Consider the following 72,089-nt stretch of genomic DNA (forward strand, 5'->3'; position numbering starts at 1 on the left):
TAGCGATGTGTGTGGGGTTCGGAGCGGCGCCGGCACAGCCAAGGGGAGCGGGCGAGCGGCGGCGGCGGCGGCGGCGGCGGCGGCGGGCACAGGTGCGGCCTCGGTTCGCGGGGCGCGGGGGACGCGGCGGTAGGCTAGGGGCGCGCGGCTCCCGGAGCGCCCGACGGCGGCGCCGGGCGTCAAGGGGAGTTAACAAAGCTCGTCGGGCTTCCTCGGGTGCGGAGGCCGTAGTCGGGGGTCCGGATGCTGGGTCCCGGGTGGGGTCGGGGCCACGGGGGGGGGCGCGGGCCAGGTGTCCTACGGTGGATCATGCCTCGCTTATCCCGAGTGATGGGCGCGGGCAGGGGCCGGGTGTTGCACTTGACTGGACCCGTCGGGACCCCGAACCCTGGACGCCCGTCACTGTCCCCTTCCGATCCCCCCCGCCGCCCGTCTGCGCTCCGCGGGGATGCCCCGGGCTCGACCCGGTAGGTCGGCGCTCAGCGACTGGGAGGTCCCGGCTCGTCGCCCCTCCCGCCCGCTGACCCCTCTCTCCTCTGTCCGGGGCAGGCGAGGAGAGGTGCAGCCTTAGGGGTGCTCGGGTAACACCCGAGAACTTCCCGGGGAGAGGGTGCGCGGGGGATTTCCACAGTCCTGCCTGCGGCCCCCTTAGCGGGGCGGTGTTGAGAGGGCACCGGGGTGTTCCGAGACTGCGGGGGGGGCGGGGTTTGGGGGACTCCTTTTCCTCCACTTCCCACTACCCGCTTGCAAGCCTGAGGCGTCCCGGGTGCCTTGCCCTCCTCTCCCCGCCTCCGCCTCGGGTTTAAGGTGGGTGAGTGGCTTTGCGTGGGCCGAGGATTTCAGGGTTTGAGGGCTCCCCATTCTAAGTCATGCCTCCTGCCCTCTTCCTTGGCCTGCGTAGGCTGAGGTGTTCCTGTGGTGGGCGAAAGTCAGTACGTTGGCTAGTGGCCTTGGTACTTAACCCTTTGGCTCTGTTTTAAGGTAAATTGCTGAGAGTTTGGCTGGCAAAAATTTCTGTTTACTGGATTTTTTTTGCATTTTCTCTCAAGAAGGAAGTGGAAGAAGAATCTTTGCTTTTTCCCTCTTCCTCCATTTGCATTCTTTGTGAGGTCTGTCTGCCTTGTGCTTTTTGTCCCGGATTAGTCTTATTCAAGGATGGAGATTCCCAGGAGTGGAGTCTATAGCTTTTGGCTTCCATTAAGCAAATTCGCTAACCTTTTAAAGGGAAAGTTAATTTTTGCCTGTAGCTATTCCAGAAAAATAACGTACACTGACCAGATGAATTATGCACTTAAGATTGTGACTTGCGTGTAGTAGATGTGTTATAACTGGTATTTGATTTTTAGATGAAACTGGTGGGTTTTTTTGTTTTTTAATTAAGGGATGAAGTAATAGGTTATTTTAGTTAAAATAGATTATTTTAATTAAAATCGCATAACTGAGAAAAAACCTCTGGTACTGAGTTTTGGGTGAGATGATCTGTTTAAGGTTTTTCCTTTTCTGGGTTGGAGTAATCCTCTCCCTTTTGAGGGATATTATTGCTCCCTTTACTCATTCGCCAAATTGCTTTTCTATTTAAATGAAGGTACTTCTAATTAAGCGGTGTTAGATTTAAAGAAATCACTCAAGTGTCACCTTTGGTAAAGTGAACTCAGTTTAAGATTAAGAAACTAGTTTTAAACTGACCCTTTGGCCTCTGGAACAAATTCAAATGTAACTCTTCCCCAACCCCCTTCTCTTCCAGATTAATTAAAAGAAGAATGAACAGTAATCCTTGAAGATAACTGGGCAGATTTTTCTTTAGGTTTCATTTTTAATCACAGAAATTCAACTGGAGTCAGAGTCTCGTTACTGGTGTGAGGGTTTATTCAAGCCTTCATTTTGTTCACACAGACCAACAGATCATTTTTAGAGAAGATATTACCCCTCTCCTTTTTTGTGTGTGTCCTTGGTGCCAAATACTAAATTTGGGTGCATAATTTTGACACAAGTGATTTTTGACACAAGCATAAACTTTTTGGGTGTTGTGCCTAAAACTAAACCAAACTGTTGCATTGAACTTGGACATCTTGAATTGAGAGAACTGGTAACTTTATTTTAGTACATATACCTGAAGATTAAAAAAAAAAGTTTCCTAGGAGGTGTGCCTCTAAAAATTATTTTCTTTGTTATTAGACATAATTTTTTTTATAGTACTGGCAGTACTTATACTGAAGTATTAGCAGAACCAAACAAAGTTGCAAAATCTATTGAGGAGTGTAGGGATATCTCTTTGGAAATTTAAATTTTCTTTGAGAATAAGTTACCATAAGAATTGGTATACATCAATTCTCTCTCTTAAAATAAGCAACTAAACAATAATGCAAATTTCAGACTTACTTGTTTAATACAATAGTTTTTAGCAATGGAAAACCTACAGACGAATTTTTCCTTGGTTCAGAGCTCAAATAAAAAATTGAATGGGATGGAAGATGATGGCAGCCCTCCAGTGAAAAAGATGATGACAGACATTCATGCAAATGGAAAAATGATGATAAACAAGTTGCCAACAGTAAAGAAGGAACACTTGGATGACTATGAAACACCAATGGAAACCGATGAAGAGCATGTCAAGAGGACCTGTGCCTCTGTGCCTGAACCTTTACATTTAAATCCTAGTTTGAAACATACTTTGGCACAATTCCATTTAAGTAGTCAGAGCTCTTTGGGTGGACCAGCAGCATTTTCTGCTCGGTATTCCCAAGAAAGCATGTCACCTACGGTATTTCTGCCTCTTCCATCTCCTCAGGTTCTTCCTGGTCCACTGCTCATCCCTTCTGATAGCTCCACAGAACTCACCCAGACTGTGTTGGAAGGGGAGTCTATTTCTTGTTTTCAGGTTGGAGGAGAAAAGAGACTCTGTTTGCCCCAAGTCCTAAATTCTGTTCTCCGAGAATTTTCACTCCAACAAATAAATACAGTGTGTGATGAATTGTACATTTATTGCTCCAGATGTACATCAGACCAGCTTCATATCTTAAAGGTCCTGGGAATACTTCCATTCAATGCCCCATCCTGTGGGCTGATCACATTAACTGATGCACAAAGACTGTGTAACGCTTTATTGCGGCCACGCACCTTTCCTCAAAATGGTAGTATACTACCTGCAAAAAACTCATTGGCCCAGTTGAAGGAAACTGGCAGTGCCTTTGAAGTGGAACATGAATGCTTGGGCAAATGTCAGGGTTTATTTGCACCCCAATTTTATGTTCAGCCAGATGCTCCATGTATTCAGTGTCTGGAGTGCTGTGGAATGTTTGCACCCCAGACGTTTGTGATGCATTCTCACAGGTCACCGGACAAAAGGACTTGCCACTGGGGCTTTGAGTCAGCCAAATGGCATTGCTATCTTCATGTGAACCAAAAATACTTGGGGACACCTGAAGAAAAGAAACTGAAGATAATTTTAGAAGAAATGAAGGAGAAATTTAGCATGAGGAATGGGAAGAGGACTCAATCCAAGGCAAGTTTTTTTTTTTTTTTTAAATAGCAGTTTGAACACTGGTAATTGTGTACTTTGAAATTGTATATTTAGAATATAACTTAAAGTATTACTGCTCATTCAACAATAGCAAAAAATATTGATCTGTATAAGATGTTTGTATTACACGTTTTAGGCTGTTAAGTGCTTCCTTTGTGTGTTCTCATTTGATGTTCCAAACAACCTGCTGAGAGAAATGGGATTATTCCCATTTTACAGATAAAGAGAATGAGGCTTAGAGAGATCACGTGGCTTTCCCAACGTTATATAAGCAGGGAGTGGAGGATTTGGGGCTTTTTTCTTGAGTCTGCTTTCTTTTTCACACATTTTGCCTTTTGATGACTGAATCAGTTGTTTTCTTAGGACTCTTAATTTACACTTTGGTCTTATCTCCATTTGCAAATGGTGTATAGCCAGCCAAAACAATTCTGGTGATGGGCTCCAAACAGCATTTTTCAGAGGTATATTTAGGATTTCTGACATTGTTTCTGTAATTGAATATTCAGACTTTATCAATATTGGAAACAAATGCAAAAGACAGATTGATCTGAAGACTTTGTGATTCTAGTCTCCAAGATTTTTTTTAAAGAGGAATAATTTTAAAAGTTATGACAGCTAGAATACAGATTATTCTAGATTAAATAAATATGAATATAAAAACTTACCAGCAAAGAGATTTTAAAGTTATTATTTTCTCACTGCATTATTTGGTAGGCTAAATGAGTATCTTTATTCCAAGGGTTTGAATAAGCTAGCTAATAAGATTTAGGCTATTAAATATTCAGTGTGTGGATCTGGTTTTAAAATATTTTCTTACTTGAATAAAATCAGTATAATAGCTAATACTGTTAAAACGCACCAAGCATTGTTCTTGAACAGTTTTACACACATAATTTTATTTTATTGGTGCCACAAAAAAGGTGGCTATATTTCATCGTAAAAATCTAATCTTTCCACTGTTAATTAGCTTTTATTCCTTGAAATAGTCTATCTTTTCTCCTTCACAGAAGAAATGAATGAAGTGTACTGAATGACTGTAGGTTATTTATAGCAAAACTAGAGCTTAGACCAGAACCTAAGGTTTAGTGTCCTGTGCTTCAATACGGTATCTTTCCCTTTGAGGAAATTTAGTTTTCCCAATAGGGAAATTTAGTTACAATGTAGTTCTGACAGTGATTTGCTTCTGAAGCCCAGTGAAGATACTTTCAGACTTGAATTCAGGGTAGTTTGCTCCTTGTACTGAATCCAAAGCATCAGTACTTTGAAATTCCTCGCCTGTGGCTACTAGATAAGTTTATATTGTTCTGGTGCCATTATTAACTGATTTTAAAGCATAGTTGACCTCAATCCAGTTCTCACGTTGTTGGACTTGCTTACAACTGGCCTGGTCACAAGCTGAAGAGTGTGCTTATTAGAATTGTCTATATTCTCAAAATGTGGAATGCCCCCCCCCCCTTAATATTTATGGTATTTTGCCCTAACCTAACTAGAAGTTTTATATGTCCATAGGTGGCCACATTATTTGCCAGATGTTTTTGGTCTGATCTTGATTGCTCTGACATAAGCATTTTGGGGAAGAATTGCTTTGCCTAATGTTCCTGCTCTGTGTTTGTGAGAAAAAAATACCTGAGAACCATGATAAAGGTTAAAAAAAAAAAAAAAAGGTGATGAATTTACTTAACTGAAACTGAATGTGCTAGGGTTTGGTTAAAATTGAAACCGTCCCTCATCTGGATGTAGTCCTTTTATTGTATCATAATTTATTAATTTGAATTCAGTTTTTACTTGGGGAAGATGTGAGGTGTTTTTTTTTTTTGCCATTTTTTTACTATGTTATTTTTTGCAGAATTTGCTACAGTGTTTTTGGCATATTTTGGTATTTTTTAAATTTAATGTGAATTTTAAGCAATTTAAGAGAATTTAAGAAAACTGTCAATAATCAAACCTTTCAGAAAGAAGTTTGGGGGGAGTTCATGTGTGCTTGCCACTTCACATTTTGGAAATACGTTCCTCAAAACATGTTAAAGTAGTTCTTTTTTGAAGTTCAGATGAGAGACCAGTCCCAGATGGGTTGTATGCTCCTGGCTGTGTAACTGATAAGACAGTAGAATCAGGAATTGAATGCAGGTCTTCTGACTTGAAGTCTAGAAATTTTCACTACTTTTTCCTAACGCACATTCCATAGCAGAAACTGAATTTTGAGAAACATTAACTTTTCTTGTCAACTTACCTTCGTATAATGGTTCTTAAGCTCGCTATTAACTTTTATATAGACTCAGACTAAGGTATTTTACTGGGAAGGGAGTAAGGAGAAGGTCCTTTGACTGGGGAACATTTTTCATTATCTTCTGTGAGTCATTGAATTGGTTGCCCAACAAACCAAATAGATCCAGAGGAAGCTCATTTTAAAAAGTCAAAATAGACTTTTAAAAAAAAGTTAAAGAATAACCTACCTATAGCTCAAGGAACTCTGCTCAATGTTAAGTAGCAGCTAGGATGGGAGGAGAGTTTGTGGGAGAAAGGAAACACGTATGTGTATGGCTGAGTCCCTTTGCCACCAACTTAAACTATCAAAACATTAATCAGTTATGCTCCAATATGAAACAAAAAGTTTAAAATGCTTAAAAAATTAAAGAATATACTAAATATATTAAGTTCTTATCTAAAGGGCTTTAGGTTTAATATGAACACTAATGTAATTGGGTATGTTTAGCTAAAGAGTAGTTTTTTGGCTTTTAAAAAACCCCCTCAAACTCAGTAGGCAATTGTTTGAAATGTAGCAACTGTTAAATTATTTCTAAGGATGAAAGTTATATTAATAATGGTTACCAAACTGTTTGTATAACTATATTGACTTGGCATAGTTAGGACTTAGATGGGAGAAATAAGTGGGATATGGTCAGTGTTCTAAGTGGAGAACTGACTATTCTTTGCAGACACCAAAGATAACAGTATTTTGAACTCTTTCTTAGGTCACCACAAAAAATAATACTTGATATTAGATCTGCCTAGCTTGCTTTGCAAAATGGTGTTATGAAAACTAAACTGCCTCTTCATATCATTTGAGTTTTTAATGTTTTTATTATAAAAATGATTATAGTATTTTACAGTGTGCAAATATATGCAAGAATATAATTTTTGATTCTTTTCCAAGCTTCCAGTGTTATTTGATCTAATTCTGATTTTGTTGAATCTTATGTTTCTATCTGGAAAAAGATTTGCCAAGCAAACTGATCATTTGTAAATAAAATTTGAAGGGTAATGTTTACTTTGGATTATTTTCAAGCACATTAGAAAAACCTATTTGTAGTCAATTGATAAGATCTTTATAGGTGATTCTTTCCTGTTACAGCATGTGGCCAACAATCTCCAGATCACTAAGTAAAGATGATTTATGCTCTTATTTTTTTTTAGGAGTTAAAATTTAGATTTCTAGCATTTAGACTTGACTGTGAAATAGTATAGTGTTTATTCCTACTAGGGAAAAGGCCCTATGAATTATCTGTGATGCGAATAGATTACCTAAAGTTATCAACTTAAAAGTTTTCCTCTTAAAGTCTGTTCAACATTTCACTTTTTTTTTTAGTTTTGCATTTTTCTTACAGTTCATTTCTGTAGAGGTCATTTGGAATAATAATACTACAAAAACTTTCTCCCCTCTTGTAAGCTTTTTTTTTTTTTCTTGTAAGCTATTTTTGACAGCTCCTTTTGTTTAGGAAGTGTGTTTCTTAGTACAAACCTAGATGAGGGAAGGAAATACACTAGAGAGGATAGGTTAACTACAAGAGTTGTGTTGGGACAAAATATGTAACAGTAATAATTGTGATAGATTTGATGGTAATTTGTTACATCAGAGGCATAGTTTGCATTTTATAATTAGCATAAACTTTTATCAAGTGGTGGTAAGGTCAGAATCAAATGAAGTATTTGTGCTCATAGAAGGGACCAGTATGAATATTTTTGTCTGACTTCTACAATTAACAACTATCTTAATGGGTTTAGAGAGTCCCATTTTCCCAGAATTTAGTCTAGTGCTTGGCATGTCAGTTATTCAGGGAAAAGGAAACTTTTTTAAACTGAACAATTTTTAAGAAACAACCCTGATTTTAGAATAATTGGGATTTTTTTTTTTTGAAAAATGATGGTTTAACCCTTAATAAACATACAATTTGCAAGTAAACTATTGAATAAGACAACTGATCAAATGAGGGAATGGGTGTAAAAGTATTTTTGAAGTTAAGAGTCTAGAAACATAGGATGATACTTCAAACTATGATTGAAATATTTACTAATATGTAATTTTGGATTTTTCCTTTCCCCACTTTCTTGATTTTTCTAGAATTATCGGAAGATATTTCTAAGTAAGATAACTGAGTATTGGGCTCAAATGTATCTCACATTAATTGTTTGTATACAGTAATTATATTAGTTGGATATTTGTTTACTTACCAAAATGAAGTTTGCAAGAAGATAGTATAAAACAAGTTTGTTATAAAATATGTTACAGGGACATTTCAGTGGAATCATTAGAATGGCTTTGGGAATAGTGCCCCCTTATGGTTTAGAAATATAGTCTATTCATTTTTATCATTAAAAAATGGTAGAACTTTTAAAAATGTTAACATTTTTTAAAAGGCTTCTGATAAAAAACTTCATCCTTTTGGTCTGAGAAATGTTGAAAAACTTCAAGGAAATCAAGTCTCCTTAAGAAACTTTGAAGGAAAGGGATAGGGCTGAATCAGTGCCTAGTCAGCCAATAGTGTTCTCGTACCTATGCATATGTTATAATTTATGCCAGTTGAGAATAAGGAGGAAAGCAAGAATTGGATAATTTTAATGCCTTTAGAATTCTGAAAGCAGAATATATGGAGCCAGGACTCAATTTGATCAAGTAAAGAGGTAAAACTAGTTTGGGAATATGTATTTTGTCCATGTGTAAAATTTTGCTCTTTTGAGGTTTCATGTATGTTACATGTACATTAAAGTAATGTAAGGATTTTATTTGACTACAAAAAGCCTAAAGAATATATAATTAAACCTTAACCATTTTTAAGGGTGTGGTTTAGTTCCATCACTAAATAAAGTATAGCCCCATGTTAGGCAGAAAGAGGAATGAACAGGACAGGTGTAAAGTTAGTTTCCCTGGAGGGGCCCATGATGGCCCATTCCAGTATTCTTGCCTGGAGAATCCTGTGGATGCAGGAGCTTGGTGCACTGTAGTCCATGGGGTTGTGAAGAGTTAGCCATGACTGAAGTGAATGAGCACACATACACACACAGTTAGTTTAAAACTCATTTTGATTCCGAAACTTAGAAATGGGTCACAGAAGTGTGTGTGTAAAGACTAGCTGGAGGCTCCCTAGGGCAGGAATTCATCCTGTAGTTTCTAAATGTAGAAGGTGGTAGATGCTTAACAAAGGTTTGGATAAAACTGAATGAAAAGTCTTACTAGCCATAGAAAGCTACCAGTGATTTTCAAGGAGGAAAACAGTTTAGTTTTAAAGCAGTACAGCATTTTGTTTTTATTTATTTGTGGTATTGAATTTATTTTACGATTTCAAATAGCCTTGAAAAATAGTGTGTATTTTGAGTATCTTATGGCGTAGGGACAAAGAATACAAAAATTAAAGAAACTTAACTAAAAATCACTTTGGTACATAAAAATAAGGCTTTTACTCCTTTTTAAAAAGGTTTTTTGGTGGTATTATGGAAGCACTATAGGCCCATTATAGTACATCCTAAAAAAAGTGCAAAGAAGAAAACAGAATTTTCTCATCATTTCACCATGGAGTGATAACCACCATTGGAATTTATTTATTCCTTTATATCTGTAATGCTTTGTATTACAGATCTGTGCAAAATCATCTGTAGAGTGCACTTGTTAATTTAGGATTGTTTGTTGAAATAATACATTTGGACAAACTGTAAAACTTGCACTTAGAGCAGTAGTCATCAACTTGCAGTTTTTGGTCTATATACCCTTTCCCATCTGGGATTCTCTGAGGAGAATTAAGCCCTTTAGAAAGATTGTATATAGTACTGTTCTAAGTACTTTGGAGAGAAGTTAATTTAATGCATACAATGGGAACTTTGCAGAATTTAGGCTTAATTCTCTTGAGAACCTCATTAGAAAAGGATGAGGGGATGTAAAGGAAGTCAATTTAGTGGGTCATCAGCACTTTAAAAATACATGAAATAGAGTAAAAATTTAAAAGTGCAATCTATTGCACATAGTAAAATAATTTACATTTTGATGTTAATTTACATTATTTGAAGGTCAAAATAATCTTAGTTTTTTAAAAGCATATATCCTGAAATGGGATAGAAAAGCAAACCCTTAAATTTACATAGATTAACTTTTGACAGATAGTTTAGTGAAACAATGTATGTGACACGTAAATTTTCAAATAATTGCAATATTAAGTGAACTAGACACCATAGAATTCCACTGTAAAGAAGTTAATTTTCTTTAAGTCCTAGAAATTAACACGATTTTTATCAGTTTGTTCAGATAGAAAAGGAAGTGATGTCATACTACTGATTTTTACATGTCTTTGTTTCCATGAAGGATTTAAATGATAATTGCACATAAGAATGTGAGCCTTTGCTTTTCTTGTGAGAGTTTTTAAGCACTTTAAACCTAAAATTGGCTTTATGAGGTAGATGATACAATTTTGTAGTGTTGAGTAGCAGGAGACATTGCTGATTGCTGCTTGTTGTGGTTGTTGCTTAGTTGCTAAGTTGTGTCTGATTCTTTGGGATTCTGTGGACTCGCCAGGCTCCTCTGTTCATGGGATTTCCCAGGTGTGGGTTGCAATTTCCTTCTTCTGGGGATCTTGCCAATCCAGGGATCAAACCCACGTCTCCTGCATTGGCAGGCGAATTCTTTACCACTGAGCCAACTGGGGAAGCCCATGATTTCCTGCAGATCATTTTTGATAAGTTAGTGGAAGTTCTTAGATCATATTGTTACAGGCTGATTAATAATTACAATTAATCATTACACTGATTATTTTTAGTGAAATGAGGCACAAAACTAAGCCTTGAAATCTCTTAAGTACCTGTTGCTACCTTGTAACACTATTCCTACTTCAGTTGTTGAAACACTCATTCACAACATGTTGAAAGTATTGAGGAAACCTGATCCTATTCTGAGAGATTCAGTTTCTTTCAGTAAGAGTATGTTGGCAGCTGTCTGATAGGGTGTTAGGGTGTCTAGTGTCCTGAAATCATTTATGGACCACTTGAACGACAGAATGATCTCTGTTCGTTTCCAAGGCAAACTGTTCAATATCACAGTAATCCAAGTCTATGCCCCAACCAGTAACGCTGAAGAAGCTGAAGTTGAATGGTTCTATGAAGACCTACAAGACCTTTTAGAACACCCAAATAGATGTCCTTTTCATTATAGGGGACTGGAATGCAAAAGTAGGAAGTCAAGAAACACCTGGAGTAACAGGCAAATTTGGCCTTGGAATATGCAGTGAAGCAGGGCAAAGAGTAATAGAGTTTTGCCAACAAAATGCACTGGTCATAGCAAACACCCTCTTCCAACAACACAAGAGAAGACTCTACACATGGACATCACCAGATGGTCAACACCAAAATCAGATTGATTATATTCTTTGTAGCCAAAGATGGAGAAACTCTATACAGTCAACAAAAACAAGACCAGGAGCTGACTCAGATCATGAACTCCTTATTGCCAAATTCAGACTTAAATTGAAGAAAGCAGGGAAAATCACTAGACCATTCAGTTATGACCTAAATCAAATCCCTTATGATTATACATTGAAAGTGAGAAATAGATTTAAGGGACTAGATCTGATAGATAGAGTGCCTGATGAATTATGGACAGAGGTTTGTGAGACAGGGATCAAGACCATCCCCATGGAAAAGAAATGCAAAAAAGCAAAATGGCTGTCTGGGGAGGCCTTACAAATAGCTGTGAAAAGAAGAGAAGTGAAAAGCAAACGAGAAAAGGAAAGATGTAAGCATCTGAATGCAGAGTTCCAAAGAATAGCAAGAAGAGATAAGAAAGCCTTCCTCAGCGATCAGTGCAAAGAAATAGAGGCAAACAACAGAATGGGAAAGACTAGAGATCTCTTCAAGAAAATTAGAGATACCAAGGGAACATTTCATGCAAAGATGGGCTCGATAAAGGACAGAAATGGTATGGACCTAACAGAAGCAGAAGATATTAAGAAGAGGTGGCAAGAATACACAGAAGAACTGTACAAAAAAGATCTTCACGACCCAGATAATCGTGATGGTGTGATCACTCATCTAGAGCCAGACATCCTGGAATGTGAAGTCAAGTGGGCCTTAGAAAGCATCACTATGAACAAAGCTAGTGGAGGTGATGGAATTCCAGTTGAGCTATTTCAAATCCTGAAAGATGATGCTGTGAAAGTGCTGCACTCACTATGCCAGCAAATTTGGGAAACTCAGCAGTGGCCACAGGACTGGAAAAGGTCAGTTTTCATTTCAGTCCCAAAGAACAGCAATGCCAAAGAATGCTCAAACTACCGCACAATTGCATTCATCTCACACGATAGTAAAGTAATGCTCAAAATTCTCCAAGCCAGGCTTCAGCAATACGTGAACTGTGAACTCCTAGATGTTCAAGCTGGTTTTAGAAAAGGCAGAGGAACCAGAGGTCAAATTGCCAACATCCGCTGGAACATCGAAAAAGCAAGAGAGTTCCAGAAAAACATCTATTTCTGTTTTATTGACTATGCCCAAGCCTTTGACTATGTGGATCACAAGAAACTGTGGAAAATTCTGAAAGAGATGGGAATACCAGAGCACCTGACCTGCCTCTTGAGAAACCTGTATGCAGGTCAGGAAGCAGCAGTTAGAACTGGACATGGAACAACAGACTGGTTCCAAATAGGAAAAGGAGTATGTCAAGGCTGTATATTGTCACCCTGCTTATTTAACTTCTATGCAGAGTACATCATGAGAAATGCTGGGCTGGAAGAAACACAAGCTGAAATCAAGATTGCTGGGAGAAATATCAATAACCTCAGATATGCAGATGACACCACCCTTATGGCAGAAAGTGAAGAGGAACTCAAAAGCCTCTTGATGAAAGTGAAAGAGGAGAGTGAAAAAGTTGGCTTAAAGCTCAACATTCAGAAAACGAAGATCATGGCATCTGGTCCCATCACTTCATGGCAAATAGATGGGGAAACAGTGGAAACAGTGTCAGACTTTATTTTTTTGAGCTCCAAAATCACTGCAGATGGTGACTGCAGCCATGAAATTAAAAGACGCTTACTCCTTGGAAGAAAAGTTATGACCAACCTAGATAGCATGTTGAAAAGCAGAGACATTACTTTGCCGACTAAGGTCCGTCTAGTCAAGGCTATGGTTTTTCCTGTGGTCATGTATGGATGTGAGAGTTGGACTGTGAAGAAAGCTGAGTGCCGAAGAACTGATGCTTTTGAACTGTGGTGTTGGAGAAGACTCTTGAGAGTCCTTTGGACCTCAAGGAGATCCACCTAGTGCATTCTGAAGGAGATCAGCCCTGGGATTTCTTTGGAAGGAATGATGCTAAAGCTGAAACTCCAGTACTTTGGCCACCTCATGCGAAGAGTTGACTCATTGGAAAAGACTCTGATGCTGGGAGGGATTGGGGGCAGGAGGAGAAGGGGACAACAGAGGATGAGATGGCTGGATGGCATCACTGACTCAATGGACGTGAGTCTGAGTGAACTCTGGGAGTTGGTGATGGACAGGGAGGCCTGGCGTGCTGCGATTCATGGGGTCGCAAAGAGTCGGACACGACTGAGTGAGTGAAATGAACTGAATGTCTTAGTATAATACATAATAAAAGGAACTTGGTAGAGATATTTGCTTTATACCTAAGGAGTTATTGCTTAACAGTGTGTTCAGTCATGTATTTACTCAGGTTGCTAACAATTTATGTTTGGCTGTACAACATAATGTGTATTTAATATGCATTATATTTTATTTAATGTAAGCACGCCATTAATGGAGGATAGACTATGAAATTTAGCAATCTACCAGTCCTTCATACGTATACTGGCTTATAAATAACAAAATGTAAAAATTAATTTTTGTCTTTCTAAATTCTATTTTAAAAAATTCTTTTCCCACATACTACAAAAATTTAATCCAGATTTTTTGAGGGGAACTTTTAATTGTCTTGATTACTTTAGTTCATCAATGTTTGTCATTAGGGTTAATTAAAGATCACAATATTAATCTGCCACTGTAATTAGAAACTAAGAGTGCCACCTAAAATCAAAGTTTACTATTGAAGATAAGTCTGGGAGTTTTAAACAGTTTTTGTCTTGTCTATATGTTTTTTAGTACAAATTGGAATGTATATGTACTAACAATTCTGAGTGGATGAAATTGCTTTTGTTACTACAAAGTGATGACAGAAATACTTACTGGTCTTTTTGTAAATGAAACCAGGTTCTCTATATTATTTGTCATTGTGAGACTAATAAGCATTGTACCGAAATACAGTAGTTCTTTATCAGGATACCTGATTATTAAAAGGTCATGTATACATAACACAGTAAGTTGAAATTTAGAGAAACTTTGTGTAAAATATTTTCTAATATTTACTTATTTAAAATTAATTATTCTACTATACATTTTGGACTTGTTTAAATTTTGCTTTCTTAGATATATTTGTTGTTTTATGACTTAGAGAAAGAACTTTAGGAATGAAATCATGCCTGAAATTTTTCTTATGTGTTTCAGATGAGGATGCCATCTGTTCATTTTGTGGTAGATAATGATGGGGAAGTTGAATGATAAAAGTATTTTAAAATGTTAAGGCTCTAACTTGAGCTACTAAGTGATCTATTTCTTTTCTTTGCCAAATAATGTAATGTAGTCTGTTTTAGTGTTTAATTACTTGAAGGGAATAAATTATCCTTATATTGAAAGGTAAAAGAAAAGGCAATACCTGTGTGTATCTTGGTGTCTCATTTTTATTTCTGATCAGTAGTAGCATTACTGCTGTGCCATTTAATTATACTGTTATTTTTTTGAAGACCTAATTTGTATGTTGCCACAAATGCAGAATAGATGAGAAAATCTGGCATGACTGTGAATGTTCTGTTGTGTTCTTTTCTTAATTGTTTTTAACATGCAGTTAGGATGATTTGTTGTAAATGTGTTTATGGCTTACCACAGAATATTAGGTAAAATTAACTCCCAGCATTTTATCATGGTTAGTGTTGTGCATTTCCCCATCATTTATATTATTTAATTTGTAAATCTGATCTCTAAAAATGCACCCAGAGACAGTTGAGATTCTTCAGTACTTCACTGAATAAAGGGGTATTAGTAAATGTGAAAGAGACTAGTAGCAGAGTAACCTTAAAAGGGGCCACCCTGGGAATTTAATGAGCTACACTGTCATTCAGAATTCATTCAGCGAATATTTATTGAGTCCCTACTGCATTGCCAGGTGTGGTGCTAGGTACTGAAAATACGGAAGTAATTAAGACAGTCCTTGACCTAAAGCTGCTACTTAAGCAGAGGCCAGATAACCACTCATCAGGAGTTCTGTAGAGGAAATTCAGACATTTGCTAGAGGACTGTGCTAGATGGTCTTTAAGGTAGGTTTTTTTAAGAACCCCCTCCTCTGGGTCTTTCTTCATGGGTAGGTGCAAGAATAGGAAACAGTGGTCAGAAACAAGAGAGGGATGGGTGTTTAAATAGAAATGAACGTGCTAACAGTTATTTAAGATGGCATTTGAAGTTTAGAGATGTCATAAAAGCAAAACTATACTGAGTTTGGATTATGAATAAAAAAGTAAAACGTATACAAACTTATCAAGCTATAGAATTTTGAAATGAACATGATCAAAATTGAGTCAGATTTGAAGTCAAGATCTTTGGCTGAAGAAGTTTAGAATTTTGTTATTCTGAAGATTTAAAATCCCAGCTATCCATAATAGGAAAAACTTTTAAATATAAATATCAATTTTAATAGTTTTAATTTAAAAAATCTGGAAACAGTTGATTTCTTGGGCAGTAGTACATCCAGGACGTCTCAGATATAAAACTGATGTAAAGTGGAGCTTTCTTTATTTTCTAAATAATGAATTTAACAAATGACCTCTAAAAAGGAATTTCTCATTTAATTTGAGCTGATCTTATATTTCATTGATTTGTTAGAATGAGCTTTTTCTTCATTAACACCTCTTTTATTACAGGGTTGGGGTGAAAAATGTTCTGCCTAAATGAGTTTTCTGGATAATGAAACTACTCTTCTCAGCACTGTCTTTTTTAAAAACTTTAACCTTTTTTAAAATCTAAAATGTCAAATACTCTTCAGTCTTTCTAAGTGTATGTATGAATATGTGTGTATATGGTATACTACTTATAAATATTGACTATAACACTATGTCATATTGACTCAAGACTTCTTAAACATTAGATATTCTTTTGGAATAAGGATAGGGAACAGTTGAGATATATTATTTTTCCTAGCCAATGTATGAGAAAGCCCTCAGATTGCCTTGCTTTTTGAATCAGTTTTTGTGTTTGTGTATTGTAATTCTTCTCTTTAGGCTGTCAGCTGGCACCTGGCATCTATCATTTAGTATTTCTGTTGCCAGCAGTCAGTTCCCCTTCTAATTTATGATAGAACTAAGCTATAAGCTGAGAAACTATGTAAACAAATGATTGTTGTGTTTTATAAATAAGCAGTTGATTTTGCCCCAGATCCTGAACTTCTTTAGAACACTTGACCAGGATTGTGAAGTTTTAAAACAAATTCTACTCTGTATATAGAGTCTAGAGGCCCTCACTGAATACTCACCTCTTAAATCTTTTCAAAATATTCTTTTCCCTATAGTCTTATGGCCTTGTTAGTCTTTTAAATTCTTTGCCCAGTCATTCTTAACAAAATGTTGTTCTCCCGATATGTGTATGTAGGGGGAGGGGAGACATGTAAAACAAACCAAATGAGGAAGTTAGTAACCACAGGTTATTTATTCTTTCTCAGTTTCTGAGCCTCAGTTTTCTGATCTGTAAAGTGGAGATAATTGTACCTACTTAATAAGCTATTTGTTAGAATTAAGCAGGATATAAAGTTCTTATCATGAACTTTGAGGTAGCCAGTTACCCTCTCCTTTTCCTTTATTTACAAGGCTAAAAAAGAGCTTTTCATATTTATGGTAAAATGTGGTTTACTGATAAGTATTAGCAGACACAGTGGTTTCAAAATTTGGCAAAGTATTGCTGTAGGATGTTATCTAATTTAGTATGCTAAGAAATACTATAGGGATGGAGGGGGTAGGTTATAGCTGATTGTAGTAGCAAGAAGAGTCAAAACTTATCAGTGCTGTACATTTGTAGAGTACTATTATTTAAAATGGATTTTTAACACAGATTCCATAAGTATGATATTTGATGAAATCATTTCTGGTAGTCCATGTTAATATACATGCTGAAGCTGTTCTTGTGATGAGGTAGTTAATGTCTCTTTGAGTTTTAAGTGACTAGACCTGGGATTTTAAAGAAAGACTGCCCTATTCGAAGATGATTCTTGAATTACATAATTCTTTACTAGTCAGTGTTCTCCAGAGGCAGCCTATGGCTCTGTCGAATACACATCTAAGATTAACCATCATATCTTCCTTCAATAAACTTTTCCACTTCTACATTTTTCTACAGATAGATACACCGCCAGGAATGGAATTGCAGTCATGGTATCCAGTTATAAAACAGGAAGGTGACCATATCTCTCAGACACATTCATTTTTACATCCCAGGTGAGTGAGTATTAGCTTGTTCGTTCCTTCATTGAATATCTATACAGCAGGTGCTTTTCTAGGCTCTGGGAATTCATTATATCATTTTAGGTTTTTTTTTTTTTTGCTAATCCAGGGAATGAATTCAAATAGGTTGAATATTTGAATTAACTTTTTTTGTATGTTTCTATGTTTTTCCTGGAAATATGTTATTTCCTTTTTGCCCTAAAGTGGAAAATATGAAAGTTTAAAAATTTTCCTTACTTCCCTTCAAGAGGTCAATCAACTCTCCAAGAGTGCAGTGTGCAACTTTGATTTTTTAAAATGAACCTTTTTTGGAACTTAGAGGTTTTCATAGTAGTTGCACCCCTCAAAATCAATGTTCATATTCTCAATAAAAATGCACCTTAGATTATAAACATTTTATTTAAAAAACCTAGACTTTTATCTGCTGCTGTAGATAAAAGCAGCATTTATTTCCTCAAGCACAGTTATGGAGAATCTCAATCTTACATTTATATAGTTCCTTCTATTCCTTTTACATTTGAAATAAACTTTGGAGTAGTATTAAACCTGTCAGTTTTCTTAGCAGGATACTGAGTTTTCACCCTCAGAATTCATGTAATTGGTCAAGAGGGACAATATAGATGTCCTGTACAAAGAAAATGTAATATAAGAGGATATTATTTAGAACTTTTAGAGGATGAAGTGTTAGGTCACTTAAATGGTTGCATCTTTTGGTTAAAGGTTAAGCAGATTATAGTTAATCATATGGTACTTAAATATCTAGCTCAAATTTGTTCCATGTCTCTCAGATAATCTCTTGCACAATTTTATGTGAGCTTTGAGCAAAATTGGTATTGGTGATTATCTCTTTGATCTTAGTTTTGCTTGATTTTATTATTGCTGTTTTATCAAATTAAGTAGGAAATATCAAAGTATTTTCAGAAGATTGCTTGGTGGAGTCTGATCCAAGGAGGATAGCCTAGTAGCTGGGCATTGTTCAGAATACTGATTGTTTTCTTGAAAAGGGAGAAGGGCCCTGGGAGCTGTTCATTGGGGCTGCAGTGAATCAGGCCATAGCCATGCAGTGTGGCCTGAATCAGCCTCACTATAGCAAAGAACAAGGACTCCTTGCTTTGGAGGGGTGGCACACAGGGAAAAATGGTCCTCCAGAATATCATGTAGTCTGTTTTCTTTTGGCATAAACATTACCTACTCAGGGTTGTTGAACTGCTCTGTAAAGTACTTCATGCTTTTAGTTCTCATGAGGTTTTGAGGGAAGGAAAACTGATTTTCTTTTCAGTGAGTATCTTTTTACTGTTTAGAAACTACTTTTGGAAAATAACAGAAATATCCTCATAATTTTGCTCTTTGTGCCTCAACTACTTACTGACATTTTCAAGAATTCTTTTCTAAGACCCTTATTTTCTGAATTGTTGTGTTATCTGTTTTGGTTAAAAAAAAGTTGTTTAACTATAGAAATTGATGTTAATATATTTTTACCTAAATGTAATATGTATCTTATTTTGCCATTTTTTGTTTTCAGCTACTACTTATACATGTGTGATAAAGTGGTTGCACCGAATGTGTCACTTACTTCAGCTGTACCTCAGCCTAAAGAGGTCACAAAGACACAGGCAAGCAGATCTATACCAAGACAGTCAGAGAAGCCTCACAGTGGTGGGAAACATCAAAAAATAGTGTCTTATCCAGATGTCTCACTGGAGGAACAAGAGAAAATGGATCTAAAAGCAAGTAAAGAATTATATAGCCACCTAGGTAAGGATTCAGAAATTACCTTTTTAAAATCATGTCCCTAATCAACATATTTATTAAGCATTTTCAAAAAGAGGGTTTCTTTTAATAAGAGAATTTTCCAGATAATTGAAGCTTATATCTTAAAAAAATACAAAACACCTTTCAAAACTCTGAAGTCTGGGAAGATCCCACATGCCGGGGAATAGCTAAGCCCATGCGCCACAGCTGTTGAGCGTGTGCTCTAGATCCCAGGAGCAGCTGCTGAAGCCCGCACGCCCTATAGCCAGTGCTCTGCAAGAAGGGAAACGACAGCAGTGAGAAGCCTGCACGCCACAATGAAGAGTAGCCTCAACTAGAGAAAAGCCTGTGTAGCAACGAAGAGCCAGCACAATAGATGGCCAAAAACAGATTAATAAAATTATCTTTAAAAAATATATGATAATCTGTAAAAATATTGAATCAATTATGTTGTACACCTGGAACTAACATGATACTGTTAATCAACTATGCTTCAATTAAAAAGAGAAAGAAGTGTACTAAGTGTAGTTAGGTATAGGACTCAGAGACATTAAGTTGTGGAATAAGCAAGGATTGAAAATGAATAGCTGTGGGAGCCAGGCAGATGGCATAAATGCAGAATGCTGGCTGGACATGTTAAAAAAAAGCTGCATGGTTACAGTGCCTTTTAAAATATGGTGGACCAAACAAGATATGTCTGCTCACATGCTGCCTGTGTTACCCTCTCTGTAGCTGCAGAGTTTTGCCTACAGCTTAGGCAAATGTAACAGTTCTTTTAGCTTTCTCAGAGCAGTGGAAGAGTCCTTTGGTTATGTAATTGTTTTCATAGATAGTTGAGATTCTTTGGGGGGAGTTTGTACTTTAATTTTGAGATTTTCCTTGGATTTAAGTATGGCAGAGGATAATTAGTAACATACCTTTATACCATGTTTGTATTATATTTCCTAAAGTATTCTAGAGGCTTTAAAAAAATTGTTGAGGTGTAATTCATATACCATAAAATTTATCCTTTTAGACTGTACAATTGAGTGGTTTTTAGTAAATTCACGAAGTTGTGTAATGATCACAATTAATTTCAGAACATTTCATAATCCTTAAAAGAAATCCTGTAATCCAGAAGTTACTCTTCATTCTCCCCTTTTACCAGCCTCTAATCTGTTTTCTGTTTTTATGGATTTGCCTGTTTTAGGCATTTCATATAAAATGATTGTACAGCATGTGGCCTTCTGTTGCCTGGCTTCTTCCACTAAGGATGTTTTCTCAGTAGATGTTACAGCATGTATTAGCACTTCTTCCCTGTTTATGGCTTAGTAACTTTCTGTTGTGTGGATGGATAAGACCCTGTTTTGTTTATCCATTCATCAGCTGATGGACATTTGGATGTGTCCACATTTGGCTGTTACGACTAATGCTGTTATGAACACTTAAGCACAAGTTTTAATGTGAACATATGTTTTTATTTCTCTTGGCTATATATTTAGGAGTGGAATTGCTGGGTCATATGGTAACTCTATGTTTAATATCTTGAGGGACTGCCAAACTGTTTTTCAAAGCAACCATACCATTTTCATTTCTAGCAACGGTCTCTGAGGTTTCCAGTTTCTGCACATCTTTGCCAACAGTTGTCATTGTTTTTTGTTGAGAGCCATCCTCGTGGTTGTAAAGTGGTATCTCATAGTTTTGATTTGCAATTCTCCAGGTTGACTAATGGTACTGAATATCTTTTCATGTTTTTATTGGACACTGCAAATCTCTCTCTCCTTTTTTTAATATTTATTTTACTTATTTGGCTGTGCCAGGTCTTAGTTGCGGCACACAGGTAGGATCTTTAGTTGCATGTGCACTCTCAGTTGCAGCGTGGTGGACTCTAGTCCTCTGACCAGCAATTGAATCACGGTCCCCTGCATTAGGAGTGCAGAGGCTTAGCCACTGGACCACCAGGGAAGTCTGCATTACAAATCTTTGGAGAAGTACCTGTTGAGATCCTTCGCCTATTTTTAAATTGGGTTGTCTCTTTATTATTGAGTTGTAAGAGTTACGTGTACATTCTGGGTACTAGAGCCTTACCAGGTAGAGGATTTGTCATTGTGTCAGTTGTCTTTACTTTCTTGGTTGTGTCCTTTGAAACACAGAAGTTTTAAATTCAGATGAAGTCCAGTTTGTTGCTACTTTCCTTGCTTACTTTAGGTGTCATGTCTAAGAAACTATTGCCTAATCCAGTTAAGAATTTTAGCTCTCAAGTTTAAGACTGTGATCTATTTTTAATTAATTTTTATATAAGATGTAAAGTTCAACCTCAATCGTATATTTTAAATTAATTTTTATATAAGATGTGAAGTTCAACCTCAATCGTATATAGATACAGTTGTCCCAACACGGTTGAAAAAGCTACTGTTACTCATTGAATTGTTTTGGCACCCTTGTTAAAAACCAGTTGCCTGTAAAAGTATATGTTTGTTTCTGGACTCAGTCTTTATGTCCGCACAACACACGGTTTTGATTTCTGTAGCTTCATAACAAGCTTTGCCATTGGAGATTGTGAGTCCTCCAACTTTGTTTTTCTTTTTCAAGATTACTTTGGCTATCTTGGTTTCCTTTTATTTCCATATGAGTTTTAGGATCAGTTTGCCAAATTCTGCCACACAGCCAGGTGAGATTTTGATAGGGTCTGCATTGAAAAAGTAGATCAGTTTGAGACTACCATTTATTGTAGTCTGTTTGGGCTGCTATAACAAAAATAACATGACTGGGTGGCTTATACCATAGACACTTACCCTCACTGTTCTAGAGGCTGGGAAGTCTTAAGATCAAGGCCCTAGTGGATTTGGTCTGGCAAGGGTTTGCCTCCTGGTTCATAGATGGCCGTCTTTTCATTATGTACCCAAATTGTGGGAGAGCTCTCTGGAGTCTCTTTTATAAGGGCATAAATCCCATCAAGGGGTCTCTACCCTTATGAGCTAATTATCTCCTAAAGGTTTCATTTCCTAATACCATCACATTGGGGGTTAGGATTTCAGCATAGGAATTTTGGAGATCATGATATCATCTTAATGATATTAAGTCTTCTAATCCATGAACATAGGATTCCTTTCCATTTATTTAGGTCTTTTATTTCTTTCAATAATATTTTATAGTTTCTGTTGTATAAGTTTTATACTACTTTTGTTAAGTTTATTCCTAAGTATCTATAATTTTTTTATTTTGTTTATAAATGAAATTATTTTCTTAATTTCATTTATGGATCATTCTAGTGACTTTTGACAGAGTGGTATTTATACTTTGTTACTTCTTTTTTGCCTTTGAAGATCCATCAGTCTCCAATAATTCTACCAGCAAAAAGAAACCTGAGTCTACCACTTGCAGCTTAGCCAGAGACACAAGCAAATCAGGAACTGACTGTGATGTTGCAGCTTCATCTCCATTTCTTGTCAAAGATGTCACTTGTGAGGACGATAAGGAAAAAATCATGGAAGTAGAAGTGAGAACTTATATAAAACAACAGGAAAAACTGAACTCAATTTTACAGAAGAAGCAACAACTTCAGATGGTAAAATTGTTATTTAAATGATAGTCTATTGTGAAAAAATACTTTTGCATATTCTTCAAGATAAGATGCTGTAAATGTTTTAACATTGTTCAGTTTTATACTTATAAGAAATATTAATATACTTTTAAATTTTTAGAGAAAATAGTTTTCAAGATAGCTACTTATGTATAGAATTGATATGACACCTCAATTTTGTAGTAGATACTTTCTGTCCTCTTTTTTTCTGAATTGAAAGGTTTAATGTGATAGAAATAAAGTAAAAATTGTATTGTGACTCTTTAAATTACAGGAAGTTGAAATGTTGAGTAGTTCAAAAGCTATGAAGGAACTTACTGAAGAACAGCAGAATTTACAGAAAGAGCTTGAATCTTTGCAGAATGAACATGCTCAAAGAATGGAAGAATTTTATGTTGAACAGAAAGACTTAGAGAAAAAACTAGAGCAGGTAATGAAGCAAAAATGTACCTGTGACTCAAATTTAGAAAAAGATAAAGAGGCTGAATATGCAGCACAGGTAAGAGTTACACAGTTTATATAGTGTTGCCTTTTCAATGTGGAAATTGAAGCTGTTACTTTAATTTCATTAAAGAAATTACTTTTTGTTAACTCGTTTCATTTAGGCTAGACTTTGAAATAGATAATTCTGTTAAACACAATTTTATGCTATATCATTCAAGATGATTGTTTTGATCTTGGTTGTTGCATTACTTTAAATTTTCACTGGATTTCTATAGTTTAGTTGTCCTAATTGCTAATCTCTAGCTATCTGAGTATCAGTGTTATTTTAATGTAATGCATGGGCTTTCAAATCAATGGCTTAACAAACATAAACTGTTGCCTACTATGTTGACAAGCCTTGGGGCAAAAGTGGATAGTAGCTCACAACTTGGGAAAGATGAACAAATAACTCCTAATCTGATCATGCTGTGGTAAAAGGTATACCGAGGTGTAAGGCATAATGAAAGTGTCCTAAGTGTTCAGTTCCCTTGACCCTTTGTTTTGCCCTCATTTTAAGGTCATTTCAAAGTCAGATTAATAGTATTGGATATTCAGGAGATTATAATATGCATGAAATAGTTCATTTTTGCAAAAATGATTTGAAAGTAGGTTTTTGCCATGATGTGAGAAGTAATGGAAAACCAAAACTGAGTGAATAACTGACACAGTCTTCTAAATCACACAGCTGGCAGAACTGAGACAGAGATTGGACCATGCTGAGGCTGATAGGCAAGAACTCCAGGACGAACTCAGACAGGAACGGGAGGCAAGACAGAAGTTAGAGAAGATGATAAAAGAGCTAAAGCTGCAAATTTTGAAATCATCAAAGACTGCTAAAGAATAGAAACCTTCAAAGAAATCCATCTGTGTGTTCCCAACAGGATTTATTTTTATTTGTTTGTTTACTTTGGTATATGGATTCTGAACAATTTATCTGCATGAAATAACTAGGCATTCTATCCATTTGTAGATCAGAGAAAGTGAAGAGATTATATATTAGTATATAAATTTTTACATTTTCCAAATGAATGAAAATGTATGTTTCTTTGTACTTTTCCTTTCAACCAGCTTCAAACCAATACTTTGCAGTTTCAACTATTAGATATGATGCCTATATTTCTAATGCAGTTTAACGATTGCATACTTTTTAAAGCTGCATTGTGTGATGGAAAATAGTTTTGATCAATTTTGTTATCCATATTTTAGACTCAATTTTAGATACAATGGTGGCTTCATATTTCATATATAGAGCTACTCAAGGAGTTGTCCGTTTTTTTCATTAACAATCTCCTTTCTAAGTTGAAAGTATACTCATTATTATAACCAAGATTTTTTTGTTTCATCTTGTGGCATGAATTTCCACCAGTTCCTTTCTATTTAATGTCTCCTAAGAGACATTATGTCAGTAGAGGAATTTCATTGATGAAGTTATAGCACACCCCAAGGGAAAAGATAACATGCTTTCTTATACACTGCTGTTAAACTCAAGAACCAGTTATAATTAGATTTTCTGTTTAAATGTGGTTATATTTAGAGAAAGTTTTTTATGCAGCAACTTTAGAAGAGGGAATAAAATGTCATAATTTTTGAACTTTTGTTTATGTTGTTAATAGTGTTGTGAAAATATTAATGTACTTGAGAAAAACTGATACCATTGATGTACATCGGTTTCTATACAATCCATAATCCTCCTGTACAGTTTTTATATGTAGTTGTGGGTCTTACTGAAATTTATATAATGGATTTGTTTTCCTTTAAATTGTAAGATATTAAACACTTTGAAGTTTATTTTGGACTTTTGTATGTTTAAATGTTAAGTCTTACCAAATGTGCATGAATGGACCATTTTCAATTATTATTTAATATCAAAATCAGGAATTTACAGTCAACTAGTAGTGTATGATAGGTTAATATAGGGAAGTTTACTTATCTGCTACTAAGATTTTTTTAGATAGTTTTTAGAAGACAAATTCCATAGTTTGGGGAGGGACAACTTCTTCTGCACTTTTTTTTTTTTGCACAGAAAAGTCTATCATTAATGGCAAATTTCATGTTAGTTAATTCTTGGCTTAAAAGATACTAGGTAAAATTCTTAGTATGCATTTTTTAAAAGAAAGTTTCCTGAAGCTACCATTAATTGACATTATTGTCCCATGAATTTAATTTTTATATTCTTGTGTATGGTACTATATGAAATTACTTGAGAACTAAATTTATTTTATAAATAAATCAGCTAAAGTTAAGGTTATTTACTCTTCCCATCATAGACAATAGATGCTTGGTATAGAACTTCAAAAGTAAGTAGGTTATCATTTAACCAGTTATTTTCATATTTTGCTTAATGGTACTGATATAGCCTAAAAGAATTTTTGTACTTCCCAAAGTATAGTTTCTTCACTAAAGTATCATCTAAATGTGTATTTTCTATTTACCATTTAAGTTTTACTGTGTTAACCCTGCAATTTAATTGGTCGATCCTTGGAATCTCCTTAAGGAAGAACACATGTTAAAATGACATACAGGAATAAATATTAAAAATGACATATGCTTCTAATACTTTTTATTTGCCTTTATCTGGAGAAAGAAAAACAAAAAGATATTTTTATGACACAGTTTCGTTTTAGTTGTGGATTAGTTGCGTCACAGTTAAGCTTTTTGGGAGGTAAAACTCAAGTCTGTATAATTTATTTTTCTATTTCACTCAAAATCTACTTATGTTACTTAGTTAAAATGATAAGCTATTGAAGTTTCAACTCAAAAACATCTAAAATAATTTGTTTAATCATTAAAATATGTTTTTAAAAATTCTAAGCAATGCTTTAATCACCTTTAAATTATCATAAGCTCTTAATTTATTAGCTTTGAATAAAGAACTATTTTTTTAGTCCTTCACATAAGGGAAACTTGCCACATGAAATTGTATAGTCTTCATTTTTCAGAAGATACATTAATGTGCCATCAGTTTCTAACTTCTTTGAAAATAGTGTTTTGTTTTTTTTTAAGCCAATTGTAAATAGTATACCTATTCTAGATAAAAGTAATTTTAAGTTAAACTGTACAACATAGCTTGAAAGTATAGACTTTGTAATACTTTACAAGTGGCCTCTGCTAAAAATATCTTATCCATATAATTATTATTCTATTCTTTGCATGCTCATTTTGTGTGTTGGTTGTTAGCTTAAAGTTTGTTTTAATGTTAACTTTTGTGTGCCAACTCATCCGGCAAGCATATTTTCCCTCAGACTTCATAATATTTTTCTTTTTAGGAAAAATATAAAAATATTTACTTTCAAAAACTGTGTTAAAGGAATGACATACCAGAAGTGCTAGAGCATCTTTAAAAGGAAGAAAAGATAGAATATTAGTTGACTGGGTGATGAGTGATGTTAAATTTGAATGATGATAGTTTCTGTATTCTAAACTTGATGAGAAAAGGGTACCAAATCTATTGTAAAACCTGCTGTCATTGAGGAAGCTCTGAACAACCCTGGTTTCACAAATAACACTTTGAAAGAATTTGACCAGTAATGTAAGTTTGGCTTGTGCTTTAGTTTTGTAAGGCATACTCTTTCGCTTGAATTTCTGTGTCCAGGAGAGTTTGGATGTTTTATGGTTCTTGAACTAATTTTATAATATATTTAATATATTACCAGTTGAGATATAAAATATAAAACTTGTACATATTGAATTAAAAACCAGTTGCTAAAGTAGGTGTAATAGACTGAGTACAGTGATACTTGCAGGTTACCCATATGTTCTAGAAGTCATGGCAGAACAACCGATTCATTTACACATCTTTGGTTTCTGTTTGAAGGAAAGTGAAATGATAAAGAAACTTGAGCAATATAATACATGCTCAAAGTTATTTCCCTATAAGGAGTAGTAAAGCTGGTGGTGAAGATTTTTGACCAGTTTCTAAAATTTTCTTCTCAATGACTTATGTTTTGATTGCTTAGGGAAGAATCCTTACTTTTATTTGCTCTTATGCATTTAATGCACACGACAGCATATTACAGATTAATAGAATGAAAAGTTGTGCTCATACTGTACATTTATTTCTGTGCTTAAAACTACTTGTTAGTTTTTATTGAAGCTGCCAGCAATAAGGGACACATTACTGCTGTATTATACATTGTGAGATTGAATAAACAGCTGAAATTTTTTTCCTGGCGTAAGACACTTAAGCATTTCCATTACTGGAAAGAATTTGTATGGGTATTCTATATTGCATCTTGTTTAAAAGGACAGTGTTTTTTTTTTTTTTTTTTAAATCCATTTTAAATGGCTTCTAAACTACTTAATGGAATTTGGAGCCTGTTTTTTTAGTGATAGTAGTAAATGTTTTATATAGTGCTACTGTGTTTGAATTAAAGAGAACAAATGTAAAAACTGAAATGAAAAATTAGGCCTAGAAAACAAAATAGTGTATTAAGTTAGTTGAATGTAAAAGACATTTATAAGATTTTTTCCCTTTAATATAGATACCTCACTTGAGAATAAAGCACAGCATACTTAAAGTAGTTATAGTTTTTAAAAAAAATCCTACTAAAAGAATTGCTAAATCTTGAACAACTCTTGGGGAGAATTGTAGTTTGGGAGAAATAAAATATACTTGCTTTTAACCATCCTGTTAGAAGTATTTATTTATCCTGATAATTTTAAGCCAACACAGTAGTCTTAAATTATTTCTGAATTTCTAATCTGTGAAAGCAGTAAATGAAAGATCTGTCGTGCAACTGTTGAAACAAATTGTTGACTACATTGACCATAATTCAATTTAAAATCTTGCCAATGATGTACAGTTTTATGGTTAAAATTGCTGTGGTTGGTTGCATTACATGACACACAAAACTGTCCTCTACCTCACGTGAAATAAGTATTTTATATGGTTTTACTATAAAACAAGACTCATCTATCTGGTCACTTAGTTTACAAATTTTGAATTATATTTATTGAAACATGACATACTGTGCTCTTAGCTTATACCTCAATTGTATTTTGTGCTGTTTTCCATTTTCATGCCTTGTAAATAACTTGTATAGATTGTGGATCAAATTCCAAATAAAAACTTTTAATGCCAGTGAAATTGATTTAAGCCTTCTTGGTATCCTGTGTGAACTCAACTTTCTTGTTTCTTAAGATTGACATTTTCTCCTTTGGTTCCTTTAAAGTCTATTCATTACATAGCAAGTGACTAGAAATGTTTTAAAAATAGTAAAATGTGAAATTCTGTGTGATTTTGTTTTATTCTGTTGGCCATACTGCACGACATCTGGGACTCTAGTTCCCTGACCAGGGATCTAACCCTTGTACCCTGCATTAGAAGCACGGAGTCTTAACTAGTGGACTGCCAGGGAAGTCCCTTATGTGATGTTTTATGTGATGAACATATCAGCATTTTGTGTTTATTCTTGCTTTAACATCCTTTCCTCACCTCCACCTCAGGTATTAGTTATCAATTACTATATAACATTATTTTAAAAGCTAGAAGCTTAAAGTATCACATGTGGTATCTGAGGGGCTGAAGTCCAGGAGCAGGTTGGATGAATGTGATGGCTCTTGGAGGGTACTTGTATTTTGTTACCTGGGGCTGAGGCGAATGAGAGCTTGACAGCTCTGATATGCTTCCCAGCTCACTCACAGGGCCATTGATTGACAGGAGCTCAGTTCCCACTGTATGAACCTGTCCATGAAGCTCTTCAAGTCAGATGAGTGACATCTCTCAACTGATTGATCCAAAGGAGGGAAAGAATGATGCCACAATTTCGTTTATGATCTAGACTTTTAAGTCGTCACTGTTTTGCTTTATGCAGTTTGTTAGAAGTCAGTCACAAAGTACAGCCCATACTCGGAGGAGATTATACAAGGGTATGAACCCCAGGATCATTGGAGACTTAAGAGTCTGGTTACCATATCCTTCAAATATTTTTGTGTGTGGCAAAATGTACGTATCATTAAATTTACCATTTAACCATTTTAAAGTATAATTCAGTGGCATTAAGTACATTCACAGTGTTGTGTAATTATCATCCCATATCCAAAACAACTATCCCAAACAAGCTCTGTACCTATTAAACAGTAACCCCCTATTCCCTCTCCCTCCAGCCCTTGATATCCTCTATTCTATTTCCTATCTCTATGAATTTGCCTATTACAGGCAATCCACATACACAAGTGGAATCAAAATATTTATCCTTTTGTTTCTCATTTAGCATGTTTCACTTAGCATAATGTTTTCAAGGTGTATCATGTAGCATGTATCAATTTCATTCCTTTTTATGGCTTTATAATATACCATTGTATCTGTATACAACTGGAAGAATGTCTATCCAGCTTCTTTGCCAATTTTTAAACGGGTTTTTTTTGTTGAGTTGTAAGGCTTCTTTATATGTTAAGGATATTAATTCCTTATCAGATATATGATTTGCAAATATTTTCTCCCATTAAAAAAAATACATTTATGTATTTATTTGACTGCACTGATCTAGTGGCATGCAGGATCTAGTTCTCTGACCCCATGTCCCCTGTGTTGGGAGTGTGGAGTTTTGGCCACTGGACCACCAGGGAAGTTCCTCTCCCATTCTTGGGGTTGTCTTTTTTTTTGGGGGGGGGGGGGTTGTCTTTTCACTCTCAGTAGTGTCCTTAAGTTTGATCAGATTCATTTTATCTATTTTTTCTTTTGTTGTCTGTACTTTTGGTGTTATATCCAAGAAATCATTGCCAAATCCAATGTTGTGAAGATTTCTCCCTGTGTTTTCTTCTGAGAGTTTATATTTTTAGTTCTTATTGGATTTGTGTTAGTTTCCATTTCAGATTGTCTATTGCCAATGTTTAGAAAATGCAATTGATTTGGGGGTGTTGATTCTGTATTCTGGAACTTTACTAAATTTTTTTATTAGCTAACTGTGTGTGTGTGTGTGTGTAACCTTTAGGGTTTTCTGTGTGTAACATCACATCACTTGGTGATTTCATGGTGGTGGGCTTCCTGATGGCTCAATCAATAAAGAATCCATCTGCAATGCAGGAGATGTGTGTTTGATCTTTGTGTTGGGAAGAGCCCCTGGAGAAGGAAATGGCAACCCACTCCAGTATTCTTGCCTGAAAAATCTCATGGACAGAGGAGCCTGGCAGGCTACTGTCCATGGGGTCAGAAGAATTGGGCACAACTTAGTGATTAAAACCACCACTACCAAGGTCACATCACTTGGGAATAGAGATAATTTTACTTCTTCCTTTCCAATTTGGATGCTTTTTTGTTTCTTTCTCTTGGCTAATTGCTCCAACTAGAACTTCCTATGCTATGTTGAATAGAAGTGGTGAAAGCAGGCATCCTTCTTTTTGCTCTTGTCTTAGAGGGAATGCTTTCAGTCTTTTACCTCTGAGTATGTTGTTGGCTGTGGTTTTTTCATATGTGGTCTATATCATCTTGAAGAAACTCCCTTTTATACCGAGTTGAATTTTTTTTTCTTTACATGATGAAATGGCACTGAATTTTGTCAAAAGTTTTTTTGTATCAGTGGAGATGATAATGTAGTTTCCCCCTTCATTTTATTCTTATGATATAGTACATTGCTTGGTTTTCATAAATTGAACTGTCTTTTGCATTCTAAGAATAAATCTCACTTGTTCATGGTGTATAATCATTTTAATGTGTTGTTATTTATTTATTTGAAATAATTTAACATACAGCATTCTATAAGGTGCACAAGTTCATTTCGTACATTTATGTGTAGCCTAATATTCTTCTTTAGGCTATATATAGCCTAAAATTCTTCAAGAGATGGGAGTACCAGACCATTTTACCTGCCTCCTGAGAAATCTGTGTGCAGGTCAAGAAGCAACTGTTAGAACCAGACATGGAACAACGCACTGGTTCCAAACTGGGAAGGGAATACGTCAAGGCTGTATATTGTCATCCTACTTATTTAATTTATGTTCAGAGGACAACATGAGAAATGCTGGGCAGAATGAAGCATAAGCTGCAATCAAGATTGCAGAGAGAAATAATAATCTCAGATATGCAGATAATACCACCCTTCCAGCAGAAAGAAAGAGGAACTACAGAACCTCTTGAAAGAGAGTGAAAAAGCTGGCTTAAAACAACATTCAAATAACGAAGATCAAGACATCCCGTCCCATCACTTCATGGCAAATAGATAGGGAAACAATGGAAACAGTGACAGACTATTTTCTTGGGCTCCAAAATCACTTCAGATGGTGACTGCAGCCATGAAAATAAAAGATGCTTGCTCCTTGGAAGAAAACCAACCTAGACAGCATATTAAAAAGCAGAGACATTACTTTGTTGACAAAGGTCCATCTAGTCAAAACTGTGGTTTTTCCAGTAGTCATGTATGGATGTGAGAGTTGGACCATAAAGAAAGCTGAGTGCTGAAGAATTGATGCTTTTGAACTGTGGTGTTGGAGAAGACTCTTGAGAGTAGTCCTTTAGACTGCAAGGATATCACACCAGTCAATTGTAACAGAAATCAGTCCTGAATATTCTTTGGAAGGACTGATGCTGAAGCTGAAGCTTGAATATCTTGGCCACCTGATGTGAAGAACTGACCCATTAAAAAGGATCCTTATGCTGGGAAAGATTGAAGGCAGGAGGAGAAGGGGATGACAGGATGAGATGGTTGGATGGCATCACTGACTCAATGAACATGAATTTGAGCAAGCTCCAGGAGCTGGTGATGGATAGGGAGGCCTGGCATGCTGCAGTCCATGGGGTTGCAAAGAGTTGGACACGACTGAGTGAGTGAACTGAATAGGCTGCATTTGGTTTTTTAAATTCATGGATGTTTGTAGCAAGTCACAAGGGATAACTGGCCTGTAGTTTTTTGTTTGTTGGTTACTTTGTAGTGTCTTTGTTGTTGCCTGCTTGCATGTTCAGTTGCTTCACTCCTGTCTGACTCTTTGCAACCTTATGGGCTGTACCCTGCCAGGCTCCTCTGACCAAGGGATTCTCCAGGCAAGAACAGTGGAGTGGGTTGCCATCCCCTCCTCCAGGACATCTTCTCAACCTAGGGATCAAACCTGCATCTCCTGCTGCAGGTGGATTCTTTACCGCTGAGCCACCGGGGAAGCCCCATCTTTGTTGGTAGTAAGTTAATCCTGCATCATAAAGTGAGCTAGAAATTGTTCTTTTTGTTTTGATCTTTTTGGAAGGGTTTGAGAAGGATTGGTGTTAATTCTTCTTACAATATTTGATAGAACTCACCGATGAAGCCATCTGGTCCTAGGCTTTGTTCTGTTGGGAGGTTTTGATTGCTAATTTAATCTCCTTAGTAGTTATAGGTTTATCTGTCTCCTGTTTCTTCATGAGTCACTTTCAATAGTTCATTTGTTTCTAGGAATTTGTCAGTTTCATCTAGTTTATCTAATTTGATGGCATACAGTTGTTCATAGCACCCTCAAAATCCTTTTATTTCTGTAAAATAGTTTAAAATGTTTCTATTTTCATTTCGGATTTTAGGAATTTGAGTCTTTATTTTCCCCTTAGTCAGTATAGGTAAGGGTTTGTTAATTTTGTTGATCTTTTCAAAGAACTAACTTGATTTTTATTGATTTTCTTTTTATAGTTTTTATTTCATTTATTTCCACTCTAATCTATCTATCTATCTAATCTATTTCCTTCTACTAGTTTTGAGTTCAGTTTGCTTTGTTTTTCTAGTTTCTCAGAGTTTGAGATCTTTTTTTAATGGATGCTTTTGTAGCTATAAATTTCCATCTTAGAAAATAAAAATAGTTACAAACCAAAATTGTAATAATAATAATTGCAAAAAAAAGCAATAATTGCTTTTATATTTGTCCATGTATTCACCTTCACTGGAGATCTTTATTTCTCCTTACTTCTTTAAGTTACTGTCTAGTGTACTGCGTACTGTATTCCTTTATTTCAGTTTAAAGGATTCCCATTAACATTTCTTCTAAGCCTGGTCTAGTGTAGTCAGTTTTTGGTTTTTTGTGCTTGTGCGTTACTTGCTCAATCATGTCTGACTCTTTGCAACCCCATGGACTGTAGCCCTCCAGGCTCTGTCCATGGGATTCTCCAGGCAAGAATATCTGGAAGTGTCTTAATTTCTCCTTCATTTTGGAAGGACAGTTTTGCCATATATAAATTTCTTGTTGAAAAGTTTTTCTTTTGGCATTTTACATCATTCCACTGACTTCTAGTCTTCAAGGTTTTGGCTGAGCCACTGTTAGTGATCTTACTGAGAATTCCTTATTCATGATGTCTCATTTCTGTAGGTGCTTTCAGGATTCTCTGTTTATCTGTCAACAGTTTGATTATAATGTGTCTTGGTGTGGGAGTTTACGTTATGTACAATACATTAAGCTTGTTAGATTTGTAGATTTTAAGTATTTTGTCATATCTGCACTATTTCTTCAAATAATCTGCCATTTTCTCTCTTCTAGGACTCCTATAATTTTTCAGAATTTGGTTTATTTTTAGAGTTTCTATTCTTTTATTGATACTCTTATTTTGTTCATAAATTATTTTCCTGATTTCCTTTCTTTTTTGTCCACATTTTCCTTTAGCTTTTTGAGCATGTTGAATACCCTTGTTAGGAAGTCTTTGTCTAACAAGTCCAATGTCTGGACTTTTATGAGGGGGGTTTCTGTCAGTTTGTTTGCTCTTTGTAAAGAATTATATATTTCTCTTTTTTTGTATGCCTTATGATTTTTTGTTATTGAAAATTAAGCATTTGACAACTATAATGTGGTAATTGGAAATCAGATTTTCCTTCTTCCTGAAGGTTTGCTGTTTTTTTTTTTTTAATTATTTTTGCAGTAGGCTGTGATAGTCCACTTGCTTTGAGATTTTTCTACACTGTTTTGCAAAGACTATTCCTGATTGTGTGTGCTCATGAAAGTGTCTCTTCCTTTAGCTCATGTTCAGCTAATGTTTTGACAGAGTTCCTTGAATGCCAGGCTAAACACACAAAACAATAACAAAAACTCACAAAACAGAAAAGCAGAAAATACAAGATCTAACTACTTCTCTCAGCCTGCAGCTTGGCTCTATAAGACGCTGCTTCAGTACTTAGGTAGGCTTGCTCTGAACCTAGGAGTCAGTCCAAAGTGAAAACTTAGGTACTCTTAAGTCTTTTCTGGGTATGCATCTTGCTTGGGCTTTCTAAATTCCCCATCTTATAGACAGCTATTTTTGAATGTTCTAATTTCCCAAAGAATCTCATCCTAACTTACCCTCCAGTTCTTAGACAGTCTATTGGTTGTTTACATCTGTAATATTTTGTCCCAGGCATCTGAGTCTATAGTTCACCTTGCATCTTTTACAAGCAGTACCCACTGCTTTTTCCATGTAAGTTCCAAGTTAGGCAAATTGAAGATGAGAGTCTTGTGTTGGTAGTACAAGGATTCCCCAGAGAGGTCAGATCAGATGTACATGATGGTTTTCAAATAAGGTCTGCTCTGCTCCCTTGTTCAGGGGAGGAACTGGCAACAGGGCTGCTGCTGTGCTGGGATAGAAAGGTGAAAAAAAGTGTAAGTTGCTCAGTCATGTCCGACTCTTTGCCACCCCATGGACCCACCAGGTTCCTCAGTCCATGGGATTTTCCAGGCAAGAGTACTGGCATATGTTGCCATGCCCTTCTTCAGGGGATCTTCCTGACCCAGGGTCCAACCTGGGTCTCCTGCATTGTGGGCGGACTTTTTCTTTGATCTGAGCCATCAGGGAAGCCCGAGGAAGGTGAAAGGGTGAATAAAAATTTCCCAAACTTTCCTATCATTTTGAAGGTGGCTTTTCTTGTTTGGGTATTTGCTTGGTTGCTATAAACATTTGACTGTTTTCCAGAGCAACAACAAAGTTGGTCCTGACGTTTTCTTGTCTTTCTCATTCTCTCTCAAAGGGGCTTCCCTGGTGGCTCAGATGGTAAAGTGTCTGCCTGCAATGCAGGAGACCCAGGTTCAATCCCTGGGTCGGGAAGATCCCCTGGAGAAGGAAATGGCAACCGACTCCAGTACTCTTGCCTGGAAAAGTCTACCAGGCTCCTCAGTCCATGGAGTTGCAAAGAGCTGGACACGACTGAGCGACTTCACTTTTCTTTCTCTCTCTTTGGATCTTTTTGTGGGAGAACGAGAGCTTGGAGTTTCTTAGTTGATTGTTTTTCTTACCACTCATCTATTTAGCCACACTCTTTTTATAACTTGATCTTGCAAGTGATAACACCGTCACTTCTGTCTTGTGCTGTTCATACAGACTCACCCTGGAACAATGTGGGCGAACTGCACAAGAGTGTGAATCCTAGGAGGCAGGGATCACTGGGCATCATCTTGGAGGTTGCTTACCACAGGCTAGGGCCAGAACTTTCCTCCAAGGTGATTTGGGTTGAGGCCACAGCATTTTAGACATTCAAACTAGAACTTTGGTTTGGAAAGCTTTAAGAGAAGGTATTTAACTCAGATGAAAATGATGACTGTTTGCCTGGCCTGACACTGATACCCTGCTAGATGTTGGACTTCCTAGAATGAGTCAGGCACAGCTTTGGCCTTTGAGGAACTCCCAGACAGCTGGATAGCAGAATGACTCAGTGCTATACGGGAAACATGAGGAGCAGACTTCACTCAGCCTGGGGTGAGGAGTGTTCCAGTTCCAGACGACACCTGGACAGAACTTAGAAGTGAGCTGGAGAGAGAGGGAGCTGTGGCTGTGTTGGAGAGCATTCTAGGTAGAAGGAACTATGTGAGGATAGGTTGGAGGCTAGTAATGAATGCCATATTAAGAAAGTGAAAGGAAGTGTTAGTTGCTCAGTCGTGTCCGACTCTGTGACCCCATGGATTATAGCCTGCCAGGCTCCTCTCTCCATGGAATTCTCCAGGTAAGAATACTGGAGTGGGTTGCCATTCCCTTCTCCAAGATATCTTCCTCATCCAGGGACTGAACATATGTCTCCTGCATTGCAGGCAGATTCTTTACTGTCTGAGCCACCAGGGAAGCAGAGAATTCAGTAATGAATGCAATATTATACTTTCTGAGAAACAACTCACGCAGTTAGATTAGAAACCAGATGGTAAAATATGGATAATTTAAGTTTTGTTGAAAGCATGCACAAGGTATTATGGGAGCTGTTCAGAACTTCATCGAAAGAGGTAGGATAGTCATGTCACAGGAGGTTCTTACGCTAATTTTGGGTGACTGGAAAGTAGCTGGGTGAAGTCACTTCTTACAGAATGAAGGGCAGGTATAAAGCATAACGGGTGAGACTGTGATGTTTCTCTATGAGGTGTGGACATTACGTGGGGTAGGGGGCTATACAGTGGAGGGAAGCGGGCATTGAGGGGGTTGTGTCATAAAAGGCCTGTGTCATCCTGTATCCTCAAGGGCTTCAATTATGTTCCAAAGAAGACTGCCAGTGAGGTAGTAACATAATCATCACATAGTGTACAGGGACATGAGTATTCTTTATAGGCCCTTATAATAATGAATATTTTTAAGATTTGAAAATATTAATTTATTTATTGGCTGTGCCACGTGGCTTGTGGGATTTTAGTTCCCAGACCAAGGATCAAACCCTCACCCTGTGCAGTGGAAACATGGAGTCCTAACCACTGGACCACCAGGGAATTCCCCCCAAATATTTTAAATTTAAAAATTAAACATTTTTTTCTCATCATAAAATCAACTCATGTTCATTATGGAAAATTGGAAAATGCTTACACACAAAAGAGAAAAACCCATCAATATCACTACTCCGAGGAACTGCTTGTTAACATTTCAGTGTATATTTTCTAAATATAATTTAAAGATCAGTCTCTAACTGTACAGATATTTTGAAATTAAATTAGCAGTTTGCAATTAAACTGTGATGAGATATCATCTACTTCTTAGTTGAACACCTAATTGAAATGTAAATTGAAAAAGTTAATTGAACACTTTCATAATAATTTTTTAAAACTTTTTTATTTTGTACTGGGGTATAGCCAGTTAACAATGTTGTGATAGTTTCAGGTGAACAGCTAAGGAGTCAGCCATTCACATACATGTATCCTTTCTTCCCCAAACTCCCCTCCCATCTAGGCTGCCACATAATACTTGTTTTTAGATAGACTGTTAGAAGCTGATCGCAGAATATACATATTTTATTCTATCTGCTATATTTTGCTGAATTACTTTTGAAAAGAGATTTGTCAGTTGTGTTATTGGCATTTTTTGATGTTCATTCTTTGAATTAGTTACTTTTATTGAATCATTTTAAGTAGCATTAATGAGAGACTGTTAGAGCCCTCCAGTGGCCAAGCTAATTCCTGCAAAAATACTGTCAGTGGATTAAAAAGGAATTGAATTTAGTTGTTAAATCTTAATGGTAGAAAGAGGAGAGTGGCTAGAAATAGCTGATAAAAAAGGCCTTATCCTGTAGTCAGAGAAGAGATGCCTTTGGCTTTCCTTTCAAATTCTTGCTTATCTGCCGTTAGACTGTGAAATGTTTTGAATTTCACAGCTGTGTAAAATGAAGGTTAAGATTGTGTTCAAACAGGTTTACAATCAACTGATTAACTATTTTTGGTGTAAAAGCTAATACATATTGAGTATTTACTATGTATTAGGCAATGCACCAAGCATTTTACATGTTGCAATGCATTCTCCATGGCTATTATGAAATAATTACTATTCTTAATACCGTTTTACAGACAGGAAATAGAATTTGAGTTTCTAAGCACCAGTGTCCTTAACTTCCCTGGTCAAATGCCTCCCTGGGAACTTGGTGTCCAAGAATGTTCTCATTCAGGATCGTTTCATAAAATAGAATCTTTGTTTATATAAGAAACAAACAACAAAAGCCATTGGTGTGATTGAGACATAAGCTTCTCTTCTAGCCATTAAAAAAAATTGAAATAGTATAATATTGATGCTTCCCCAATAGCTCAGCAGGTACAGAATCTGCCTGGAATGCAGGAGATGCGGGAGAAGCAGATTTGATGCCTGGGTCTGGAAGATGCCCTGGAGGAGGAAATTGCATCCCACTCCTGTATTCTTGCTGGGAAAATCCCATAGACAGAGGAGCCTGGTGGACTACAGTCTATGGTGGCAGATGGCGGCGTAGACCACAATAGGCCTTCACTCTGCCTCCTGCCCTCTCCCTAGACCAGCGATAATCCCCACCTGATTTCTTCTGTGCTGTGTTTTCGGAGTCCCATCTGCTATAGACTGTGTATTTGTGTCCTACCAACATTCATATATGGCACCCCACTCCAGTACTCTTGCCTGGAAAACCCCGTGGATGGAGGAGCCTGGTAGGCTGCAGTCCATGGGGTCGCAAAGAGTTGGACACGACTGAGCGGCTTCACTTTCATTTTTCACTTGCATGCATTGGAGAAGGAAATGGCAACCCACTCCAGTATTCTTGCCTGGAGAATCCCAGGGACGGGGGAGCCTGGTGAGCTGCCGTCTATGGGGTCGCACAGAGTCGGACACGACTGAAGTGACTTAGCAGCAGCAGCAGCAGCAGCAGCAACATTCATATGAGGAAACCTAATCTTCAATGTGATGATGTTTGGAATTGGTGTCTTTGGGAGGTGATTAAGTCATGAGGATGGAGCTCTCATTAATGGGATTGGTGCTTTTATAAGAGACCCCCAGAGAGCTCCTTTGTTCCTCCACCATGAGAGGACACAGTGAGAAGACTGCTGTCTATGAACCAGGAGCAGGACTCTTCAGCAGGCACAGAATCTACCAGCCGGTGCCTTGATCTTAGATTTCCCGTCTCCAGAACTCTGAGAAAGAAGTTTCTGCTGTCTATGGTATTCTGTTTAGCAGCCCAAACGGAGTAGGACAGCATCCCAGTGAAACCTGGAGACTTGCAAATTCAATCTCTTTGGAAGGATCCTTCAATTCGCCTGGGAAGTTAGGGGCTTCCTAGGTGGCACTAGTGGTAAAGAATACGCCTGCCAATGCAGGAGACATAAGAGACTTGGGTTTGAGCCCTGGGTTGGGAAAATCCCCTGAAGGAGGGCATGGCAACCCACTCCAGTCTTCTTGCCTGGAGAATTCCATGGACAGAAGAGCTCGGCGGGCTATGGCCCGTAGGGTCACAAAGGGTCTGACACAACTGAAGCTACTTAGCATGCACACATGCATTCAGTTCAGTAGCATCCAACAGATATTTATTGAGCACCTTTATGCTTGCCAGGCGCCGTGCCAGACCCAGATTTCAGTGACCAACCAACCAGACAAAACCCCCAGACTCCCAGGGCATTTAATTTTTTTTAAGGGGCGGGTAAGAAAAGATTTGTTTTATGTTTTTTTATATTTATTTTATTGACATATTTATTTTATTCTTTACTGCTTTATAACATTCTGTAAGTTTCATGTATACAACATTATATTTCTAATTCTGTATACCACAACATGCTGCCTGTTGCAAGCCCATTCCTTTGAAAACCTTTGCTTTTAATGTGGGGTTTTGATACCTTGCAGTATGATACACACTTGTGCTCTAACTGAATTACACTGTTTGATTAACTATTTTTAGGTATAAATGGTAAGGAGAACAGTTAACCAAGCTGCTTCCTTTGTTCAGTTTCTAGCCGTTATTATACAGTTGACACCCTTTACTCATTTTGCCTTCTTTCTGCCTCTTCTCCTCTGATAATCACTACTCTGTTCTCTGTATCTACATGTTTGTTTTTGTTTGGTTTACTCATTTATTTTGCTTGCTCTACACATGAATGAAGTAATACAGTATTTGTCTTTCTCTGACTTATTTCACTTAGCATTAATACCCTCAAGATCCATTCATGGTATCACAAATGGCAAGATTTTCCTTCTTTAGGGGTGAGTACTACCACATCTTTTCCCATTCATCTGTTCATGAACACTTAGGTTGTTTCTATATCTTCATTATTGTAAATGGCATTTCATTTTTAAAGCTTATGTTTGATACATTAGTTTACACTTGGATTTGCCCTACAATATTCCTAAAAATACGTGTATGTGGAATTTTTACCTTACCAAATAGAAAAATCCACAAGAGAAATTTCTCCTTTTAAAAAGGGATCTCATTAAAAGTACTTTATTTTTAAATGAATAATCTCACATAAGTAATTTCATATATGTTTTATGTTTTCATGTTTGGTTTCCTAAAGAGATACCTCTTAATATATGAGGAGAACTTTCTCAAGCAAATGTACACTGCATTTGGATTGAATGATCACACTTTTGGAATTTGTGGTTAATCATGTTTCCCTATGAGTCAGGCTCCTATTTACACAGAAAATGTTTTCACCAGCTATGCAGTGATAAAAGATAACCACTAGTAGGCGCTGCGAGCCCATTCCTTTGAAAGCTTTGCTTTTGATGCCTGTCAGCAAATACATTTGCCAATATGATATGCATTTGTGTTCTAACTGAATCACACTGAGTTTGATTAACTATTTTTAGGTATAAAATAGTACCTATTCTAATGGTAGAATAACAGTTAACCAGGCTGCATCCTTTGTTCAGTACATATCTGGGGTTTAGGACACTGACCATTTCTCTAATCCTCCCCTTTAAGTATCTTTAAATAAGAATAAGGTTGAGAAAAGTATGCCCAAACCATAGGAAAGACATTTCTCATGGAAAGAATGTTGAACTTAGGGACAGAAGACCTGGATAAGATTTTAGGTGTACCTTGTTATTAGTAGCTCTGCTATATACTAGAGAAATGTGAAGATGGCAAAATTTTCTGAGAGAAAATTAGCTGGAAAACCTCTGTCCGGGAGGTCTGGAGATTCATTGTCCTCACTCATCTGCTGTGATTGGACTCTGAGAGACTGTTTCTCACAACTAAAAGGATACCTGGAACAGTGGTAGACCTAGAACGTCAGCTTATTAAGTCACACTATGTTGGAAGTCAGATTCTAATTACGAGGAGGGCGTGAGGGAGCAGAGTCACAACCAAAGAGCAGATGACTTTAGGGGAAAAGCCCCTTGGCTAAGACAGCTTGAGGGACTTCCCCATTTCACAGAGAGCCTTGCCAAAGGGACGACATCCTTGGATTCTGTGGCCACCAAACCATCTGCATCTCCTGTGGATAGCAAAGGATTCTCATGGTCTCTCTCTGCTTCTTGGCTCCCAGTTTTCTGTGATTGCAGGGCTGCCCAACTTCCTTTCCAAGGGACACACTCTTTATTGACAGTTAATTCCTCCAAACAGGGTATTCTTTGCTGGCCTCCCTTGAGCAGCCTTCTGTCCATCTGTGCTGTGATCGTTTAGACACAGATACAGTCTCAGGATTGTTATCTTCCATTAATAGAAAATGATAATAACCTAATTATTTAAGTTTTAGTCTTTATCAAAGGTAACTCATATTTCCAGTTAACCCATATTGCCTGTGAATAATACTAACAGTAGCTGACATTTCTGAGAACCCCTCTGTGCTGGGCACTGTGCTTTGCACAATTATTAAAAGGTATCTCCATTCACACAATAACCCTGTGGGGACATCTGCTAGTCTTACTTTAAAAGATGAATCACATAGGCTAATGGACAGCCCAAGTGATAAAATCAGACTATGAACTCAAGAAATTCCATTCCAAGATCTTAACTTCACAACTCTTTCTATCAGTTAGTGCCTACGTTCTGAAATCTGGCTTTACAAAGCCTCTGTGTGTGTGTGACCTGTGGGAAATCTGGGCATTGTTGAATTATGATTGGTTTAATTTTTATCATTGGAATGTCAAATGCTCATGCCAAATACATGACATCGGATTTCATAACTGCTTTTTCAATGAATGATGTTGCTAGGGTTTTATATTTTATATTGTACTTCATACAAAAGCTCCTTTTTATGTTATAAGGAAATACCTGAAAGCATCCAGGTCAATAAACCCTGGTGATGACAAGGCCCCAGACATAATGACTCACTCCAAAAAAAGGACATAGCCCTATAATATAGTAGTTTCCACAAATCAAACTTGTATGAACTCAAGAACACATAAGAGTACCAAAGCAAGAGTTCTGAATTTTATGTAGATAAGCATTCTATATAGAAGAGCATATGTAGCATATACAATAGCAGCCCAGGTTCCCTGAGGCCTTACTTTGTATCAGACATTGTTTAAAGCTTTAAACACATAGTCATTATGATTACATGATGATTAACTCACGTAATCATCAAGGAACCTATGAATTAGGGACTGTCTTAATTCCCATTTTTCGAATGAGAAAACTGAGGCCCAGAGAAGTAAAGTAACTTGAATTCACAGCTAGTAAAGAGTGGAGACAGGATTCGAGACCAGGCAGCCTGACCTGTGTTCTTAACCACCTTGCTCTCGGGTGATTATCACAGCTCTTGCACTTGACACTCTGGCATCTATTACAGAGGCTTTTCTGTCTGTGCACTTGATTTCTTTGGGGTCTCGAGGCAAGTCTTCTCTAGGAAACACAGTGATTTACCCTGACACCCAGCAGAGATAGGGGGAAGCTTAGTACTTGTGACTTACGATCCATATCTTAAGAGTGTTGAGTAGGAAGTTTTATGTTTCCTGAAATCCTTCTCATCTTTAAATCTCATGATTGTTGATAGAGGTATACAAGAAGTCAAATGTATGAAAGAGAGTTAAAACTGTTCAATGTAAATATAGCCCAAGGAGGACTTTTCTACATGATCGGAAAGTACATATAATAGGTCTTCCTTGAATGCATGGTGAGAAGGTGGCTTGATGATGTTAATAGTGGTGATGATGGTGATGGTGATGCTGTTGGTCGTGGGTGATGGAGGTGATGGTGATGATGGTGGTGGTGGTGATGATGGAGGTAATGGTGATGAAAGTGATGGTGATAATGATTATGACGATGACGATAGCTAATACTTGCAGAGCACTCGCTCTAGGCTAGGTAGTGTTCTCAGTGGAGAACAGGTATTAACTTATTTACATTGAGAAGGTGCTGTCAGCCTAGCTTTTAAGGTAACAAATGAGACACTTGAGTCCTGTAGGAATTTTCAGAAAGTGACAATTAGGACAGGTTCCCAGGAATGGTCAGTGAGGAGGGGTGAGATGGGAGGGTGGAATCTATCCCTTCCTTGCTATTGTACTCGAGCAACTTAACCTCTCTCATGCTGTCTCTTCATGAGTACCATGTATAAACAATTCTTCCTAGGACAAATGACAAATTGTTCCTATGTTTAAACAAAGGTAGCAACCGTTTAAATGAGATAAATACATAAGCAAAAGCACATGCATCAGGCTTCCCTGGTGGCTCAGATGGTAAAGAGTCTGCCTGCAATGCGGGAGACCTGGGTTTGATCCCTGGGTTCCATCCCTGGGTTGGGAAGATCCTCTGGAAGAGGCCATGGCAACCCTCTTCAGTATTCTTGCCTGGAGAATCCCCATGGACAGAGGAGCCAGGTGGGCTGCAGTCCACGGAGGACTGAGCAACTAAGCCCAGAACAAACACATAGTACATTTCACGGCTGCACAAATGTGAATGGCTAGAGACAGCAACAATGGCTGTTGTCATGTCAATGGCCGTGGCCACCTCTGATGATTTTTAACCATTTTCTTTCTGCCAGTAACTAGGATATGCTGAATGCTTCGCGTCTGTTCTTTAGGGCAATTCTCAGCTCATCAGTTACCATCAGGGGCCGAGGAGGAACTGTACTGGGCTTCCCCCGGATTCCCACGGTCCCTGCTCTTAGCTGGGGAAAAGGAGTAGGGAGAAGCTCAGGAGGGATGGGGCGAAGCGGAGACCCAGAGATAAAGATGACAGAAGGGCAGCTAGAAGGGAAATAATTCTCAGCAAAATTGAACTCGCGCCCTACGCGGGGCCTCTTGTCGCTCTCCATCACTGGGACATGGTTCGAATTATTTTATTTCCAAACTTTGTTATTTCCAACACTAACGGTGCGAAGCCCGCCCGCGGGGCCCCCCCTCTCCCGCTTCCCTCCACATCCCACTCCGGACCCCGCCCTGCAATTGGCCAGCGGACAGGGAGCCGTCGCGGATTGGAGCTCGCCGGCCTGGTCTGCGGGGTTTAAAGAGGGGGGCGGGGGCGCGCTGCCCAGCCGCTCTGCTGTCCCCGCCGTGTGCCCGTCGCGCAGCTGGGCTTGTAGCGTCTCCTGGCCTCCGGCCACCTCCAGCGTCCCGCATCGCGCCGTCGCCGGCCAGCGGCTCGAGAGCGCGGGAGAGGGGCAGGCGCCGTCCAGCCCAGGCGCGCGCGGGCACAGCTAGTAAGGGGCGAGGCGCGGGGACTCCAGGCTGGCCACGATGGTGGCCACATGCCTGCAGGTAGTGGGCTTCGTCACGAGCTTCGTGGGATGGATTGGCATCATCGTCACCACGTCTACTAATGACTGGGTGGTGACATGCGGCTACACCATCCCCACCTGCCGCAAGCTGGACGAGCTGGGCTCCAAGGGGCTGTGGGCCGACTGCGTCATGGCCACGGGGCTTTACCACTGCAAGCCCCTGGTGGACATCCTCATCCTGCCGGGTAAGGACCCTTCCCCATGCCCCTCCAGTGGCTGCTCCTGAATAAACCCTTTCCCTCTGGGCAGACGCGGGAGGGGGCATTGGGAGGCGTTCACAGAAATGTTTGGGCGCTTGAAGATTTGGGGGGCACCCTTTGACATCTTCAGTCCCACTTTGTTGAGGAGGAATTAGGCAGCCCTGAGATTAACCTCTCTCGGTCTCAGTTTTCTTATCTGAAATTTGGGGTGATAGTGGTGACCGCTGGCCAAGTCACCCTAAGAAGGTAATGAACGGGGACGTAGACACATAGTTGGAACTCCGTGCATGTTAATTACCCCCGCCTCACTCGCAGCCTGCTCCCACCGTCCTTGATAGATCAGAAGTACTTCAATACCCCCCACCCCTCCCCACCTTCCCCAGGCGCCCTGTTTTCCCAGTAAGAATCTACCCACAGGGGCGAGGAGGAAAGAGGAACAAAAGCATTCCTGTGATCGGAACAGACCCAGGCTCAGTTTCCCGGTCCTTGTGGGACGGCCGAGGTGTCCTGGCCAAGTTAAGGTCCTCCTAGCTGCGCCCGGAGGGTTCCCGCTGTCCCCGCGGCCTATCTCTTTTCCCCCACCCTCTGCCCCTCGAATAGTAATAGTAATATTAGTCGGGCCTGCCGCGACTCCCCTTCGCGTCTCTGCACCCCGTGGTCGGACAGAGCAGAGCGGGTGCGCTGGAGGGCCCACCCACCCTAGGAAAAGGCGCAGCGCCGCGGGCCGCCCCCTCCTCTCCGGGAGCGTCTCACAGTGGGGAGGGGAGGGAAGATTGCCTAGTCTCCACCTTCCCCGACGCCACTCGAGCCCCATCCTTACTTGCTGCCCCGGTGAAAATTCTGGGCAAGTTTCAATTCAGATTTAAACCTCCAGCCAGTTGGGTGATTGGCAAGGTCTCGGGCGCCCCTGTGGGTTTTCTGCTTGGAATCGGCTTATCCCTGCCCTGGCGTAAGCACCACTGCCTTCTGTGCCGCTAGCCTTTGGGGATGGTGCGCCTCTAAAGGCCTTTCGTGGCTTCTTTAACAAGCGGAGTAACTGGGGCCCCAGGCCGCCTGCCTGAGATCCTTTGGCTTTGCCTTCCCTGGATGAGCCTTTCGCTCCCTCCCTCCTAGAGGCTCTCTCTGTGTGTGTCTGAAAGTCGCTCAGTCGTGTCCGACTTTTCGCGACCTCATGGACCGTAGCCTCCCAGGCTCCTCTATTTATGAGATTCTCCGGGTAAGAATACTGGAGTGCTTTGCCATTATTTTCTGAGGGGGATACAGCCGGGTGGAACGCGGGTCTCCCGAGTCTCCTGCACTGCTGGCGGGTACTTTACAGTCTGGGCCACCAGGGAAGCCCCGCCCCCCGCCCCCCTCCAGGCTCTGCCCTTCTTCAAGCCTCACCTCAGTGCTTTCTGTTTCCAGGTCGCTGTGGTCGGAATCTATCTCTTCCTCCTTGTTGCCGTGATATTTGACTCTTATTCCCATTAGTGCACATTTAGGGCTTTTTTTTGCTCATTGTTTGTGAGTCAGGTTTTACTTTGTTGTTCAGTCGCTAAACTGTGTCTACCTCTTTGCGACCCCATGGACTGCAGCACGCCTGGCTTCCCTGTCCTTCACCATCTCCCAGAGTTTGCTCAGACTCATGTCTGTTGAGTCGATGATGCCATCCAACCATATCATCCTCCGTCACTCCCTTCTCCTGCGCTTAATCTTTCCTGGCATCAGGCTCTCCTACCACATTTTTTAATTCCTCAGAGATATAGATAGCATTCTGCCCTTTCTGCATCTTCCCCTGCTCTGCCTTCCATTGTGGACTTTCAGAATGACAGAGGTCAGGAACCCAGATGTGGACATGGCTTCAGTTAAAGCTGCTGTTGGTAGATCTGGGTCAGACTCTGGGATCCAGCACTCATAACCTGGGTGACTGGGGACAAGTTACTAACCTCTATGAACCCCATCTGTCTTGTTCATTCTATCTTTCAGAATTGTTTTGGGGATTAAACGAGATAAGAGATGCAAAAGCCTTCTTAGATGTAGTAAAGGCTTTATAAATGGTAGTTTTATTAATTTTTTTAATTAAAAGCTGGGCATGGTATTTGTTAGAATCTGAATGAAGCAAATAGTTACCCTCTGCTTCCTTTTCCTGCAATTAAGTTTGCTGAGCATTTGGTGACAAGTGGCTTGTTTTCAGAGAACACAGACCATCCCACAGATGGGGTATGTTTCAGGGAGGGACTCATTCTTCCTGAGGTCCCCTCTCTCACACTCTAGGTGGGGACAGGGACTGATCTCAGTCTCCTTCTTTAGATTCTCAAACGTCATGGCCTTGGCACCTAGCTTGTGGATCACCTGGGCCATAAACTTTGGAATCTGGGTGGCTGATGACTCTCTTTTTCGCCAGCCCTGGTTCTCAGCCACAGGGGCACGGTCCTGTGGTCAGAGGTCTTGCCTCAGACCACCTGTAGCTGCTTTCTGGGGGCCTTCAAGTCAACAGATACTTGATTGATTATCCTTAATTCAGAAGGAACTGAGGTGAGCAATGGTTGAGAGAGTGCCCTTGTGGACCCTTGTTGTTCACTCGCTCAGTTGTGTCCAACTGTTTGCGACCCCATGGACTACAGCAGGCCAGGCTTCCCTGTCCTTCACCATCTTCCAGAGTTTGTTCAAACTCACGTCAGTGACGTCAGTCGGTGTGGACTCTGAATTCCTGCAAACTACGTCTTGCTAAGAGGCAGTCTTGCAGTTGGGTCTTGGTGCGCAGGTAGGCTGGTTTGGTGTCAGGGTCCTGGCACATGAGGCAGAAGTTGGGGCTTGTTTCTGGTTTCACCATCAATTTCCTCCCCCAGGCCACTGGCTCTACTCTCCACTGAGTAAAGAGGAGGAGTACACATGTACCATTCCCCTCCTTTTTTGGAAAGAAGGGGTGTTTTAGTGAGAAACAGTGCCTTTAGGTCTGTCATATCTCCCAGCATCTTCTCATATTTATTTTGCATAAACATCAAACACATTCTAATCTGTTTCTTAATAAAGTAGTTACCTGGCATTTTATTGGAGAGTATAAAGTGCAGGTCATTTTGCGCCACTGTTATTATTCAACTTGTTAACTCCATCGTTCATAACTGTATGTTTGCATCATCTGCTGTGACCACTGTGTGAACCCACAAAGGCCAAGGCAGGTGTCTGTTCTCCAGGAATCCCTGGGGGGTTGGAGAGAGTCCTTTATGGATAATGGACCATTGTGGATGTACGTCCAGGGTGCTGTGGGGGAGCCTGACCCCCATTTTTTGGGGGCAGGATTCATGAGCATAGCAGCTTCTTAGGAGATAATCAAGAAAATGACCCTGAGCCTTAGCTTAGTCTAGTTAGAGCCACACACTATACGCAATGTGAATTAAAAACACATGGTTAAGGGACAAACTCATCTAGTACACCTGGAGATAAAAGTACTGCCTTGACACAGAATAATATTAGCGATACCAGTAATAAGAGCTGACCCCTTTCGGAGTACTTAGATTGGGCTAGGCACTGTTCGAGCACTGCATGAATTTACAAATCAAATCTTAGTCAGATTCCATTGGCAAGACGTAGGTACTATTATTATTTTTACTCTCTAGATGAGGAAAGTGTCAAGGCACTTGACCAAGGTCACGCAGGTAGAGCACATCAACAGCTGAAAACTTCTTGGGAGATTTAGATTTTAATCTGAATCTTTTACAAGGTAATGTAACAATGTAATTGAACTCTTAGCCCCTTCATCTTGGAAGCTTGGATGAGTGGTCTAAAGCCAGGGATCCTTGTTCAGTCTCTGCTGCCCCCAGCCTCTCTTTCATTTGTCACTGCGTTTGGATACCTTTGAACATATTTTAAGTCCTGCAGTGGGACAAAGGGAAGGCAGGCAGATGGTGCTGAATTCTGTGAGGCAGGATTCAGGATCCAAGGGGACCTGTGGCCTAACCCACCCTGTCTGTGCTCTTGTTTCCAGGCTACGTGCAGGCCTGCCGAGCCCTGATGATCGCTGCCTCCGTCCTGGGTCTGCCGGCTATTCTCCTGCTGCTCACAGTTCTCCCGTGCATCCGAATGGGCCACGAGCCTGGCGTGGCCAAGTACAGGCGGGCCCAGCTGGCTGGTGTCATGCTCATTCTTCTGGGTAAGACAGCTTTCTGTAGAGCACTCCAACTCTGAGCAGACCTGAAGAATCTCAGGTCTTGCTGCTCAAGAGATGTGGCCAGGAAGACATGTGAATCCACTGGGGAAAAGCCCCTCATCATGTGTATTCCTTTATGTTTCCTGGTGGTTGATACAGAGGGACAAATAATGTCTGTGGGAGTCACTGAACATAAAAATAAGAAAAAACAAACAAAAAGGATTTTGAGGGAATACGTAAGAGAGAGACCAGAGGACAGAAGAGAGTTATAGGGTGACCCTCCACTCAGGCTTCACCATGGAGTCTGTTTTTGGAAACACCTGTGCCCAGGTCCCACTGCAGATCCATTGACTCAGAATTTCTGGACAGCCGACCAGGCAAAGATATTTGTTTGAAAGCTTCCCAGGTGGCTCGTAAGTGAAACCAAGATTGAGAACTTAACATGTAAAGAAAGACTAGAGGAAAAGAAGGGCAAGAGAAAAGTAAGATGTCAAGGGTAGTAGATCAATAGGTGATGAATCACTCTATCTTTTACTCTGTACGCATTTCATTGAGCACCTGCTGAGGGCCAGGCACCATGGTAGGCACTGGGCATATTGGCAAACAGAAGGCAGCCTCTGCCTTGAGTGTTCTTGGACATCTTGATAGAGCGTGGGACATACTTACCTAGAAAAGGTATACAGGCTGTGGATACTAGAGCAAGATATCTAATTCAGACTGGAGGAGTTTCCCAGAGCAGAGGATCCCAGCAATGACTTTTGAGAGTTAGCGAGAAGATGGTCAGGTCATGGATTGGAGAGAGGGACAGCCCAGACCAAGGACATGACATGAGCTCATTCAGTGTTCCTGATTACACCTGCACACTGGGGGCTTGGTTTACCAGCCTAGGGAGGGTCCTTATAGCTCTGCTCTCATCAGCGATTTCATCTCTTGGTTTCTGTGAAGGCTATATCCACCATTCTAAATCTTAATAGAAGATAGGCATTTTAAGAACGGCAGCTCTTGTTGCAAAATGTGCTGAGATATCAGTGAAGAGACATTGGTCTGGATATGAGTTAGATATAAATTAAGTTCCCTGGGGACAGGAAATTTCCATCCCCAAACTGGTATCAGACTGGGTGTCTGAGGGTTCTGCGTGGGTCAGAGCCATTTAGTGATGGTCACCCACAGTGTCACCAGTGAGGGGGGGGACATAAGACTTCAGGGTACCATTTCCCTTGATTATAAAGGTGTTTAGAGACGTGTGAAGCTATGGAGAATTCAGAGGAGGGGCTTGCCTGTGTATGTGTAAATAGGAGTAAAAAGACCAGAAAATCTCTATAATTTCGGGAGAAGAATCTGGGCATGGACCCTTTGGTTCCAGCCACAAAGAGCTTCTGCGGGAGTGCCATGAGGAACCCATGGTGGGTCAGCATCACGTGTTTCATCCAACTCCCAGGGTCCTTCCCTGTGAGGCTTTTTGGTGGTCAGATCTCTGTATCTGAACTCCCTTTCTAGTAAGTAGGCCAAAGTTCTGCAAGTAAGCTGTTTTGCAGAATCCAGGTGAAACCCTTCTCATCCTAGACGTTTGCAGTTGTTTGTAACTTTCCTCACAGTGTTATAGAAGCCCCAGAAGGCTCTCTCTTTGACTCTGAGGATGCCAAAGCCAAAGAATGGGTCTACTGTGTTGAGTGTTCATCTATAGAAACCCTGGTCGTCCGTATGAGAGTCACATTAAAAGAGAATACATGAAAATATCCCGAACCCAAATCTTGTAGGAAATAAAGACATAAAAGCAACATCATACAGACAAACTGGTATTTAAAACTCTCCTGAAAACCACTGAATTACCTAGTTGAATATAATGGCTATTAAAAAAAATAGCAACCTGTTGTCTGAAACTTCCTAGTCAAATTATATACAGTTTATCTTTTTCAAGTGGGCTGGTGGATATAGACAGAATCTTAGGAGAGTGAGGTGAGTGGGCAGGTCGGGATGGGAGCTCCTCAGTCCCTGTTTGCAGCCTGGGGGGAGCCAATGGAGGGGGCATTGAGTGGTTGGACACCCCACCCCACAGGGAGGCTGCCCCTCTGACCCATCACTGTTATGATGGAACAAGGGCATTGCTCCTTGCATCTCCAGTGGTGCCTGCATCCTCTTTGATTGCTCCTGTCTGGATTTACTTCTCAGTGGGTCGCCCCTTGCCTTTGGGTTCGATGTTGTTTGGACTGGAACGAGCTCGCTCACTCTGGAAATGTAAAGCTGATTGTCTCAAGTGTGACACCTGCTGGCCTCCCCTGTCTTCTCTGCTGGGAGCCCGAGAGCCTTGTTTCCCGGGCTGGCAGTGGGTGGGAGGAGCAGGAGAGAGTGAAGGCTCCCTTTGTGTGGCTGGGAAGGCTTCTGGTGCTCTTCTAGCAGAAGCCGGCACTGGGCTCCTGCTGGGTCCTCGGGGTCCTCAGTGGTCCAGGTGAGGTGTGGTCCCTGATCAAGCACACTGGGGTGTGGGGACCTGGGAACCAGAACAGAGATGAAGCTAATCTTGGGATGAAAACTGTAAGCACTATTAATTAAAATCCATTCTTCCTGACTCTGGAAACCTTTATTTTTCTGAAAGCTTAAAAAATTATGTCTCTGATACAACAGCTTATCTTCTCAGGAGTCTGAGTTCAGTGGTGTGAGGATTTGGTTCCTGCTTTGAGGGAAGGAATGGGAGCCTGATGCTGCTGACTTCTTAAGCCAGATGAGCAGTTCAAAGAGCATCAGGTTCCTCAGTTCCAGGATGTATAGCATTCTAATCTGTGGCTTTTCAAGAGCCCCTGCTGAAGCAGGTGATACCTATGCCTTGAGATGCTTCATCTTATCGTGTGGAGTCAGACCAACTGCACTAAATCTCAGACTGCCGCTTTCTAGCTCTGTGAACGGGGGCAGTTAAAGTCACTTAAAGTCTCTGAGACTTTATATAAAATGGGGACAATGCTGCCTACTTCTGAGGTGGGTAAGAATAGTGAAATGAGATATCCAAGTTATTTAGCATCGTGTCTGGCCCATACTAAGTGCTCAACAAATGGTTGCTATTTTGTAGCTGTTGCTGGTTAGAGGAAATAGAGAGGTAACCTAGAAAGGAGCTGCCTAGACGGCAAGTGGGTATTCCTTCCATCACATCAAATTTCTGCAGGGTCATGTCCACACATGGAACTGGTAAGGAGAGATGACACCAGGTCACATCCTGGTCTAATGGAAATACTGCCTTTGCTTGCTTTATGGAAACCAGAATATGGGGATTAATGGTTTGAGTTTTTGGCTTATTCCATTATAAAAAGTCACAGGAAGCTATACAGCTGAAAATGCTCAAGTTTAGTTTTGATTCAGACTAAATCTGCACCTTGCTATAAGTTAGAAAGTACTTGATTTTGGTGTTTATTGGGGAGACAGAGTAGGGAATGGAAGGAAAGGAAAGTGGAATTCCTAAGTGGAATTCTTTGTCTTCTCTCCTCCTTTTAAAAGATATGGCCCCAGGAATCCTATTTGTATTGAAAGAAAGTTTTTAACTTGGAACTTTGTGATTAAAAATTTTTTTTACTAATAACCATGAAGCTTTTTTTTTAAAGGGTGCAGAAAAAAAAAGAGATAATGATTTGTGGAATAGAAATAAAGGGGAAAGTGTTGAAAACAGGCTAGGAAAATAATGTACTCAAATATTCCATTGACTTGATGATTGTTGTAAATATTAGATATTTGTAAAAGTCGTTGTAATGTCCCACCACTGTTTTCTTTAATCAAAACTTAGAGAATGGCAAGTGAAGAGAGTAGAACCAAAATTTTTCTGGTTTCAAATTATAAAGAAACAACAAAGTATACATGACTTCAACTAATAACTCCTTAGAAATCTCATTACTTGTTGCCTTGAGTTAACTGGCTTCTTTGTGACAAGCTGATGTGAATAGCCAGTTAGATCCTATGATATAATAGTATCAATTGTGGAAGACTGTGTTCAATGCCTCCTAAAATGTTACATGGAAGGGGATTTTAAAAAAGTTTTTATTGTGAAAAATTTCAAACATACACAAAAGTGGACTGGTGTCATAAACTCCATGAACCCAGACTTATTCCCAATAATGATCAACTCACAGTCAACTTGCTTCGTCTCTGTACTTCTCTCCCAGTCTTCAGACTTTTTTTTTTTGGAAGCAAATCTCAGTTATCAGATAAAGAAATATTTTTTTTCCCGGTATTACTAATGAAATTCAGGGCAATTTAAGGGAGTTTAATGAAAAATGTTAGTTTGATCTAGAAATGATGCTTTTAAAAGTCTTTTCAGTGCTTAGTATAGAAAGTGACAAAGTCTGAAAACAGGTGTTCATTGGAGGGAGGAAGAAATGTCGGGATCTGCTGCTCTTTTCTCTTTCTAGGCTTCTCTGTCTATCTGCCCTTCTCTTTCTAGGTTGTTACCTCAAAGCTGAACACTTGTGCCAATTTTATTTAATTTCATCACATTTATTTAACTCCATATTTATGTGTTGTCTAACCCTAAAGAGATGAAAAACTGCATTTAACATTTCATTGCTCTAAAACTGTTTTCCCAAATATTTTCTGTGTTTGACTACATCAAGATCATTGATAACTTTTAATAAGGCTGTTTTCTATCAGCTAAAGAAATGATTATATTAAATGTTTTGAATTTATCGAAAGAGACAAACTATTTTCTTTTATGTAAAACAAGGAATTTTGCTTGTGAGAGGACCGAGTCCAGTTGAATCTCTATCTACAAAGCGAAGCTTTTTTCTCCCCTTCTTCTTTTGATTTTTAAGATGATGATATCTCTGATTTTCCCTTTCTACTCCCCCGCAAGTGGCAGAATTTTTTTCCTTTTGTGCAGTTAACTATTGCATCTTCTGAAGGTAGAAGGGGTGAAACAGAAAAATTTGAGTGTTAAAATTCCCCTGTCTTATTTTTAGAGACTTAAATTCTGATGACATAAAAAGAAATGAAAATTCCCTTCCATGTTCTTTACTTTATAGGTAACTGTGGGTTTTTAAGAAAAACATTGTATTTTCCTCAAATACAATGAGAGAATCATTACAAGTTTGTGCGCGCGCACCTGTGTGTATGTGTCTGCAAGTAGAAATAAGTCTAGCAGGCCTTCTATGTCTTTAAGAAAGCCGAAAATTACTGCCAGTTCTATTAACATTTCACATCTTTTAGTTGAGTATGATATGACTTGCATTTTTAACTTTACTGATTAAAACATATTCTTCTTTCCCTTCAAGCCATGCTCAAATTGACTAAACTCTCCCTTTTTTAGTTTTTAAGCATTCTTCATTGTGAGTTCAACTGAAGGTCACTCTGTCCAGTGACCCTCTCATTCCCTTCATGTTGTGTGGTGGTCTGTCATCTTCTAGAGGTTTTTGATGTGGTTGGTCTCTGAGAGCCACAGGAATTCCACCCAGAGTTCAATTATCTATGAGGAAATAAAGGGTCTGCTGGTGCTCATTTGCCTTGTTTTGCATGGATTGTAAAAGAAGGAAATCTCTAATGAGGTAAATCATGAGTTTGTAGCTTTGAGTGTGTTAAAGTTACATTAAAGTTTTATAATTTTAGAAGTCAATTTTGGTGTGAATGGATAATAGACTAGAAATGGGTCTGCCTCTCATCTATCCATTTGTCCGTCCATCCACCCACTCATTCATCCAGTCCTATAAGTCCATATTTAAATCTTTAGACATTTTTTCTGATTTTTCCCTTTCCTAGTGAACTATATAGGAATAAAGTCTAACAAAATCTAACACTCAAAATCAAGACTGATGGTTACTTTTGATATGTTGAGCCTGATTATTTCCCTATATGAAAATAACCTAGTTTTATTACTTTGCTTAGTAAAAGAGGAAGAATTCAGCGAAATTAGTGGCAATATTTAAATCTTACTCTGTAAAATCTAAACCAAACCTGGAAGTTAAGTGAGATTAAAATGAAATGTAAAGAATGCCTGTGTGTGTATATGTGTGTGTGAGTGTGTATGTGTGATGTGTGTAAATAATTGGAAAATATAAAACTTTACTTGAACCATAACCTGTTTTGAATCCAGTTAATTGTTTATAGGAAAGATCAATTGGATTGAGCCACATCAACTGGGAATCAAATCTTTTTTTTTCCTATGAAATTCAGCTTTTCCCTCTAATCAAGCACGGGTGTTTGGAAACCCTTGCTAGATTGCTGTTTTTGCCCATCTCAGAACAAATGCTCCCTTTTGGTATTTAAGCGTGTGTAGCTGGATCATGGGAGAAGGCAATGGCACCCCACTCCAGTACTCTTGTCTGGGAAATCCCATGGATGGAGGAGCCTGGTAGGCTACAGTCCATGGGGCCGCTAAGAGTCAGACACGACTGAGTGACTTCACTTTCACTTTTCACTTCCATGCGTTGGAGAAGGAAATGGCAACCCACTCCAGTGTTCTTGCCTGGAGAATCCCAGGGACAGAGGAGCCTGGTGGGTTTCCGTCTATGGGGTCGCACAGAGTCAGACATGACTGACGTGACTTAGCAGCAGCAGCAGCAGCAGCAGCTGAATCATATTTTGGTGTGGAGAATCTAGAGCAATTCCTTCTGGCTCAGACACTCTAGATTATAATGATGACAATAGCCAAGCAGTTCTCCAAGAGTGCAGATTTGGAATCTGTGGCCAGAGGAAGAGAGAGAAAAAAAATGCATCATAGATCTTTAAAGCCCTGTGCTGGAAAGGGAAGGTTTGGTCAATCAGATCAGCTGGTCCTTTTGAGTATACTCTATTCACGGAAGGAAAATACATCTTCTCAATCTCATATAAAATTATTACAGCGGCTGGCATGATGGGGCTTTACTCTTTAAGTGAAGTTATTAACATATGGATAGATTTTAGCATCTTAGATAATCTATATAAACTCCTTAAATATGTGAGTAGTTCACAACTAATGGAGTGAATTTAGGCTGTTAGAAAGCCAGTTGGAGCAATTCAGAGCCCCTAAATTCACTTCTTTAGTCTGAATTCCACTTAAGATCTTTACATTTTTAGGACATGAATCACGTCTATTTATGTATATCTATATACATCTTGTGGGGATGGGCTTAGTGTGTTGTCAACAAAGCCTTATTGTACAAGCTACACAAGTGCAATGAAATAGTCTAAGAGGTCTTTCAAATGGGTAGGACTTAAAAATCTTTTCTTTAGATCTAATGTACGAGGCTGTAAGATTTGAGTGCTATTAAAGAAAAATTACATTTTTTTTCTGTGGGCATAGAGGTCAGTTAGAAAATTACTCAGTATGAGCAGAAATCAGAAGAAGTGTGCTAAGTTGAAGTGACAAGAGTTCCCTGGGTAGCAAACAGTGCAACGACTGCCTTGAATTTATCAAAGTGTTTATGACTAACAATTAGAAACATTTTTATTTTGGTCTGTTAACTTTAATGTGACATCCCAACTTAAAGTTTAAAAAAATATATATTTATTTTCATATTTGTTTTAAAAAATGTTATTTATTTGGCTGCCTCAGGTCTTAGTTGCAGCGGGCAAGCGGGCTTTCTCTCTAATTGTGCCAGGCAGGCCTTAGTTCCCCCGCAACATGTGAGATCTTAGTTCCCCAACCAGGGATTGAACTTGAGTTCTTTGCTTTGAGGCAAAGAACTGGACCGCCAGGGAAGTCCCCCAACTCAAAGCTTTACCTAAAATTTCTGTCTAGTTGTAGTTGTGAGAAATCAGATGATACCAAAGTAAGAATAAAGTTACTTTCTAGAGCTTTGTTGCTTAGTACATTAGCCACTAGCTATGTGTTCACTTAAATTTAATGAAAACTCAGAATTTGGTTTTCAGTCTCACTAGCCACATAAGAAATGTTCAATAGCCCATGCAGCTTGTTAGCGACCCTATTTGACAGTGCTTGTGTAGAGGTTTAAAACCTAAAAAATGCTTATAGTCTTCTGCCTGTCCTGTTTTCTTACTTTGCTTAGGAGGAGGGGAAAAACTAACTGATGTAGAGGCTATTCTTATGACGATGACATTTGCTGTGATAGGTCGCAGTCCTTGAATGGGTAATTTCTTTTACCCTGGGAACTGTTCATGTGTGTGTGTATGTGGAGGTTCTGTGACTGTGAGCAGCACAATACAAACTCAGACTCCTAGCTGATACTCCCCTGATGTCTGGCAGTATTCTCTACAGCAAGAGAATTCGTGTCGCTTCTTCAGGTCTTTGTACTGTGAACTGACCAAATAGAAAACAAGAGTGGACATTGAAGTGGGCACCATCTTGTCTCTCATTTCTGGATGGTTCAGGCCATCCAGTCATTCACCTGGTATACATTGAGCACACACTCTGTACTCTGTTCTGAGATGAATACTGACTTTACATATAAGACATGGGTCCTGCCTTCAAGGATCTCAGAACTTGGCATGGGAAATAGAGTTGTAAAAAGGTAATTACAATGCAATTAAGTAAGTGTAAGAATAGAATTATAAGTATATAAAGTCAAGATACATAAATAAATACAGATGCATATTTTTTGGACTTAAATGATTTATTTCTAGGTTTTTACATTGGACTTTTTTCTGTTTGTTTCTGGGGAAGATCCCCTGGAGAAGGGCATGGCAACCTACTCCAGTATTCTTACCTGGAGGACTCCATGGATAGGAGCCCCAGGCTACAGTCCACAGGGTCTCACAGAATTGAACACGAATGAAGCAACTTAGCCGGAGCAGCCCTCTTTTGTCTCTGCCACCTGTTGAGAAAACAAGGACCCAGCAGTTTGGCACATGATTTCGATCTGTTTATTCAACAGATGTCCACCGTTAGGTTCGGATTGGGACCGAAAGGGAGCAGAGCTGAGTGCACTGAGTTTTGGAGTTGGTTGGAAGCCAGCGGCGTGCGTGTGTGGCCTGAAGGGGAGCCTGGGCTTGTCGGTGTGTGAAGGGCTCCTCAGTCACAGCCGTCTCCTTGTCTCCCCAGCTCTCTGCGCCATGGTTGCCACCATCTGGTTCCCCGTGTGCGCCCACCGTGAGACCACCATCGTGAGCTTTGGCTACTCCCTGTACGCGGGCTGGATTGGTGCCGTGCTGTGCCTCGTGGGGGGCTGTGTCATCGTCTGCTGCGCTGGAGATGCCCAGGCATTCGGGGAAAATCGTTTCTACTACTCTTCAGGCTCCAGTTCCCCTACTCACGCCAAGAGTGCCCACGTATAAGAGAGCTGCCGGCCTGCCCACGGAGGTGCTGTAGGCGCCGGGCCCGTGGCCCTAGGTTCGCTTGCCACTGTGAGGGGGTGGGAAGCCCACTCCTCTGCCAGGCTCCAAAGCCAAAGGTTTAGAAGAGCATCCTGTCTGGCATTCTGTAGTCTTAACATCTCCTTCTCCTTCTGTTGCCTTAAAAGAAATGTTTAGCTCAGATAATGCCACACATTTTTTCCATGGTTTTGCCCACTACTAGCTCTTTTCTTGGGCATTCTTTTGTCATACATATATATATGTATATATACACACACATATATATATGAGAAAAAATTTCCTCTCTCTTTAAATTTCAAATATCTTGCAAACATTGCCGAATTGGGTGTGGGGAGAGAAATAAAAGACACTTTCAAGCTGTTACAGATGACAATGGGAGCCTCATAGAGATGCCTCTCTGTTCCCTCTCTCCTCTCAGCTCCAAGGTCACTTAGTTATAACCAATAGAAAAAGACAGAATTGGGAATGCAGGGTGGGGTAGGGAAGGGCATTGTGGACCTTGCCCTCCATGGGGAAGTTTCCCTCTTGTAAGGTGAGGGCAAGGGGTGGGGATATTTTTTAGTTTGTGATTTTACATTTATCTGTACATACTTTTTAAGGTTGCTCATTTTTATAACCATGGTTTTCCTGAAATTCTCAATGCATCAGTATGAAGGAAATGAACCAAATGGACTTTAATGTCCGTAAATAACAGTACGAGTATAACTAACTGACATGCCACAAAACATTCTTGATTTCCAGGTTTGTAGGATATAGTTTTTAATCCTACACGTTCATATGCTTCAATTTAACATATTTTAAAAACTTTCTCCCTTTTCTATTTTCATTCTGTTAGCTGTCTTGAAGTGATATTGTTTAACATAAACTGTACTGTTGAATTTGGCTTTACGGGTGCAAACATTGATAGTGTACCGGTATCCAGGACCCTAAACTCTCCAAACATTGATGGTGCATTTTGTTCTTTAAATGAAATCTGTGCAATAAAATAACAGACTGTCTGCAAAACTGGCCTGTAATATTCTGTTGTATCCAGAGGTATCATCAATTTAAACTTTTTCGTTGATCTCTACTAGTAATTTACAGGGAATCTGGTCAGGGATTCAAGAGTCAGTCTTCTGCCCTACGCTGAATAATTGAAAAGATATTTTATTCACTCTATCGTGATGGTTACATGTGGTCATAAGGGGAAACTAGATGCTCTCTAGGTCTCTTAAGGAGGGACATTGTGGCTTCTTTAAGTCGTATAAATAGGCAACCATCAGATACCAAGTGCCAAGTATCATATAAACTCTTTTATCTATTCTAGGCATAGTAAAGGAATTGGCTCAGTATAAAGGGAACTATAAAACAATCTCATTTTTATTGGATCTTCAGGTAATAATATCTAAGTGCATTTTGTTTGAACATATGTATGTAGATGTTTAGAAATTTTGAACAAAAATGTATATAGCCAATTGATTTTTGTTTTCTATTCCAGAAAGTCGGTCAAGTTATGAGTCTGCTATTAGGAAAAACAGATTATAATCTATTTTGGTAGTATTTTTCCAAAAATACTAATTTCATTAGCTGATAGCATAATGGTTGGCAAACATTTCCTCTTTGGAAATATCCACTTGGACTAATCATTTTTGTAGAGATTTGTGTACATTAGGAGATTATAACCTAGTGGAAAGTATTTCTAAATTAATCTTCAGGTTGACCAAAATATTTGCTCAGTTATGACAGCTTTGTAAGAATGCAAGTTGTGTGATTATATTGCAGGACCCTCTCTACCTCATGAAAACTTGCCAGAGTGTAATGACTGCGAACATGAATGGAGCAAGAGGGCCTCAGGGGGTGTGGACAAGGAAGACTACAGGTCTCATACCCCTTCGTCTCCTCATAGAATCAGAAGTGTCCTCTTATGGATGTGCTCACTCACACACCTCTTTCCCTGAGGCTGCTGCATGCTTTCTCACGAGGGGCTATGCTGTAGGAGCCCCACTTTCCCCTGCAATAGGAGAATAGATACTCCCAATGTCTCCTGGATGATCATTGCCTCATTAGGGAATCCCATTTTGTAGGTCATAACTCCAGTGCTGTGTTATATTATCAGTGTGAAGGAGGAGGGGAGGGGTCACTGTTCCCCCCAAACAGCACTGTCCAGTAGAAATATAACCTGAGTCACATATATAATTTAAAATGTACTAGGAGCCACATTAAAAAGCTTAAATGTAAACAAGTGAAATTAATTTTTAATATATTCTATTTTATTCCAGTGCATTCAAAGTATTATTGTTTCAATATGTAATCAATTACATTTTTACGCTCTTCTTCTTATATTAAATCTTTGGACTCCAGTGTGGATTTTACACTTACAGCATCTCTCCATTTGTCCTGGCCACACTGTAACTGTTCAGTGGCCACATATGGCTGATGGCTCTCGGACTGGAGAGCACAGCTATAGAGTAACAGGTTCTGCCTTAGTGACAAAACTAAGGGACGTTTAAAGGGATGACTTGATCTCAGCTGCCCTCACTAGAGCTCCACGAGAACCTGGCACTTACAGGGACAGCAGACTGCCACCCAGGGGACGACAACGACCCCCCAGTCACAGGTAAAATGGCAGACCCGACGTGCTCTGCCTGAGTAACAGGGAAAAGGGAAGACCTGCTCTTGAGACCTGTTTGTTCCAGGAACTTCGCACACTTAATCCTTCTCACAGTCCCTGTTGTATAGATAAAGAAAAGGAGGTGTAGAGAGTTTAAGTTATTTGTCAAGGTCAGATTGCCCTCATACAGAACTAAAACAAGATTCAAGTCTAACTCTAAAGCCTTTGTTCTCCAAGATAACAGTCAATATAGAAAGTCAGGTAAATTTCAGATTCACTTCGACACCAACTCAGTAGATGTGGGTTGGTACCCAAGAACCTGCACTTCTATTGTGCATCCCCAGTGATTCTGAAGAGGTGATCCCCATGCCACACTTTGATAGAGTGAAGGCAAGAGCCCCTTTCTCATGTCTTTTGGTAGTGCAGCTGAACCCCTCCCTCATCCCTTTTAGATGGTCCTCAGAGACAAGATGACTTTGTTACACCCAGCTTCCCTCCAGCTCCTCGGTTCATTCTGAAGGGACCACATGCAGAGGGTCTTTAGTTTGAAATGAACCAGTTCTGCTCACACTTTCCAAGAATTTGATAGAAACCAAATTAGAGAAAGAATGTTTCAAGAAATCTCTGCATCTACAGATGCTAGTTACAAGAGCAAAAAAAAAGAGAGAGAGAGAGAAGATTGTGTACTTTAACAATACAAGTTACATATTTGTGCTGAACTGGTGGTTAGGGATAACAATAGAACAAAGTTTGGTTGTATCTTGTCCTGTGGTTCTCTCTCTTTTTTTAAAAAAAAATTCAAATCTGCATGTCAGTGTTTCTCTATACAATGTACACAATGTGAACTGCAACATCTTAAATGTTTGGCAGGACATTCATGCTCATGACATCACATGCTGGGAAGACAGGGAGGCCACTGTAGGGCTGGCCTTGGGCAGAGGCAGCATCAGTGCGGCCATTGAGATGTCCCCACAAAAGAGTGTGTGACAGCCAGCTGTGCAGCCTAAAGGAGACTGAACCAGAATTGTGGGTGGAACTTTGGCACATGCTGCTTATGGCTTGAATAGCAGCTCTTGAGGAATCTATATTATTCTACCTCACGCAGAATCTCAGAGCTCAGGCTTTGTGGCTCCGGGACGGCGGGGGAGTGGAGATGGAGGAACTTGTCACTGCTCCATGCCCCATTGTTGAAATGAAAAATGTGGACACCGTAAGATTGTAGGGTTGTAGAAGGTAAGAACTGCTTATGCTTTACAAAAAAATGACCTTCTAAATGGCAAAGAGCACCTAGTTGTCACAGTCTGGTACTTTCTTTAATTAAAATGTTATATTGAGTTATATTCAACTTTGCTTTTCAGACTGTAAGGTGCACACGGATCACATGAGGGTCTTATTAAAATGCAGTCTCTGATTCAGCAGGTCTAGGGTGGGGCCTGGGACTCTGTCATTTAACCAGCTCTCAGGGGATGTTGATTCTGTTGGTCTAGACTCAAACCTGGAGTCACAGACACTCATTAAATAAAATCTGAACACTGTAGAAAAAGGCAGTTCACAAACTCTTAGAACTTGGGTTATCCTAAAATGGATTTTAAGAGCAGCTGCTAAAACTATTTATTTCTTTATTCATTCGTTGATTCATTTGTTAACTAATTAAACAGCATTTGATGAGCCCTTGTTATGTACCAGGCATGCGTTAGCCACCAGATGTAAAAAAAGAATCACAAAGTCAATCCCAGTCCTCAAGTAACTTGTAGCCTAGTGATGTAGTTAGGAGCACCATGAATAGTGATGCTGTTAGCGTCTTATCATTGTCATCTTTAGTTGACTTTGGAAACTTACACCCTGACTGAGAGGGGAAAATAAAATACCAACAGAAGCATATTAGTGCACAGATGGAAGATGAGAGTTTACAGAATATTTGATATATAAAGGCATGTTGACTAGATCGTCTCCCAACCTGATACATTTTTAAAATGGATGTTGAAAGTCAGCCAACTCTGAAACTCTTTAAAGTCTATCGATTTAATTATGTGCAGAAGAGTGAGGAATGGGCAGAGAAGGCCTTGTCCAGGCTTCTGCCGAGTCCTGCTGAGACCTGCAGTGGAGCTCGCTGTTTCTCAGGGCTGGAATTTAGTTGAAGGTGTCAATCTTCTCTGGTTTGAATGTTTTACAAACTTCCTCTCCAGGGACTTTCCTGGCAGTCCAGTGGTTAAGATTCAGTGCTTCCAATGCAAAGTGTATGGGTTCAATTCCTGGCCCAGGAACTAGGATCCTGCATGCTGTGCAATGCGACCAAAAAAAAAAAAAAAATAGCGAAAACAAAAACTTCCTTTCCTGGTAACAGAGCTCAGTTTTTATTGTGAAAGGTACAACAGGGGCAGCAGAATCTGCTGGCACTGATTCGTACTTAAAAGGCTCAGTCAGGTACAGTGAGCAAAGTGCAGACCTGAAGCAGAGATCCCCAAGCTGGGCCTTGTAGATGGTCAGAAGGTGCTGAACCGTTCCCAAGAAAAATATGAAGAATAATATATCTTTTCCTAGTTGACTAAAAACAAACAATAAAATAAAAATCTAGCCATTCATTGTGTGACTACTATAGACATATACTATCACACGAATCATTTCATGAAATCCATTCCAGACACTGTAAAAGTTTAGCAATCCACAGTCTTGGCTAATTAGGTGCTTCTTCTTTACAAAGCCCTCAGGGATCCTGGCTCCTTCCAACTCACTGCTTCACCAAACCCAGGGATCCAAGATGGTAACATCTACATTTCAGGTGGGGAAAGGATCAAAGGAAAAGGGCAAAGGTTCGTGCTCACCATCTCCTAAGATAGTTCTCTGAAGCTGCTGCAGGAATCTGCTTACAGTAAGTCACATGGCCACACATTGCTGCAAGAGACACTGGGAATTTTTTTTTTTTAAATCAAGATTGGCTATGTAATTTGTAGAGCCCAGTATAAAATGAAAATATACAGCTCCTTTTACAAAAAAAGAGGGAAAATTTGTTTTTACTTAAAACATAGCTTTTTCCTTTTTTTGTGGTCTCTCTCTTGATTTGTCATGGTGGGTTTTTTTTTTTTTTTTTGTCTTTTTGCTATTTAATGTTGTCCTAAGAAAAAAAAAAAAGTATGAAATTTTTCTAAGTAAACCTTTTAAGAAAAACTAAATTACAAGCATGAATTTTACCATTTTTTAAATTGTGCAATCTGTTTTAAGTGCAAATAAAAGATAGTTTCACTTTTTTTGTGGAAACACCAAAGTCCCACAATTTGTATTTGGTAGCATGTACACATTTCAGTATCAGTCATTAGAATAGTGGAAACATTGCACAAAACTAACTCACTTATATTTTTATTTTACTTCTTGATATGCACCCATTCTGCCAACACACTCTGCCTTCAGCTTACTGAAGAGTAAGAAGGAATGAAATGAATGGGACCGAAATGAGTGGGACCTATCTTTCCCTTTCTATCTATGTCATCATTTTCAGCGTAAAATGGTTGGTGAATACAGGGAATTATTAATACAAGGTTAAGGTCATTCACGTTTCTTAGAAACCACTGCCTTCTTTCTACATTTGAAGAAAGCTGTGGTTTGAATGGTAAGTGTGTCCTCTGGGGACTGTCAGTGCACCTCTTTACTCAGTTTTAGTCTGTTCAGGCTGCTATAACAAAATACCACAGATTGGGAGCTTATAAATGACAGAAATTTATTTCTCACAGTTCTAGAAAGTCCAAGACCAAGGGGCCAACATGGTCGCTTTCTAATGAGGACCTTCTTCCTGGTTCAGAGCTGGCGTCTTTCCCTGCGTCCTCATGTGGCAGAAGGAGTGAGGTGGTTCCGTGGGGCCACCTTTATAAAAGCCCTGATCCTGTTTTAAGGGCTTCACCCTCATTACCTAAACACCTCCCAAAGGCTCCACCTCCTAATACCATTGCTTGTGGTTGGGATTTCAACACATGGATTCTGGGCAGATACAAACATTCAGACCATGGCACTCGGCCACAGGCATAACACACGCTTACCTCCGAACTTCTGAGTCCTGCTGAACTTCCACACACTGTGGATCCATGGAAAATCTGTGCTCATGGGGTATCATGGGCACTGTGTGCGGAAATAGTGGCAAGAAGTGATGGACACGTATACTGCATGTATTTTCTCTCCTCACACACATGCTCCACGGTCTCCTTAGACTTCACTTACAAAACACAAGTTCAATGAAAAAATGATTGAGAATCCAAGATGCCAACAGCACAGAATTATACCAGGATTTAATAATCCTTCTGCTGTGGGGCCTGTGAGGCTACACAGCTGACCCTGCCCTTTCTTCTATCTGGCCATGTACCTGGTTAAATTTTTTGAGTAAGTCTCTAAAAAGAAAAAGAGTAGATTTTGAGGGAAACTTGTAGCCTATGTTATACCTTCTGACACTCGTAGGAGGGCATCTGTCTTAGTCGATTGGGACTGCTACAACAAAATGCTGTATTAGACTGGGAGGCTTAAACAATCTACATTTATTTCTCATGGGTCTGGAGGCGAATTCCAGATTCTGGTTCAGAATCTCATGATTCTGATCTTGAAAACCCAAGATCAAGGTGTTGGCAGATCTGGTGTCTGGGGAGGACTCTCTTCCTGGCTTGTAGACAGCTGCCTTCTTGCTGTGTCATCCCTTGGTGGAGAGAGAGGAAGGGGGAAGAGAGAGATAGAGAGAGAGGTTCTAGTTTTTCTTCTTCTTACAAAGACCCAAATTCTATTATGGGGACTCCATCCTCCTGACCTCATCTAAACTTATTACTTCCTAAGGGACCCACCTCCAAATATCACACCAGGGATTAGGGCTTCAGCACATGAATTTTGCAGAGCACACATTCAGTCCATTCAGCGATCAGTATCACCCCTCTTATCTACATGACGAAACTGGAGGTTAAGGAGTTGAAGTAATGAGTCCAGGCCATAGAGCTAGTAAATATCAAGGTCAGGATTGAACCCATGTCTTCCAATGCTAAGGCCAGTTCTCATACTGCTACAGCATATTTGGAATTTACAAAATGAAACTAAATTATATTTAATGAAATACAGTAGAATGAAAATGTCAGGAGTATGTGTCTTTCTCATAAGATATTAAAGACAAGCATACATTTTAGTTAAAATAGTAACTGAGTGCACCATACATATATCATTCATTCAGTTCTTACAAAAATTCCATGAATTGAGGGCAACCATATACCCATTTTATAGATGAGAGAGCAGAGACACAGAGAGGTTAAGTAGATTGCCTAAGGTTCCACAGCCTTGCAAGCCTGATTCTAAAGCCCCAAGTACTGACCACTGCTCCAGTCTTCAACTGGAATTTGTCCCTTAAGGGAATGAATTACTATAGAAACCCATTTAATGAAAGGACAGATGCAAAATTAGCTTAAGATTCTTTTTTTCTTTTGGCCATGCTGCTCAGCTTGTAGTATCTTAACTCCCTGACCAGGGGTCAAACCCCGGGCTCCCTGTAATGAAAACACAGAGTCCTAACCACTGGACCTCCAGGAAATTCCCTTAAGATTCATTAACATAAATATTCTCCCAATTGAGAATGTTAGTTTAAGAGTAAGGTTAAATTCTGGACCTGTTTGTCTTCAAAACAAATGTTCTTAGAAATGGTTCCTTTAATCTGTGGTAACTGGAAAATTGAGGGAATTCAAGCTTCTCTATAGGGAAGCCCCACACACTCAAGCTTCTCTATAGTATAAGGGCTAGTGAATATTTGTATCTTTGGAAAGAGGACATGTGGACTCAAATTCTCCACAAACAGATTTTCAGGAAATAAGGGGAATTAACTACTACAGGGAGTATACTCTCTTGTAGCCTTTGAAGTTTTAATGAATGACAGAGATCATAATCTGTGCATAAAAAGCAAAGTCACAGGGGAGCACATTTTGCTAGGAACAGACCACTGTGGTCACTATGTGTTAACAATTCCAGTGTTAAGAGTGAGGGGTGAGGTAGGGGATGATAAACAGAGTTCAAACCATGGGTTTGGTTTGCAAACAAATGCCAAGATGAGTGAGTACGCTTTTTTTTTTTTTTTTTTTAGCAAAGAAATCACTGGGCTGGAAAACCCTCAAAATATCAATCACTCAATAAGGCCTCCTTAGGAAAACAATGCTGTGATTTTTGTACAGAGACCTTTGAAGTCAACCAGTTTTGGCTTAGAATTTGAAAATAAAATTAAAAAAAGAGCACTGTAGGTCAAGAGGTCTTTCTGAACTACTTTCAATTCCAAAAGGCCCCTCAAAGGGAAGTAGGGCCTTGATTTTGTTAAAAAGTATATTTAGCTTCAGAATGGGAAAGAAAGAGCCAGGATTCTGATTTCTTAGTCACGTACTTTCCTCCCTAGCCCAAGGAGGGTTGGCGGGGCCAAGACTTGTTGTTCAGTCTCTTGGTTGTGTCCAACTCTTTGCGACCCCTGGACTGCAGCACGCCAGGCTTCCCTGTCCCTCACCAATTCCTGGAGCTTGCTCAAACTCATGTCCCTCAAGTCAGTGATGCCATCCAACCATCTCATCCCTTGTCATCCCCTTCTCCTCCTGCCTTCAGTCTTTCCCAGCATCAGGGTCTTTCCCAATGAGTCAGTTCTTCGCATCAGTATTGGCCAAAGTATTGGGGTTTCAGCTTCAGCATGAATATTCCCAATGAATATTCAGGACTGATTTCCTTTACAGTTGACTGGTGTGATATTCTTGCAGTCTAAAGGACTCTCAAGAGTCTTTTCCAACACCACAGTTCAAAAACCTCAGTTCTTCAGTGCTCAGCCTTCTTTATGGTCCAACTGTCACATTTATATATGACCACTGGAAAAGCCATGGCTTTGACTAGACAGACCTTTGTTGACAAAGTAATGTCTCTGCTTTTTATTTATTTTTATTTTTATTTTTTTTTTATGTCTCTGCTTTTTAATATGCTGTCTAGGTTGGTCATAGCTTTTCTTCCAAGGAGCAAGTGTCTCTTAATTTCATGGCTGCAGTCACCATCTGCAGTGATTTTGGAACCCAAGAAAGTAAAGTCTGTCACTGTTTCCATTGTTGCCCCATCTATTTCCCATGAAGTGATGGGACAGGATGCCATGATCTTTGTTTTTTGAATGCTGAGTTTTAAGCCAGCTTTTTCACTCTCCTCTTTCACCTTCATTAAGAGGCTATTTAGTTCCTCTGCTTTCTGTCATAAGGGTGGTATCATCTGCATATCTGAGGTTATTGATATTTCTCCCAGCAATCTTGATTCCAGCTTGCGCTTCATCCAGCCCAGCATTTCTCATGTTGTACTCGAAGTTAAATAAGAAGGGTGACAGTGTACAGCCTTGATGATATACAGCCAAGACCTGGGAGGCTATTAAGGATGCCCTCTGTGTAATAGGATCTGGAATTTATTTCTGATGTCATGGTAAGAACAAAATAACTTTGCTCTGTGTCAGGCTGGAGTGGCTGCAGTGCTTTTAATGGCTAGAAGAGTGGGATTCAGGCTCTCCTTGAGGGCCATCTCCAGGGCATGGAGTTTTCCCCCAACAAACCTTATTTCCATTTAATAACCCTTTAGAGAGTTTTTCTCTCTGAATATATCTGAACCTTCTGTGAACCCATTTATGCTTCAGTTAGCACTGTCACTTGGATTTAACAAGTTCCGTATGTTTGCCACCCATGGTGAAAGTAGTTTTTCCTTTTATTTGTCCTTAGATTGTCTCTGGTGAGCTGGTTGCTTTTGTCTCAATAAGAGTTCATTTGGTTGTCACTCAGTTAGCTCACCTCCTTTCCTAGGTCAGTAAGCTGATCTCAGCAACTGAGCAGCTTTTTTTTTTTCCCCCCCTTTCTCAAGATACTTTATTTATTGGAAAATATTCGCGTCAATGATTACCATGGATTTTTAAAAATTGGACTATGGTTGTTTTACAATGTTGTGTTAATTTCTGCTGTACAACAAAGTGAATCAGCTACATGTATACATATATCCCCTCCCTTTTGAGCCTCCTTCCCAGCTCCCCGCCTCCATTACCCGACCCCCCCCAGGTTGCCCCAGTGCACCCAGCCTACTCCCTGAGCAGCTTTTGAGATGCAAGTCTGGGGAGGAAGATTGGGTAAATATTCTGTAGCAGTTGAAGATCTGGGCATAGTAGCAAGTAAATCAGCTTCAAATGTATCCATCTTCTAATTTGTTAAATGGAAACAATAGCTCCACAGAATTTAAGAGAAGAAAACACAAAACATGTTTGAACCCCATTTTCAAAGCATTATATTGCTCTATAATGATAAGTAATAAAAACGCCTCATTTCCCTCTGAACATTTTCTGGAAACAGAATTTCATTTTATTCATGAATTCAAATCAGGGTCCTCTTAGGAAAGATACTAGAATGTGCCTTTGTTTGGTCAAGTGAATTTATTTAATGATGAGATCTTGAGAGTTTGTCAGAAAATGCCAATAAATTTCAATATTTAATTCCTCTCTGAGAGCTGAATGTAAGGTTTCACGTTTTTATCTTGCACAGTGCTATAATTTACATTCTGATCTTCTATTCAGTGCTATAGTTTAAATTCTAGGACACCAAAACTTTTAGAGAGAGTTTCTCTCCTCTTAATTACTACAGAATAAGCAAACAATAGCCTATCTAAAAGTATTCCCGACCTCCAAGTTTTAAATTTTTTTCACATTCTTTGCAGAGGATCCATGGAGGAAATATTTTTATATTTCTGCTATTAAATTTTATAAGAGGATTTTCATTCTGCAACCTTTTATTAATTATCTCTTCTGTCTCTAAATAAACCTAGGTATGTTTATTTTCTTATCTCTATAGATGAACAACTGTATTTATGTATTATGTACAGTACAAAATGTACAAAAAGTTGGAAGAATGGGGAAAAATGGCATAATATTTTAATTTTATTTCATATTATTTATTAATTTATTAATGACAAGCTATTTTTCTTTTTACTAGTAATAATATTTTAATGAGAGCAATGCTTTTGAACCTACTTCATTATTTAATATTGAGATTAAAAACGTTCAGAAGTCTGATTCTTAGTTCAGTTAATTTTACTGCTTGGTTTTAATAGCTGCTTTAACTGAAAAAAGATGCTTCGTATGTATACACAGAACCAGACAGAAGAAGTACATCATTGACCATATTCCTCAGTCGTTATACTCTTGTGTCAACCTCCTCCACCAATTTTGCAAAGATTTGTATTAAAATTTGGCAGTTCTCCATATTCCTTGATGCCTTTCAATTGTTTTTTCAAACTAATCAGGTAGGTTGCATGTTTTTATTTCTAAATAAATTATTTGAAAGCCTATAGATACTCTGTAAAATTTCTTAATCAGGCTATAAAATTTTCTACATGTACAGAACTGTTTTCATAGTTGATACATATTATTTTCAGTAAGAAAATCACATACATATCCAAACGTCTTTTTACAAAATGATCTCTCCTTTGCACTAATTTCAAAATGCAACTGCTATCTCATGAATTGTATAAGATCATTGATTAACAAGGTTTATTTTGTTTTCAATTCTTGTCAGACAGCAAACTTTTGTACTTTTAGCTTCACTGTTTTTGCTGCAATGGGCTATTTTATGGTTTCTTTGCAGGAATCTTTTAAACTGACTAGCCCTTTTTGTGAGGTTAGTTTGGTAAAAACATAATACAATCTATGTGCGTGTGTGCTAAGTCACTTCAATCATGTCCGACTCTTTGTGACCCCCTGGATGGTAGCCTTCCAGGCTCCTCTGCCTATGGGATTCTCCAGCCAAGAATACTGAGGGGGTTACCATTTCTTTCTCCAGGGATCTTCCTGGTCCGGGGATCAAACCCAAGTCTCTTAAGTCTCCTGCACTGGCAGGTGGGTTCTTTACCACTAGTGCCACCTGGGAATGCAATCTGTAAATCTACTTAAATGGATATGTGTATTATACAAAACATCATAACTTGAATGACATAGTGAAGGTGGGGTGGATGGCGCTGTATACCTCTCCTCACTGAAGATGAACCTCTAACATCAGGAGCTCTTCAAGACCCAGATGACCATTAGACACTCACAGGGACAGTCTGATGAATATGTGCCTCAATAGGATCCATAATAATAGTAATACAATACAAATCAAATTATGCCTTATATTTAACACTGAATATATTATTATAACAATATGTTAATATATGTTATAATCAACATATTATATTGTTACTTTAATATATATTGTAATCAATACACTGTAATGTATTGCTATTATATTATTATACTAATTTAAGGCTTAATTTTGCTCTTAATTTTTAGATGAAAAGTATTTTAGAAAAATAGTTCTAATATTTTTTTCATATTTTTTGGAGGCTTATGATCTATAGCAGAAGAGAAACATAGAAACAAATAACTGTATTCAACATGTAAAATGCTATATACATGGAAAAGAATGCTATGGAATCATGTGATCAGGCAAGGACAAGGTAGGACAGAGGTTAAATTCCAGATATTCAGAGAGAAGATACATTTGAGAGGAACTTGAAGGATGAATCGGAGATTGCTGAGTGGATAAGGGGGTGAAGGACATTCAAGGAGACGCAAGAAGACAGGAGAATATGCCCAGAAAACCTTGAATAGTCTGCTGGGATCAGAGTATAGGATGCCTGGGGGAAGAGTTAGACAGGAGACTGGAGAGATGGATGGGATTCAGGCAGTGAAGGGCTTCATTCTATTGGCAAGTGGGAACTACTGGAGATTTTAAACAAAGGAATGACCTTAGTGAAGGATGTATTTCATTTATAAATCATGAACAAAATGCAGGTTTTGAAAATAATTAAATTTTTGGCAGGTGTGAATGAAATTCTGTTCAATCTAATTTACCTAATATTATTGACCATATTCTGTGTGACAGGCAATATCCCCAAGGCAACACAAAGGTATATTGGAGCATATTTCACTTGGTAGAAGAATTAAGCTAAGCATTTACAACTGAATACGCACATACCTGCATTTATTCTTTACCATTGTGATGTCTTTTTGATATCCTCAACATCTAGAACAAATTAACACTGGTATTTAATATTTAGCAATACACATGTGATTAAGTATCCAAGCTTATGAACTCCACTTGAGTTTGGATTTCTTCTCCTGAAGGAATATGAGCCTCCTACAAGAGCCAATATACAGAGAGAAATCTGCTTATGATATGGCTTTGAAAGGATAGCTTCTGTTGTTTGTGTCATTGCTTGGGGGGAGGCGCGAAGGTGTCTTATTGGTTTGCCATTTAGGACGTGACAACTATTTGAAGAGGCCCTTGTGTTACAGGGAATAAACATTAATTACATTGTGTCTTTGAAAATGAAAGTGAAATACGCTTTGAAGAAAGTTTGTGAAAAACAGAAAATTATAAAGAAGAAAATGCAAATCCATCCCAAATCAGACTTCTCAGAGGTAATAATGGTCTCCCTCATTGAAGGCAGATTCTTTACCAGCTGAGCCACAGGGGAAGCCCACAATGGTTAATACTTTATACAATCACCTAAATGTTTTTGAGAAGGCAATGGCACCCCACCCCAGTACTCTTGCCTGGAAAATCCCATGGACGGAGG

At 39.0% G+C, this 72,089-nt stretch overlaps 2 protein-coding genes across 3 annotated transcripts; both read left to right on the top strand.

Annotated features, from left to right (window-relative positions):
* The first annotated feature begins 716 nt into the window (after nucleotides 1-716).
* On the top strand, nucleotides 717-28,185 carry SKIL (SKI like proto-oncogene). 2 transcript variants are annotated; one of them, XM_040248918.1, is made up of 6 exons: nucleotides 717-3,502; nucleotides 17,195-17,292; nucleotides 18,821-19,053; nucleotides 22,356-22,597; nucleotides 22,887-23,111; nucleotides 23,781-28,185. In XM_040248918.1, exons 1-6 carry the CDS (start codon nucleotides 2,405-2,407, stop codon nucleotides 23,937-23,939), a joined length of 2,055 nt encoding a protein of 684 aa, XP_040104852.1. In that variant the 5' UTR covers nucleotides 717-2,404; the 3' UTR covers nucleotides 23,940-28,185. The 2 variants fall into 2 exon arrangements, with proteins under 2 accessions (XP_040104852.1, XP_040104860.1); XM_040248926.1 differs by having other exon boundaries at nucleotides 22,887-23,042.
* A 15,916-nt stretch (nucleotides 28,186-44,101) lies between these two features.
* CLDN11 (claudin 11) lies at nucleotides 44,102-58,900 on the top strand. Its single transcript, XM_040249009.1, has 3 exons — nucleotides 44,102-44,535; nucleotides 48,515-48,679; nucleotides 57,624-58,900. The coding sequence occupies exons 1-3, from the start codon at nucleotides 44,310-44,312 to the stop codon at nucleotides 57,854-57,856; spliced, it is 624 nt and encodes a 207-aa protein (XP_040104943.1). The 5' UTR covers nucleotides 44,102-44,309; the 3' UTR covers nucleotides 57,857-58,900.
* Nucleotides 58,901-72,089: the final 13,189 nt, after the last annotated feature.

This window comes from Oryx dammah, unplaced genomic scaffold (assembly GCF_014754425.2).
Source record: "Oryx dammah isolate SB20612 unplaced genomic scaffold, SCBI_Odam_1.1 HiC_scaffold_2, whole genome shotgun sequence".
NCBI lineage: Eukaryota > Metazoa > Chordata > Mammalia > Artiodactyla > Bovidae > Oryx > Oryx dammah.

Excerpts from the sequence above, each read along its gene's own strand:
- CLDN11 (XM_040249009.1), top strand. The coding sequence starts at position 44,310 with ATGGTGGCCACATGCCTGCAGGTAGTGGGCTTCGTCACGAGCTTCGTG. Across the intron at positions 44,536-48,514 it reads GGACATCCTCATCCTGCCGG|GCTACGTGCAGGCCTGCCGA; the intron begins GTAAGGACCCTT and ends TCTTGTTTCCAG. Across the intron at positions 48,680-57,623 it reads TGTCATGCTCATTCTTCTGG|CTCTCTGCGCCATGGTTGCC; the intron begins GTAAGACAGCTT and ends TTGTCTCCCCAG.
- SKIL (XM_040248918.1), top strand. The coding sequence starts at position 2,405 with ATGGAAAACCTACAGACGAATTTTTCCTTGGTTCAGAGCTCAAATAAA. Across the intron at positions 22,598-22,886 it reads AGAAGCAACAACTTCAGATG|GAAGTTGAAATGTTGAGTAG; the intron begins GTAAAATTGTTA and ends TTTAAATTACAG. Across the intron at positions 23,112-23,780 it reads AGGCTGAATATGCAGCACAG|CTGGCAGAACTGAGACAGAG; the intron begins GTAAGAGTTACA and ends TAAATCACACAG.